Below are 62,303 nucleotides of genomic sequence, written 5' to 3'. Positions count from 1 at the left end.
GATAAAAAACTGAAGGTTTACAAACAACATCTCTTAGCAACCATCAGTAAAAAACGCATCGCACCCGCACTTGCTTCCGGATACAATGCGTTTTTCATGCAGCCCCATTCACTTCTATGGGGCCAGGGCTGTGTGAAAAACGCAGAATATAGAACATGCTGTGATTCTAACGCAACGCAGAAATGATGCGTGAAAAACAATGCTCATGTACACAGACCCATTGAAATGAATGGATCAGGATTCAGTGCGGGTGCTATGCGTTCACGTCACGCATTGCACCCGCGCGGAAAACTCGCTCGTGTGAAAGGGGCCTAAGGGTCCATTCACGCGTCCGTGGTGTGTTGCGGACCCGCAACACACCCGGCCGGCACCCCCTATAGAAATGCCTATTTTTGTCCGCAAGAATAGGATATGTTCTATCTTTTGCAGAGCTGCAAACCGGAAGATCGGGGCCGCGCTCCGCAAATGCGGATGCTGACAGCACACTGTGTGCTGTCCGCATTCATACCGTCCCCATAGAGAATGAATGGGTCCGCACCAATTCCACAAAAAATTGCGGAACGGATGCGGACCCATTTGCGGACGTGTGAATGGAGCCCAACTGTCACAGGTTCTAACAGAACATAGGAAAATTTAAACTGAGCAAGTGCGAATAAAAATAAGGAAAAAAAAAAACAAACAGCAGGTGGCGCTCTACAGATACATTTTACTGAATAACTCACTGGCTATACTACATTTTTAATTACCGCATTTTTCAACCTATAAGACAGATCCGCCCCCCCCCCCCCCCCCCCGGTCCTCTTAGGCCCCTTTCACACAAGCAAGTATTCCGTGCGGGTGCCATGCGTGATGCGAACGCTTTGCGCCGGCACGGAATCCGGACCCATTCATTTCAATGAGTCAGTGTACATGTGCGTTGGTTTTCACGCATCACTTCTGCGTTACGTGAAAATCGCTGCATGTTCTATATTCTGCGTTCTTCACGCAACGCTGGCCCCATAGAAGTGGATGGAGCTGCGTGAAAATCGCATCGCATCCGCAAGCAAGTGCGTATGCGATGCGTTTTTCACGGATGGTTGCTAAGAGGTGTTGTTTGCATACATTCCGTTTTTTATCACACGCGTGAAAAACGCATTGCACCCGCGCGATAAAAAATGAACAACTGAACGCGATCGCAGGCAAAACTGAATGACTTTGCCTGCGAAATCGCGCATTTTTTACTGAAGGCATTCGCAACGCATCCGAAGCTAATGCTCGTCTGCAAGGGGCCTTATAGGAGGAATACTAAGAAGTGCTCCTTAGTACAGTAGGACCGAGGAGCGGTGAATACAGAGCTCCTTGTGCCGCCCCCTGGTCTTCTTCTGCTGGCGCCTGCGCACAGTGTGAGGACGTCGGTGTGGAGTCCCAGCACGGCAGGAAGATCAGGACGAGGGCTGGATCTCAGGAGCGGCGACTGGAACAGGAGGGGTGAGGTGATTTTTGTTTGTCTGATCTGAGGTCTGATTAAAGGGGTTTTCCGAGACTTTGATACTGATGATCTATCCTCTGACTGGTGGGGGTCCGACCCCGGGAGTTGAGAAGACACCGCCGCTCCTGTGAGCGCCGCGGCCTTCTCTCAGCTCACCAAGCACAGCGCCGTATGTGGTATAGTGGCCGTGATTAGTATTGCGGCTCAGCCCCAGTCACTTCTATGGGGCTGAGCTGCTCCTAGGCCACGTGAGCGATGCGTGATGCCAGCTTTCCACTGGCCTAGGGAAAGCTGAGAGAAGGCCGCGGTACTACTGTGAGCGCCGGCGCCTTCTCGGACAGCTGAAAGACGGGGTCCCGGGTGTCAGATATTGATGAGATGACCTATCCTGAGAATAGGCCATCAGTATTAAAGTCTCGGAAAAACAGGTTTTCTGCTCAGATTTTACAGCTATTCCATGCCGAATCCGCACAAAAATCCACCTTCCATTGTTTTCAATGGGAATCCACGATGTCGTCTATTCGTCCGCACACGGATTAGGCCCGTTGCATGTGGGTCAGCCCCGCCGCGTGTGCGGTCGTATGAACTGCAGCGTGGATTTTATGCGGATTCAGCGTGGAATATGCACTAAAATCCACGCAAAAAAACTAGCGTCTGTCATGTCACTTATTTGTAGATTACGGTTTTTTGTTTTTTATTATTTTTTTGTTTTCCTGTTCCTAAACCAGAACAGAGAAATGGGGACAGCACTTCTTAAAGACTGAGGCTGGGTTCACACCTGAGCGTTTTTACAGAGCGTTCCTACGTGCTGTAAAACGCTCAACAGGGAAAAACCAATGTTTCCCTATGGGCATGGTTCTCACCTGAGCGTTTTACCGCGGGTACGAACGCGCTGTAAAACGCCCTACGCCCCAAGAAGTACAGGAGCTTCTTTGGGGCGTATTGTCGCAGTTTTTCATTGGATGCCTCTGTGGTTAATCACACAAAAGCGCGTACTACGCGCGTTTCCAAAATACAAAAACGCCTCAAAAAAGCGCTTATCGAATACGCTCAGGTGTGAACCCAGCCTGAAGCTGCTCAGATTATGGAAGGGGCTGGCTATGGGGCGCTCTTTTGTGGTCTGCATATTATGTGTAAGTTCCTGACAACTGAAATGTCCCTGAAGGCGGCTCTCAGTGGTTGTCGCCTTTGCTTCTCTCAGGCGGCCGCACAGCGCCGCGCTGCTCCTCCTCCCCGCCGCCAGGTGGCGCTGCTGCAGCCGAGACTCCGAGTAACTGGACAGACGCGCGGGCGGGAAAGTTTCTTCAGTCAAACCGCGGACGGTGCCGGTCGTGTCGTGAGGTAAGTCCCGCTTCCGGAGGATCCCCGGCGGCTCTCAGCCCTATTCTACCACCGGACCGCAGTCGTGTAGCGCTGTATGCACCTTGCAGGGTTTAGTGCAGACTGGGACGGTATCGCCTGGGTTGGATGGGGCTCATTTATAATGCAGCAGGAGCATGGCTGTGTCTGTAATAATCTATAATGGCGTGTGTCTGAGATCAGGCAAGACGGTAACGGTCCGTTTTCATCGCTGACTGCAGCATCATCATCATCCCTATTTTATCACATGGACTACAACTCCCAGCCTCCTCAACTGCGCGTGTGGGGGATGGGAGAGTGTCTGCTTGGGCTGTGTATAATGTATGATAGGGTTTATAACAATGCTAATATGTATTTATATAGTGTGTGTGCAGCAGAGCCGAGTTTGTCATGTGACACAACAATGCTCCAGATTTACATAGGACTGCAGGTAAACTCTTATTTCTGGGCCCCCACAGCTGTAGAAACTGGGGGGCCCCAACTGCATCACCAGCAGCGATCTGAAGCCTCCTATGTAAGTGTGAACAGAGCCCGAGGGGCATCTATCAAACTGGTGTAAAGTAGAAATGGCTTAGCTGCCCATAGCAACCAATCAGATTCCACCTTTCATTTTCCAAAGGAGCTGTGCAAAATGAAAGGTGGAATCTGATTGGTTGTTATGGGCAGCTAAGCCATTTCTACTTTACACCAGTTTGATAAATCTCCCCCAGTGTCTGGACTGGTGTCCACTTCTAGGAGATCAGGACCAGCTATGGACATGTTTACCGCCTCTGACTGTGATCAAGGGTGCTGCTGTTCACTGACAGCAAGCAGGTACACAGCTGGTCCTGCCATAAGTGTGAGCTATAGTCCAGATACAGATGTATCCAAGAGGATTCTCATTCAATGACAGCAAGCGTAGATCCTCCCAATTTGTCATCAGTATTTGATCCCCTCTGATGAGCTGTTTGAGAAGGCACTGGTGCTTGCAGCTCACCAAGCACAGCGCCATACATTGTATAGTGGCCGTGCTCGGTATCGCGCATTGACTTCTATGGGGCTGAGCTGCTCCTGGGTCATGTGACCGATGACTGTGTCGTCACTCGTTCTAGGAAAAGCTCACAGAAGTCCCACCGCCTTCTCAAACAGCTGATCAGGCGGGGGTGTCGGAGCCCCACAGATTAGTGTAAAAGTCTCAGAAAACCCCTTTATAGGTGTATTTCCCAAATCCTAACTCGAGGAGTATCCCGGAGTGAGAGTTTTGGGGAGGTGGGGGCTGTTTGCGCCCGCTCAAATTATTACCACTGTGGTCTCTAATCATGCCGGGAGCTGTAGTTTTGGCAGCCTCAGCCGCCTTTCTTGCATGTACAGGGGTCCTCCAGCTCTCGTCTGACATTATCAGTAGGTATGTTGGATTTCAGCATGCCCAGTCCTTTGTTATCCACAGGGGTCCCCCTCCCCCCCCATTGATAACACATGCACTCAGCTTAGGGATGACTGTTGGCTGACAGCAATGGTTGTCTCATCATGGACAATGGGGCATATTGCTAGGATATGCCCCCATTGTCTTATAGGTGAGGGTCCCACTGCTGAGACCCACACCTATATTGAGAACGGAGCCCCACAAGGTGGTGGCTGGAGGACTCCGGTCCGGCCACCACTTGGGGGCATATCCTAGTGATATGCCCCTATTGTCCATGAGGAGACAACCCCTTTAAAGGGTCACTGAGCTTTCACAAAACTTCTGATATGTTATAGCTGTTTTCAGTGGGGGTCCGAGTGCTGAGACCCCCGCTGATAGAACGAGGAGACGGAAGCATTCTCTCCTCGCTGCAGTGGATGGAAGTAAGATTGCTCCATAGACTTCCTATTGAGTCTCTCCCTTCTTCTCCTGCAGTGACGGGAGAGGGCGCTATACAAGCTCAGAACTCGGACCCCGCTTAAAGGGGTAATGCTGCAGCATACACCCCAGCCCCTCACACACAATACACTCACCTCCCTTCCCGCACGGCCGCCGCTGCTGGTCCCTGATGAAAACATCTGCCTGGGGGGGGGGGGGGGGTACGGTGCAGCCAATGGCAGATGCTGATGGTGTCTTGCCTCCCCTGCATCGCGGGTGACGCTAGGGAGGCTCTTCACCCCCTGCCATTGACTATCTAGCTGCCACAGTCCAGTTTCTCTTCTCATCGTCCACTTTGCAGTCGCTCTGATAGATGATTACTAAGTGCACCCCACCAGGACCTGTTGGGATTTGATTATGTTCCGTAATCTGTCTCTTTCTTTCTCTTCAGAATGAAGGTCATCACCTGTGAGATTTCCTGGCACAACCGCGAGCCGGTGTACAGCGTCGATTTTCAGCATGGCAACCACAAATATAACAGACTGGCCTCTGCCGGGGTTGATACTGCAGTGCGGGTGAGTTTATTATGTAGAAGCCCATACAGGGCGGGGGGGGGGGGGGGCACCGACAAGTCGATTTTATAAATGGTGGACAAAAGAAATATTTTGATGGTTCTCCAGCAACTGGAATCCATAGATGAGTTGAATTGGCAAATATTAGGTTTGTAGATTGCAAATACAACAACTTTCAGAGTGACATTTGTCGCTGAAAAGTCGAGCAATGCATCCAAAAATTGGATTTTGTGTTGTCACGTTGCGACACCATTGACAGTCATTAGAAAATATGTGGCCAGACTTTTTAACGATAAATGTTGTTGTGTAGGTGGATTCTTACTCCAAGATCTGCATCTAAAATCACTTCTGCCTCGGTGCTACGGCTCCAGTAAGGTTTAGCGGCAATGGACTTATCAAAAAGCTTTTTGGTGCAGAAATCGTGGGAACCTGCAGCGTGCTACTTATTTTTTATATTTTTTTCTGCTCAAAAAAAAAAAAAAAAAGGTTGATGTTCAAATGCATTGGCAGCGGTCAGACTACATTTTTGTAGAGCACAAAATTTGCAATAATTCAAATAAATAGGCATGCATAACGTTAGAAAGTACCTATTTACAGTATGCAGGGAAACCAGTAATAATAAAAAGTGTTTGGATTGTCTTATTTAGGCATCCAGAACATTTTAATATTTTTTTTCCTGATCGCCACACATGATTGATCCATGATCATGGATTCATTTTTCCATCACATTATACACTGCTTGTTTCCATGGTTACGACCACCCTGCAATCCATCAATGGTGGTCGTGCTTGCACACTATAGGAGAAAAAAAACACCGGTCTGTGTGCGTTCCCATGGTCCCGGCCACCAGAGAGGCCGACACTTTTTCCTATAGTTTCCAAGCACGGCCTCCACTGGTGGATTGCAGGGTGGTCGTAACCATGGAAAAAAGCAGTGTTTAATGTGATGGAAAAATGAATCCAGCCGGCAAAGGAGGCAATATGGACAATCGCAATACATTAGTAAGTGCCTTGTATTAACTTTCTCTACATGATAAATGCCATTTGCTGAAGTGAGAGACAACCCCTTTTTAGAAAATTAAACAAAAGATGCTTTTCTTTTTTTGTCCCCATAGGGGACTTAATCATATGGTTGTTTGTTTATACCATAGACTGCAATAGTCCGAGATTTTTACTAGTTTCCTATTCAGCCCTGCTGCTTAAAGGGGTCATCCCCTATAATGCCCCTCACACAAATTGTACTTGCCTCGCTCCCCGGCACCTGCGCAGCCGCTGCTGCATCTCCCTGTCGCACGTATCAAAACATCCGGGGACAGGATGCTGCTGTTGCTTATTGGCCCCAGCATCTGATGGGTTAAATCTAAATTATTTGTTTCCAGTCATTGAGGCCACGTGCCAACTGTATTAAATGACTCGTTGCTTGTACTGGTGTCTGACGCCTGTGTAAGAGTTACTGTGACCTCTCTGCCTGGGATACAGAATACTATCTGATACTGACGCGTAATCCGCACCAAAATCCATGTCAAATCCGACTTGTGTATGTAGCCGAATAGGCCGGGTATTCTCTGGGTGAGGCAAAGCCTTTCAGTCATCTCTGCTCCCCAACATGGAGATGCCGTTCACAGCAGCTTCTATAAGTAGGTGCTAATTCTGCCCTCTGATCCAGTCTAGAACTTGATGATCTCCATTGTATCATTTTTCTTGAGGACTGAAGATGCAGTGTAAAGTACAACTGGCTTAGTTGCCTATAGCAACCAATCAGATTTCACCTTTTCATTTTTCACAGCTTCTTTGGAAAATGAAACGTGGAATCTGATTGGTTGCTATGGGCAACTAAGCCAGCTGTACAGTTGTGGCCAAAAGTTTTGAGAATGACACAAATATTAGTTTTCACAAAGTTTGCTGCTAAACTGCTTTTAGATCTTTGTTTCAGTTGTTTCTGTGATGTAGTGAAATATAATTACACGCACTTCATATGTTTCAAAGGCTTTTATCGACAATTACATGACATTTAGGCCTCGTGCACACGACCGTTTTTTTTAAGGTCCGCAAAAACAGGGTCCGTAGGTCCGTGATCTGTTTTTTTTCACGGATCCATTGACTTTAATGGGTCCGTGAACCGTTGTCCGTCAAAAAAATAGGACAGGTCATATTTTTTTGACGGACAGGAACCGCGGATCACGGCCGCAGATGAACAACGGTGCATTTTCCGAGTTTTCAACGGACCCATTGAAAGTCAATGGGTCCGCAGAAAATCACGGAAAACGGAACAACGGCCACGGATGCACACAACGGTCATGAGGCCTTATGCAAAGAGTCAGTATTTGCAGTGTTGGCCCTTCTTTTTCAGGACCTCTGCAATTCGACTGGGCATGCTCTCAATCAACTTCTGGGCCAATTCCTGACTGATAGCAACCCATTCTTTCATAATCACTTCTTGGAGTTTGTCAGAATTAGTGGGTTTTTGTTTGTCCACCCGCCTCTTGAGGATTGACCACAAGTTCTCAATGGGAAGAAGATCTGGGGAGTTTCCAGGCCATGGACCCAAAATGTCAACATTTTGGTCCCCGAGCCACTTAGTTATCACTTTTGCCTTATGGCACGGTGCTCCATCGTGCTGGAAAATGCATTGTTCTTCACCAAACTGTTGTTGAATTGTTGGAAGAAGTTGCTGTTGGAGGGTGTTTTGGTACCATTCTTTATTCATGGCTGTATTTTTGGGCAAAATTGTGAATGAGCCCACTCCCTTGGATGAGAAGCAACCCCACACATGAATGGTCTCAGGATGCTTTACTGTTGGCATGACACAGGACTGATGGTAGCGCTCACCTTTTCTTCTCCGGACAAGCCTTTTTCCAGATGCCCCAAACAATCGGAAAGAGGCTTCATCGGAGAATATGACTTTGCCCCAGTCCTCAGCAGTCCATTCACCAAACGTTCTGCAGAAGATCAATCTGTCCCTGATGTTTTTTTTGGAGAGAAGTGGCTTCTTTGCTGCCCTTCTTGACACCAGGCCATCTTCCAAAAGTCTTGGCCTCACTGTGCGTGCAGATGCGCTCACACCTGCCTGCTGCCATTCCTGAGCAAGCTCTGCACTGGTGGCACTCCGATCCCGCAGCTGAATCCTCTTTAGGAGACGATCCTGGCGCTTGCTGGACTTTCTTGGACGCCCTGAAGTCTTCTTAACAAGAATTGAACCTCTTTCCTTGAAGTTCTTGATGATCCTATAAATTGTTGATTGAGGTGCAATCTTAGTAGCCACAATATCCTTGCCTGTGAAGCCATTTTTATGCAACGCAATGATGGCTGCACGCGTTTCTTTGCAGGTCACCATGGTTAACAATGTAAGAACAATGATTTCAAGCATCACCCTCCTTTTAACATGTCAAGTCTGCCATTTTAACCCAATCAGCCTGACATAATGATCTCCAGCCTTGTGCTCATCAACATTCTCACCTGAGTTAACAAGACGATTACTGAAATGATCTCAGCAGGTCCTTTAATGACAGCAATGAAATGCAGTGGAAAGGTTTTTTTGGATTAAGTTAATTTTCATGGCAAAGAAGGACTATGCAATTCATCTGATCACTCTTCATAACATTCTGGAGTATATGCAAATTGCTATTATAAAAACTTAAGCAGCAACTTTTCCAATTTCCAATATTTATGTAATTCTCAAAACTTTTGGCCACAACTGTACTTTACACCCCTTTGTCTTGCAGCTTGAGGAAGGGGTATTTGGGGGGTACAGCTAACACCCTTTTCATCAGCTGAAGCCGAGGACTGTAGTTTGTGGTGGACGTGTCGGGTTGGATCTAAAGGCGTTAAGAGAGATTGCACGCAGAACTGGAATTTCAGTATGGGGGGGTGGGGGGATTGTGAAGGTATGTTCACATATGTTGGATTTAAAAGGATTGTCCCTCACCTCAGATGGGGATAAGGATCTGTTTGGTTGGGGGTGCAACCGCTTGACCCCTCCACCAAGCACAAGATTAAAGTCTCGGTGAATAAATGGTAGCATATTTGTACTACCACTCCGGTAATCTCTGTTACTGCTGGTGATAGCCGAGTGCTGTAGTCGACTTCTCGTTGGCATAGGGATGAATAGAGCAGAACTGCAGATGTTTGACCCTGTTGTTGTGACAAGTGGGGGCCCCAGCAGTTGGGCGCCCCCCCCCCCCCCCCACAGATCAGATACATACAAACCTGTAGAAAGGCGATTAGTCCTCTAAAATCTGAGTCAGTTGGTAGCCACATACAAAGTGAAAAGACCCGTGGTTTTGTTGACAGTGACCTTAATGAGATCTATGGCCCAGACAATAACAGACGTTTTCATTTTTTAGAGACTTGATTGTTCCTTTTCTTTCTTTTGTCAGCTATGGAAGGTGGAGAAAAATGAAGAAGGGAAAGCAGTGGTAGAGTTTCTAGCCAGTCTCTCTCGTCACACCAAGGCCGTCAACGTTGTGCGATTCTCCACCAATGGGGAGATCTTGGCATCAGGTGGAGATGGTAAGGTTCATTTTACATTTTCCGCTTTCAAGTTTCTGTGGTTTCTATCATTGGTTTCTTCTAATGTGGAATGTAAAATTGTTGCTTGACCTAAAAGTTTACCGTTGCTTTGCTGTTGGGTACAGGCTATTGCTCCCTGTTATCAGCTGTCTCTGACTGGGTCAAAGCCCCACTGTAATGTTATTCAGTAGGCTTAATAATGCGTAGCGTAGGAAGACTCGCCTTGATCGCTGCTTTAACCCATTGCCACGTCACACCATACTATTACATTGCTCAGGGACTGTGCCTGCATCATCAGCAGTAATATTCAGTGCGCAACCTGTTGTAGCCGCTGGGATTGGAGTTCACAGCATAATGTAAGTACAGTACTGTAGACCTGCGATCAGAAATGGTCAGAGGAGCGATGTTCGCTATGGGAAATAGAGCAAACTTGTCTGTGTGGAATTAGCCTTAGGACGCTTTCAGACGAGCGAGTGTCACCTTCCAGACTCGAAGCGCAGCACCCGTCTTAAACTTCCAGAACGGCCGGTGTCACATAGCATTATAGTGAATTATGATGTTTAGGCCTCTTTCACACGAACGATATGGATTGGCTTCGGATGCGTTCAGTGAAACTCGCACTATTTTGCAAGCAAGTTCAGTCAGTTTTGTCTGCGATTGCGTTCAGTTTTTTCAGCGCGGGTGCAATGTGTTTTTCACGCGTGTGATAAACTGAAGGTTTACAAACAACATCTCTTAGCAACCATCAGTGAAAAACGCATTGCACCCTCACGTTTTTCACTGAAGCTCCATTCTCTTCTATGGGGCCAGGGCTGCGTGAAAAACACAGAATATAGAACAGGGAACGCAGAACTGATGTACACAGACCCACTGAAATGAATGGGTCAGGATTCAGTGCAGGTGCTATGCGTTCACTTAACCAATCGTACCTGCATGGAAAGCTCACTCGTGTAAAAGGGGACTTAGAGGTCTGAAATGTATTGGATAACAGTGAAATATTGCTGTCAGTGTTATCCAATACATTCCAGAGCTGTAAGGCCCCTTTCACACGGGCGAGTATTCCGCGCGGGAGGTGAACGCATTGCACCCGCACTGAATCCTGACCCATTCATTTCTATGGGGCTGTGCACACGACCGGTGATTTTCACGCATCACTTGTGCGTTTAGTATAAATCGCAGCATGCTCCTCTTTGTGGGTTTTTCACGTAACGCAGGCCCCATAGAAATGAATGGGGTTGCGTGAAAATCGCAAGTGCGGATGCAGTGCGATTTTCACACACAGTTGCTAGGAGACGATTGGGATGGGGACCCGATCATTATTATTTCCCCTCATAACATGGTTATAAGGGAAAATAATAGCATTCTGAATACAGAATGCATAGTACAATAGCGCTGAAGGGGTTAAAAAAATAATAATTAAACTCTCCTTAATCCACTTGCTCGCGCAGCCCGGCTTCTCTTCTGTCTTCTTTTTTGCTTTGTGCAGGAAAAGGACCTGTGGTGACGTCACTCCGATCATCACATGGTCCGTCACATGATCTTTTACCATGGACCATGTGATGACCGGAGTGACATCACCACAGGTTCTTTTCCTGCACATAGCAAAAAAGACAAAAGAGATGCCGGGCTGCGTGATCAAATGGATTAAGGTGAGTTTAATTATTTTTTATTATTTTTTTAACCCCTCCAGCGCTATTGTACTATGCATTCTGTATTAAGAATGCTATTATTTTCCCTTATAACATGGTTATAAGGGAAAATAATAGCAATCTACAGAACACCGATCCCAAGCCCGAACTTCTGTGATGAAGTTCGGGTTTGGGTACCAAACATGCTGATTTTCTCGCCCAATTCCTTGGGGGACACAGGAAACCTTGGGTATAGCTCATCTCCATAGGAGGCGTGACACTAAGTGAAAGACTGTTAAGCCCCTCCTCCAGCAGCTATACCCTCAGCCTGGAGCGAGCGACTACCAGTTTTTTGCTTAGTGTCAAGGAGGCAAGACACTCTCTGCACTGCAGAGCTGTCTTTGCTAAAGATTTTATTTTTTCTCTTTTATTATTTTCAACTTTTTTTCCTTTTTTCAACAGGGACAACAGAGTCGCATTAGACCTCTCTGTTTTCCCGGGGTTGAGCTGCGCCAGTGCCGGTTATCCGCACTGCTGCCTCCCCCACAGAAGAAAAGGAGGACCAGGGCAGCCCAGCTCCCCTGCATCCCGCCAGCACAAGGGTCGCCCACCTGCAAGCCCCTCTCCAGCTCCCTGCCACTTCGGTGCCAGTGGCTGAAGGGGCGTCCCTGCTGGATGGACAGAGGGTGAAAACGTCGATGGTGAGGTGGCTGTGCAGCCGTTCTACCCCCTCCCCCCCCCCCCCCCCCCCCGTTAGGGCCTGATGCTGCTGTCCCCTCTGCCTGACCTTCATGTCAGTTACAAGTTACAGCTCTCTTAGCTGTGAGTCCTGCGGCTCCTTTGTGTGTGGGGCAAAAGCGGAGCGATGCTCGTGGGGGAGGGTTACAGCGCAGTTTTACCTCAGGTGCGGCGGCCGTGGGCCGCCTTTCGTTATCAGCTGCTGGATAGCAGGCACACGTGTACTGCGGCTGTGTTCAACTGTCGGCTGATATTCTGACAAGCGCACGCTCTTGTCCGGCCACTGGTGTGCGTTCGCCTCCACTTATATGGAAGTGAACGGGGGACATTATTCTGTGGGGTTTCGGCGGCATGTAATATTTTGAATCACGCGCGCGCGCGAGAAGTTTTATCGGTGGGCGGAGCTTCGTTCCGTTCCACTGTACATGTTAGGCTTCAGTCAAGGGGCGGACGTCTTTCTTCCCGCTCCTCACTAGCCCCGCCTCCTCTTCGTGCCTGCCTGCTCTCAGGACAGATTACCTCAGGGCTCTGAGGACCGCTGCTGTTGCCGCTGCTGTTGCCGCTGCTGTGCCGTCTGCTCCCACTGTGACCTGGTAGGACTGTTGACCCCTTCCAGCACTGCAGCCCTCTGGCCTGGACGTTTTTGTATATTACTTCCAGCCAACATGTCTGACCCCTCAGTGCCTGCTGGTCCTTGGTATCATACCTGCACCGCATGTAAGGCACCCCTTCCTCAAGGGCAGCCTGACCCGCATTGCTCGGCTTGCAAAGCCCCATTACAGGGTCCGCCATCTGCTGTGTCACCCCCTGGCCTCTTGGATCCCCCTGACTGGGCTAGATCCCTTTCCCAGACTGTGGTCAGTCTCACTAATGTTGTGGGCCGCCTTGCAGATACATTGCCCTTACCGCAGCTGGATAATTCCCCTGCTGGGCCCTCCGGGTCCGCTACCTTAGCTGACCCGTCTGAGTCTCTCTCTCCAGGCGACACCTCCAGAGTCCGTCAACTCCAGAAGCGGTCCAGGGCGGAGCACCTATCATCCTCGGATGCTTCGGTATCACCCCCAAGGGTGCGCCCTCAGTCGGGTCCTTCCTCATTACAGGATATGCCCTCTGAAGGGGAACTAGCCGATTCTGATTGGGATATGGACTCGGCCTTGCCTTCAAAGCTGGCTTCTGCTGTGGGCCATCTTATTAACAATATCCGTGATACCTTTAAGATTCACGATGACCCTCCTAATTCTGAAAAGGCCAGTGTTTCCTTTTTTCGCCAAAAACAGGCGTCTGCGGTTTTTCCCCTCCACGCTGACTTCTCGTCGGTGGTTTCTAAGGCCTGGGCCCGTCCTGATGCCCGTTTTACCCCGCCTAAGAAGTTGGATATCTGTTATCCATTCCCGGCGGATTGCATTACAAACTGGGCGTCACCACCTAAAGTCGACCCCCCTGTGGCCCGTTTGTCCAAAAGCACGGCTATTCCCGTTGCAGATGGTTCTTCCTTACAATCCACGGAAGATCGCCGGATAGAGGCCATTACAAAGGGTATCTTTGCAGCCTCCGGTTCCGCCCTCAGGCCGGTCTTTGCCTCCGCTTGGGCTGGAAAAGCGGTTTCAGAATGGGCGTCTCAGCTGGATCAGGAGCTTGAATCCGACGTTCCCATTCAGGACCTCCGCGCTCTGGCCCAACTTATCGTTCAAGCCGGAAAATTTGTCTGTGAGGCATCCCTGGATGCGGGGGCTCTTATAGCCCGTTCATCTGCCCTGGCCGTTTCGGCTAGAAGGGAGCTTTGGTTAAAGGTTTGGACGGCGGACGCCACGTCAAAGCGGTCTCTTACTGGCCTTCCCTTCACTGGTTCTCGATTGTTCGGGGCCCGCTTGGATGAAATCATCTCTGAAGCCACGGGAGGGAAGAGTACACATCTTCCCCAATCAAGGACTAGGAGCACCACTCGAGGCCGTCCCACCTTTTCTCGCTTCAGGTCTTCCCGCAGAGCTCCCACACCTCGCACCACTTCAGGTCCATCCTCTAACCCTGTCCAAGACAGACGTAAGAAGCCTTTTTTTCGGACCCAGCCCTCCTGGCGCAAGTCACAGCCTGCTCGTCCTCCCGCGACCAAGCAGAACCCTACCTGAAGGTGCGCCCCCACCCACCCGGGTGGGGGGACGTCTCCTCCTGTTCAGGGACTTCTGGCAGACGCACGTCTCCGACGCCTGGGCTCTCGAGGTGGTGTCTTCCGGGTACAAACTCGAGTTTGCGTCCCTCCCCCCAGTTCGGTTCTTTCGCTCCCGGGTTCCTCGAGATCCCCAAAGGGCGGCCGATTTCTTTACTGCCACTCGTACCCTTCTGGACAAGGGGGTCATCGCTCCGGTTCCTATGGAGGAAAGATTCAAAGGGTTCTATTCGAACCTTTTTGTGGTCCCCAAAAAGGAAGGCTCGGTTCGTCCCATTCTGGATTTAAAACGGTTAAACCGTTTCCTTCGTCTTCAGCGGTTCCGGATGGAGTCTCTCAGGTCGGTGGTGGCCTCTCTGGAAAAAGGGGAGTTCCTGGCCTCTATCGACATCCAGGACGCCTACCTTCATATTCCAATCGCTCGGTGTCATCAGTGCTTTCTGCGCTTTGCAGTGGGGTCCGACCACTACCAGTTCGTTGCCCTCCCCTTCGGGCTGGCGACAGCCCCTCGCGTTTTCACAAAGGTCCTAGCCCCTGTCCTCGCCTTACTTCGTTCCAGGGGAGTTTTTCTTCTTCCATATTTGGACGATCTCCTTATCAAGGCACCCTCTCTGTCACTGACATCTGCCAGTGTGGACCTCTCGCTACAAACCTTACGCCGGTTCGGTTGGATTATCAATCTTCCCAAATCCGCTCTTGTTCCATCCAGGCAACTGATCTTTCTAGGGATGCTGCTGGATACAGATGCAGCGGAGGTTCGGCTTCCGTCAGAGAAGCGCCAGCTCCTTCATCGGTCGGTTCAGAGCCTTCTGAACCACCGCCGTCCTTCCTTCCGGTTCAGCATGCGGGTCTTGGGACAGATGGTATCCTGTTTCGAAGCAATCCCCTACGCGCAGTATCACTCCCGCACCTTTCAGACTGCCATTCTGTCCGCATGGGACAAGTCCCAGGAAAGTCTGGATCAGCACTTTCCCCTTCCCCCCCAGGTTCGCTCCTCTCTACTCTGGTGGTTACGGACCCCTCTCCAAGGGAAGTCCTTCCTACCGATAACTTGGTTGGTGATTACCACCGATGCCAGTCTGCGGGGTTGGGGGGGGGTGTTTCCTCCTCGGTCCGTACAAGGCACTTGGTCTCCATCGGAGTCCAAACTGCCGATCAACGTTCTGGAGCTGAGGGCGATTCTCCTCTCACTCCGGCATTGGACTTCGCTGCTTCAGGGTCACCCTGTTCGTGTCCAATCGGACAATGCCACGGCTGTGGCATACATAAATCATCAAGGGGGCACTCGCAGCGCGGCAGCAATGAGGGAGGTGTCTCTAATCCTTTGCTGGGCGGAAGTTCATGTTCCAGCCATTTCGGCCATTTACATCCCGGGGGTGGACAATTGGGCGGCGGATTTCCTCAGCCGGACGACGATCGACCCGGGCGAGTGGTCTCTGCACCCCGACGTCTTCGAGTCTCTTTGCCTCCGTTGGGGTCGTCCGGACGTGGATCTCATGGCCTCCAGATTCAACCACAAGCTCCCCACCTTCATGGCCAGAACCAAGGATCCGGATGCTTACGGCGCGGACGCGCTCGTCCTTCCCTGGACGGAGTTCTCTCTCCTCTACGTTTTTCCGCCCCTGCCTCTTCTTCCACGAGTCCTTCGGAAGATCGCGGCGGAGGGCACGCCTGCGATCCTAATAGCCCCGGATTGGCCTCGTCGTCCTTGGTACGCCGACCTTATGTTGCTCCTGGCAGACGCCCCCTTGCCTCTGCCTCTAAGAGAAGACCTCCTCTCTCAAGGGCCGATCTTCCACCAGCATTTAGGGTCGCTACGTTTAGCGGCGTGGCTATTGAGACCGCGGTCCTAACGCGGCGGGGGTTTTCTGCTGACGTGGTCCGTACCATGATTCGTGCGCGTAAACCGGCATCGTCCAGGATTTATTACCGAACCTGGCGGGCCTATTTGAACTTCTGCGAGACCTTAGATGTTCATCCCCTTCGGTTTTCTCTCCCCACGATTTTATCCTTCTTGCAGTCTGGTCTGGACTTGGGTTTGGGTCTCAGTACCCTAAAGGGTCAGATCTCAGCGCTTTCGATCCTTTTTCAGCGACCTCTGGCTCCGCTCGGTCCAGTTAAGACTTTTCTGCAGGGGGTTGCTCACTATGCTCCCCCGTATCGCGCTCCCGTTCCATCTTGGGATCTTAATGTTGTGCTGACGGCTCTCCAATCTTCTCCTTTCGAGCCTTTGCGCAGGGTTTCCCTTCGCTTGTTGTCTTGCAAAGTTTTTTTCCTCGTAGCCATCACGTCTCTTCGGCGTGTGTCTGAATTGGCGGCACTTTCTTGCGTAGAACCCCTCTTGGTTTTTCACCAGGACAAGGTGGTTCTCCGCCCGGTTCCGGATTTCCTTCCGAAGGTGGTGTCCGCTTTTCACCTGAATGAAGATATTATCCTTCCTTCTCTGTGCCCGTCCCCGTCTCATCCTCGGGAACGGGATCTTCACCGTCTGGATGTTGTTAGGGCTCTGAGGATCTACTTGGATGTAACTAGACCCTTTCGGCGCTCGGATTCTCTATTTGTGGTTCCGGAGGGTCCGCGCAGGGGGCTGGCGGCATCTAAAGTGGTTATTGCCCGCTTCATCAAGATGGCTATTGCTGAGGCTTACAGTGCTAAGGGCAGGGAACCGCCCTTTGGTGTTACCGCTCATTCTACCAGAGCGGTCGGGGCTTCCTGGGCTCAGCGAAATCGAGCTTCGGCTGAACAATTGTGTAAGGCGGCCACCTGGTCTTCTTTGCACACTTTCACAAAGTTCTACAAGGTGAACACTTATGCATCGGCGGATGCTGCTTTGGGCCGCCTGGTCTTGCAGGCGGCGGTGCCTTAATGCCTATGGTGCTTTAATTCACTTTGGGTTGTGGTCCCTCCCTATTTGTGGACTGCTTTTGAACGTCCCAAGGTTTCCTGTGTCCCCCAAGGAATTGGGCGAGAAAACGAGATTTTTGTATAACTTACCAGTAAAATCTCTTTCTCGCTCTTCCTTGGGGGACACAGCACCCACCCATTGTTTTGGTTGCCCTGACGGGAGTTTTGACTTGTTGGTGTTAATTTGGTTGATCCTTGCCTTTGTTTTAACTACTTGGGCACATAACTGGTAGTCGCTCGCTCCAGGCTGAGGGTATAGCTGCTGGAGGAGGGGCTTAACAGTCTTTCACTTAGTGTCACGCCTCCTATGGAGATGAGCTATACCCAAGGTTTCCTGTGTCCCCCAAGGAAGAGCGAGAAAGAGATTTTACTGGTAAGTTATACAAAAATCTCGTTTTTCTCACGCGCGTGCAAAACGCATTACAATGTTTTGCACTCGCGCTGAAAAATCGTGCATGTTCCCGCAACGCACCCGCACCTTTTCCCGCAACGCCCGTCTGAAAGAGGCCTAAGGGTTACATAACATCATAAATCAATATAATGCTATGCGACCCCAAGTTCAGGACGGGAGCTGCGCTGCTGCTGGAGTTTCTGCATCTACTCTGAAAAGGGCTGGCTTCGCCGGAAATGTCGTCTAAGAGGCAACTTTTTGCTCCAAAAACTGCACCACAATTCTGGTGTAAAATTCTCCAAGCAAGCCAACTAATAGTTGGTATAGAGTCAGTCAGTGTCTACACCTGCACCAGATTTCTCATCCTGCCTGTGATCAATGCAGGTCTAGACAGCACAGGTTTTTGGTCATCTAGGACTAGTAATTCTGCCCTAATATGTGGAAGTTCTTTGAACAGTTGCAAAAAATAAAATAAAAAAATATTGCCCAAAAATAAAATGCAGCCAGCAGTTGAGAAATGTTAACGCTGCTTATTTAGAGGGGGTTGGTAAATGGATCCCGTCTCCAGGTTTTACACTCCCAAACAGTTCACACCATGCTGCAAGCCTTGCCAATACCACTCTAAAATTAGCCCTGGATAACTTACAAAAAGTAGTAAAAATTTTGCATGATGGATGCAAATTACTTCTCAGTGTTCACTAGGTGTATCCAGACCGTGCAAGTATCCTGGTCTGTTTCTAATCCAGTCACTTGTACTGTGACATGGATGACACCTCCTACATCAACCACAAGCCATTCTGTACAGCAGCTGACACAATCACACTGGGGGAGATTTATCAAACTAGAGAAAAGTAGAACTGGCCGAGTTGCCCATACCTTCCACAGCTATCTGCTTCCACCTTTCGTTTTCCAAAGGAGCTGTGAAAAATGAACGGTGGAATCTGATTAGTTGCTATGGGCAACAATGCCATTTCTTCTTTACACCAGTTTGATGAAATCTCCCCCAGTGCGTCGTGTTTGCCCTGTTTTGGATGGGGTAACATGTCCATACACCAGACCTGATGTAACTTCCAGGTTATTGGGTTCAGCTGTCAGTTGGCTGACAGCCTCAACGAATCCAAACTGAGGGCATTAGCAGGCATGAAGTTACTGTGTTCAATGGATGTAATACACACTTCAAAATGGTATTAATAAAAACTACAGATCGTCCCGCGAAAAATGAGCCCCCACACATCAGTAGATGTAACTATAAGAAAAAATTATGGGGATCAGAATATGGTGATGTGAAAAAAATATATTTTCAAAGTTTTAATTTTATCTATATATTAAAACCTATACGTATGTGGTATTGTAATTGTACTGACCCAGAGAATAAGGGCACAGAGCGCTGTAGGGACAAAACCTGTAAAACAGTGGAGGAATATTTTAAAAATTTTATTTCACCCTATTTAAAAAACATTTTTCCCGCTTTCTACTACATTGTATGCTATATGAAATGGTGCCAATAAAAAGTTCAACTTGTCCCCCAAAAAATTAAGCCCTCATATGGATGCGTAGATGGAGAAATGAAAGTTACGGCTCATGAAAGATAGGGAAGAAAATTAAAAACGCAAGAACGGAAAAACATCCGATATCCTAAGGGTTAATATTCCTTTTAAGTTTCAGCCAATTATTAAAATAAAAGCATAGCCGTGTTTAAGAAATTTCCAGCATTACTGGCACTTGCCATTTACCTATGGGGGCTAATCACTAGCTGACAGATCCAGGAGGCAGCATTTTTTCCAGGCAGTTGAATAGTGACAGTCTAAAAAGAGATTACCGCTTTACCTGCAGTCACTTTTGCAGGCAAAAGCAGTAAGTAGATTTATTATAACTGTACCGGACCTCTGCAACAAATTACCTTGAATTAAAAGGTGATTTATAGATAGATGTGTGTCTGTCAGATGTTCTGCGTTGCTGTAGATATCTGGAGAATTTTTATATACATACAGATTTTTTTTTCAGATGCAGTAATATTATTATGGAAACTAAGTGAAAGCAAAGAGGTGGAATCTACTCCTTTTAACGAAGAGGAGGAGACTGAGTTGAGCAAGGAGAACTGGACTGTATTTAAATCTCTGAGGTATCTGTTTTTCTATAAACCCTCGGGGGGGAGACATTCTTTTCTGTTCTAGACCCACTATTGGTTTCCTTACAAATGCATATGCAGGATAATGATCTAAATACTGCCTGTGGGATTGGGGGGTACTACGTGGAGAATATTTAAAGTGGCGCCGTACAAAGGTTTTGATCGGTGGGGATCTGAGGACTGAGACCCACACACACACACACCGCTCGCTAGAGAGAGCTCACATAGCGCACGCCCTCCCTAGCATCGCAGAATGTTTTCATCCGCGCGATGGAAAGATGCAGTGGCAGCCATCCGAGCTTCAGAAGCGACCCGGGGAGCGAGGTAAGTACATTGTTTGTGTGAGGGGCGCGGAGGTCGGATAACCGCTTTACCAGCTATTACAGCAGTATATGGCTCAAGGGCAATGATTGGCTGCAGTGGTCACATGTGGTATACAGGCACGTCTCTGCTGCAGTCATGTGAAAAAAACCCGCCCAGGAGGATCTTAGTGGCAGAGGTCGTTTGAACGGTTGCGTAAGACTTATTATGGTGCATTCAGACGACTATGTACTTTGTGGTCCACAAAAAATATGGCTGATGTCTGTGTTGCATACATAGATATATATATATTTTTTTGCGTCTTTTTGTAACAATGCCTATTAGTGTCCGCAATGCGGTCAAGAATAGGATATTATATCTACAGGGTGGGCCATTTATATGGGTACACCTTAATAAAATGGGAATGGTTGGTGATATTAACTTCCTGTTTGTGGCACATTAGTATATGTGAGGGGGGAAACTTTTCAAGATGGGTGTTGACCATGGTGGCCATTTTGAATCCAACTTTTGTTTTTTTCAATAGGAAGAGGGTCATGTGACACATCAAACTTATTGGGAATTTCACAAGAAAAACAATGGTGTTTTATGCTTGGTTTTAACGTAACTTTATTCTTTCATGAGTTATTTACAAGTTTCTGACCACTTATAAAATGTGTTCAATGTGCTGCCCATTGTGTTGGATTGTCAATGCAACCCTCATCTCCCACTCTTCACACACTGATAGCAACACCGCAGGAGAAATGCTAGCACAGGCTTCCAGTATCCGTAGTTTCAGGTGCTGCACATCTCGTATCTTCACAGCATAGACGATTGCCTTCAGATGACCCCCAAGATAAAAATGTCCTGGAGAAAAAGAACCTCTGCCTTCATCAGAAATCACATCTTGGGTCTCCTCTGTCTTCTTGTGAAGTTCCATCGCCTTCTCGCTAAGCCACACCCATTTTCAAGCTTGCTGTGTGGGGGGGGGGGGGGGGGTAGAAAGCCTAATTTTGTCAATTTGGAGCACTTTTTAGACATATCATAGGCGTAAGCACATTATGAATCGGAGCCATTGTGTGAACAGAATATATAAAATCTGTGATTGAATTTTTTTTTTTAATACAGCCATATCTTTTATCCTGGCAAAAGGGAAGGGCTAATCTAAGTGTAAACCTAAAATTATCGACTAAACTTTGCAGGGGTCACTTGGAAGATGTGTACGACATTAGCTGGACACAGGACAGCAACTTCATGGTTTCAGCGTCTGTGGACAATTCGGCTATTATGTGGGATGCTGTTAAAGGTGGGATTTTATTAGCTTTTTTAAAAAAAAAAATGTATTATTATTATTCAATGCGCAATGTTTACCATGCGATGGCACTTTGATGTGACACGAAGCTGAAGACAAAACCTCGAAAAAACTTTGAAGCCAGTCTGACAATTTGATGTATTTAGCAATTAGATCTTCACCGATTCACTTCAAAGATTCATTCAGCAATAGGTAGTATACCTATTTATATGTAGTTAGGGGAAATAACTTCTGATCTATCAGTGAATATACTCCAGTAAGTGTAATAGGATACTGGGGGTACCTCAACATTTGTCCATAATGTGCACTTGTCCCTTCTGTTGTAGGTCAGAAGATGTGTATATTTAATGAGCATAAGAGTTATGTGCAGGGTGTCACCTGGGATCCTCTAGGACAGTACATTGCAACGCTAAGCTGTGACCGGTAAGTCATTCTGTGCACGTTGCTATTGGGTAGTAGGGATGAGCGAACCTCAGGTTCAGGTTCTAGTCGCATTCCATTATCACAGAATGCCAAACAGAAGCCTTTAAGAGGAATTCCATCATAATAGAAGTCTATGGGCAGCTTAACAGACAGGACTCCTGCATAATGGAAACCAAGCGGATCCGTTATGCTGCCCATAGACTTGTATTATGACGGAATGCCTCTTAAAGGCTTCAGTTTGGCATTCTGTCATAGATTTCAGTTATATTACGTGATAAAGGACTCCATAACGGAATTCCACCTGAACACCTCAGGTTCGCTCATCCTTATTGCGTAGCACTAGATGTGTACATGTGTGTTATTTTTGGCTAAGATGATTCTTGTTTTCATGCAAAGCAGGAACATTGATTGGAAATTGGCAGTTTTGCGCTATTGGCGCCCTTTCACACGACCGTATTATTGGTCCGCATATCGTGCGGATCAGGAGTGGGTAGACCCATTTGTTTCCATTCAGCACACTGTGTGTTGTCCCCATCCGTATGTCTGATCCGCGGCTCCGCAAAAAAACATAAAACATGTCCTATTCTTGTCTGTTTTGCAGACAAGAATAGGGCATTTCTAACATAGGGAGGAGTGTGCAGGACCGCAAAATGAATGTGTGAATGGGCCCTTATGCACAACTGCCAAGGACTGTCATTTGTCTCGCTTGCTTTGTTTAAAATATGAGAGATTTACTTACGGTATCATCTTGAAGTCACAACTCTTTCAAATGATACCAGTTGCAATATTCTTGAAGCATCATCACCTGTGTGAAGATGGGGAACAGGATGAAAGGGCGAAGGAGGGCTGCCAAGAGTAAGAAAGACCACAGTCTTTTGGGCTAGTTTCAAACAAGCAATCTCAATGGGGGAAACGCGCTGCATGTGGGAGTGTGATTTCCTGCTCTGAATCCTGCTCCTCTGACAGTATAATGATGTATAATGCTGTGTGTCCCTGCCAGATCTCTAATCTACTGAAATGCCATCAGTTTAATCCAGTAGATGCAGGTCTGGCAGGGACGCACAGCATTCTAAATCATTGTAATGCCCTGCAATCCTGTCAGAGGAGCGGAGATCAGAATGGGAAATCGCACTCCCACATGCAGCATGTTTCTCGCATCAAACTCACTTGTCTGAAACTAGCCTTCCTGTTCCTCCCCCTGTACAGTCTCAGTGACCACACATAATATATGGCAAAAGGTGAGTAGTTGCACATCTTTTCACCTTTTTGCACCTAATTTGGCCCGTTACTTAACTCTGTGACTGTGATCTGGATGGAACATTTTTTGTTTCTTTAGTTTTGGTTATTTTATGAAGGTATGTATATTTTATAAATGTTTGTAGCCTCTGTCACATTTGAGGACAAGAATTGCTAATCTTTATGGACGGGACGTTCTCATTTTAGTAGTGTAGTATTGTATAGTATTACAGAAGTAGGGGGCTGTGTAGGGCATAGTGCAGGCATGTAAGATCACTGTGTGCATGAGCCATTAAAGAGGACCTTTCATGGGTCCAGACATTATGAAATAAGTAGGGGCTTTTGTTAGGGCATAGTGCAGGCATGTAAGATCACTTACTAGCTTATCTGTCCAGTGCTCTGGTAATAGCATCGGTACAGGGAGGAGGAGACGGTCCCGTTTCTCAATGGGCGTCTCCTTCTCCCTGGCTGTAGCGTTGTCCAATCACAGCAGAGAGCGTCACAACCAGGGAGAAAAAAAAGCTCACCTTCTCCCTGGTTGTGACACTCTCCGCTGTGATTGGACCGCGCTACAGCCAGGGAGAAGGAGACGCCCATTGAGAAAGGGGCCGTCTCCTCCTCCCTGTACCGATGCTATTTATTACCATACCAGGTAGGAAAAGTAAAAGGGGAGCACAGCGGGGGAACGGAGCGCCGGACAGATAAGCTAGTAAGTGATCTTACATGCCTGCACTATGCCCTACAAAACCCCCTACTTATTTCATAATGTCTGGACCCATGAAAGGTCCTCTTTAAGGGCTCATGCACACAGGCGTTGTTCGGCCCGCAAACAGCAGGTTCGTAATATGTGGACTTCGGCTGTGTGCACTCTGCGTCACAGATGCAGACACAGTCACTTGAATGGGTCCCAAATCCAGAAGGTCAGTGCGGAATGGAAGCACTAGGGAGTGCTTCTGTGGGTTCCTCTCCGTACCTCTGCACTGCCAAAAAAAAAAATAGAACCTGTTCAATTTTTTTGTGGTGTGGATGGATCACGGACCCATTCAAATTGTGGCCCCCCAATGCACGGAACGGCCTTGTGCATGAGGCCTAAGATGGAACATTTTAGAATGTAGTTTACAATTTTTATTAAATTATTTTTAAAAAATACATTTTTCCCTGTACAGAGTAATGAGAGTGTACAGAACTGAAACCAAAAGAGTCGCCTTCAATGTCAGCAAGATGTTGTCTGCTAACCCCACACCTGAAGGAGAGGTACAGTGTTTTTTTATTTTATTTTTGTCTTTCGGTTGCCTTATGATTATAGTGAATTTTGGTGACCAGCAATGTGTTTCATTTCACATGGAAACTTAAAGGCGTTTTCTGGAACTAACATATTGCTGACCTACTAATAGGATAGGTTATCAATATTCGATCGGTAGGAGCATCAGCTGCAGTACCCGGCAACGACCACTACACGGTGTACGGCGCTGTGGTCTACATTATTTACTGCAGCTCCTAATAGTTGATTGTTAGGGGTGTTGAGCCCCCACCAATATCATATTGATGACCTATCCTATAGATAGGACATCAGTATTTTAGTCCCAGAAAGCCCTTTTAATGATGACTGTCCTTAGATAAATTGTGCTATTAATGGGACAAAAAAAAAAGTTTAACTTTGAATGTACATTTTAGGCCTGGACATTTACAGACTTCTCTGTCTGTCTCTCACTTACAGACTAAAACTTACCGGATGTATCATGATGACAGTATGAAGTCTTTCTTTAGGAGGCTTACATTTACACCTGACGGCTCGCTCCTCCTCACACCAGGTCTGTTCCTATTTATGTGAGCATTTTCTAGGCTCTACCATTACACCTCTTTGAGACAGCCATCCCAAATTGCATTGTACAGTGGCCTTTTAGGGGGGTGATCTTCTCAAGCAGGGTGGGCAGCATGCCTAATGTATGGTGGAACTGAAAACTTGTCACAGGAAGTCTGGTTAAGGGGGTGATCTTCTCAAAGATAGGGGTCTCTTGGAGAGGTATGTATAAAAGGACAAATTTCCTAATCCTTATGTTTTTTCCCCCCAATTTTCAGCTGGATTTGTGGAAGTAGGAGAGTCCTTTGTTAACACAACATACGTGTTCTCTAGGAAGAGTCTTAAGAGGTAAATGCCTGTATCTGCTGTGTTATAACGGCTATGGCTGATATGTATAAAGACATCCTAGTTGGTTAAATATGGGACAAATACCAAAGGATGACTAGGACTTCAATGTTACTAATCATCAGTAGTGTGCCTTCCCCGATTAGGTCTCCCCCTGTCATTTAGATTGGAGAGCTACTGCAAACACCGGCTGTCTGGACTTCATGGAGCCATTTATTTAAATAGACGCTGCATAGTACGGACAGCAGAGGAAAATTGCAGTCTTGGCAGCTCCTTGCACCTGACCTTATCGGTTTAGAGAAATGTTGTTCTATGTAGACGGTTTCTGCAGAAGCTCTTCAGTGTTTTCACTGTGCAGTGGTATTTTTGTAAGGAAGGCTACTTTCACAATAGCGTTTTTGCTGGATCCGGCAGGGTTCAGCAAAAACGCTTCCGTTACTGCAGACTGACAACAGTCTGCATCCGTTATGAACGGATCTTTAACATTGCCAAGACCGATTGAAAGTCAATGGAGGACGGATCCGTTTTCTATTGTGTCAGGAAAAAACTGATCCGTCCCCATTGACTTGCATTGGGGGTCATGACAGATCCATCTTGCTCCGCATCCCAGGATGGAAAGCAAACGACAACATGTTGTGGTCTGCTCTACGGTATGAGAACACAACTAACCGGAATGCATTTTGGAGCAGTTCTGTTTTGTCTCTATTGACAGTGAATAGGGACAAAACGTAAGTGGGTTTTTTTTTCCGGTATTGAACCCTGATGACGGATCTCAATACCGCAAAATATTGCGGTATTGGGGACGCTTCAAGTTAGAATATACTAAGAACTGTGTACATAACTGCTGCTTGGCAGCACCCGCTCTCTTACAGGGGGCTGTGATCCGCACAATTAACCCCCTCAGGTGTGGATCACAGGAGCTCCAGTGCGGCCCCCCCCCCCCCCCTCCCTTTTCCCCCAGTATTAAAAGCATTGGTGGCAGTGGCCACAGGCTAACAATCCCCCCCCCCCATCATTGGTGGCAGTGGAGCAGCATTTCCGATCGGAGTCCCAGTTTAATCGCTGGGGCTCCGATCGGTTACCATGGCAGCCAGGACTTACAGTCCTGGCTGCCATGGTTACTTAGCTTATACTCACATGCGCTGTCTGTGGCCGGCCGGCGCTCCTCCTACTGGTAAGTGACAGGTCTGCGTGATGCGCCGCACTGGCCACCAATGCTTTTAATACTGGGGAGGGGGGGGGGGGGGGGCGCACTGACCACCAATGCTTTTAATACTGGGGAGGGAGGGGGGTCTTGCCCCTGCTGCCTGGCAGCACCCGATCTCTTACAGGGGGCTGTGATCCACACAATTAACCCCTCAGGTGCGGCACCTGAGGGGTTAATTGTATGGATCACAGGGGATCCCTGTATGAGATCGGGTGCTAGCAGGGGGCAGTTATGTCCACAGTTCTTAGAATATTCTAACTTGAAGCATCCCCATAACTATGGGAATGCCTCTGTGTTAGAATATACTGTCGGATCTGAGTTTTCACAATCTAACTTAAATCCGATAGAGGCGTTCCCATGGTGATGGGGACGCTTCAAGTTAAAATATACCATCGGATTGGAGAAAACTCCGATCTGATAGTATATTAATAGGGGACTCCTGACTTTACATTGAAAGTCAATGGGGGACGGATCCGTTTATAATTGCAGCAATATTGTAAGTCAGGATGGATCCGTTCGGCTCCGCACCGCCAGGCGGACACCAAAACGCTGCAAGACGTGTTTTGGTGTCCGCCTCCAGAGCGGAATGGAGGCGGAACGGAGCCAAACTGATGCATTCTGAGCGGATCCTTATCTATTCAGAATGCATTGGGGATGAACGGATCCGTTTTGGGCCGCTTGTGAGAGCCTTGAAACGGATCTCACAGGCGGACCCAGAAACGCCAGTGTGAAAGTAGCCTTAAACTTTAGATGTGTCCAAATGAACCAACAAAAAGAAATGCTACTTAAATATAGTGAAGATTTGCCAGTTTTCAGTCTGTCAGATAAATTACAGATGAATGAGACATTTTTGTTGTGTGACTAATTATCAGAAATGTAAGTCGTCATCTCTGCCTCCGAACTCCGTTTTCCTGGTTATCAGGGGCATGTTCTGCACACTATTGAGAGCAGTGTGCCCAAGTATCTACCTACAACTTTGGGGTCAATTTTTTAATTATTGCATTGTACTAATTTTGAGCTAAAAAGAATTTTTTTTAAATAGGTCTTTATTAAAAAATGTAATCTTTTTTGTGGAAAGCGCTGAGATGTTGTAGCAGCTTCTGGATTTTCGGACTATAATAATAAATAAGGTGCCACCTCTCACTGAAATAGTTCACGGAAAAAAGAAGGGAAAGTGAGGTGTATAAAGTGTATAAAACTATAATTTTATTGATATACACTAAAAACTGGGGAAACAGGAGTGAGAACCTAATAGAACATTCCCCATATGGAACAGTGCGACTAATTGGCGCTCAGAAGACTTGAACACATAGGTCATGAGCAACAAGGGTTGGCTAGAGATAGATCACGAGCTAGTGCCGGAGGCTGTCACCGCGCCGGTGGGACAGCTGATGTACAGCTATACTTGCATGTTTCACAGCCAATCAGTCTTGCTCCTGATGAATCTAATATAGATGAAACGCGTAGAGCTTACTTACTGATAATACATTTAGAGCTGTAATGTGTTGGAAAGCGCTGCTACAGATGAAGCTTAGCTTGTGAGTCCCTTAGTTTCGGGGTGTTATCCCTCCATCTGCGTTTAATATCTGCTACCAGGCAGGTGGTTAGGGAGTATCCCCAGTGTGTGTCTGCATGTATAGTTCCCCAATACTGACAATATATGTGGGACATGTATGTGGATTTGACTAGGGGACTTGCTATTTCACTGTGTCAATCAGGTTCATTTCCCTCCCCTCTCACAGGGGAGTGGAGTTGGCTGCAGTGTTATATACACGTGCATCACTGGTGTTGTCACCCCCTGAGCTCAGTGAACGTCAGTGGTGTGTTTACAGTATTACACCCACCTGAGCGAGGTGGGGGTTATCTCTCACTAGTTGAGCACAGATATATTCCCCTGTGGGCAGTGGCGTAGGTTTTGGCTAACACCTATGTGTTCAAGTCTTCTGAGCGCCAATTTGTCGCACTGTTCCATATGGGGAATGTTCTGTTAGTTCTCACTCCTGTTTCCCCTGTTTTTAGTGTATATGAATAAAATGATAGTTTTATGCACTTTACACACCTCACTTTCCCCTCCTTTTTTCCGTGAACTAGCTCCTGGATTTTCTGTCTTTTCTGGACTATGCGTTCGAACACCCAGCACACCCACAATGGGCTGTTTTCATTCAGCAAGGAAACAGAACAGTGGGCAGAGCTGAAAGCAGGAGGCCCCATCCACTGTGTAGCGGTCTTGACTCTTGATGGCTTACTGCAGCTCAGCTCCCATTCACTTGAATGTAGCAAGGCATGGCCACTACCCAGTGCAAGGAGCCTTACGCTTCAGACTCCGTCTGCTGTTTTGTTTCTGGTGGCTGGTAACAGCCGATCGGTTGGGGTGCAGTGTGTCTGACCCTGCCATTCTCATTAAATACCTATTCCGAGGATCGGTCATTGGTATGTACAAACTGGAAAACCCCTTTAACCAGTGGTCATGTGAAGTCTAAGAACTGAACGAAGATAACAATTCTGTCTAAATATGAGAAATTACGATTCAAAATATTTCTCTAAGTGTTGGGGCGCAGATTTCTGAAACCGAGAATGTTTTCTCTCTAGGCCCATAGCACATCTTCCGTGCCCAAGAAAGGCCACTCTTGCAATTCGATGTTGTCCCGTCTTTTTTGAGTTGAGACCCGGAGTCAAAGGTGACGTATCCTAATCTTGTGTGTTCAGCTGAACATGTACATACAAAATCTGTCACGTTACACTGTTCAGGGTGTTTCCATGATTTTAAAAAAATGTTTCTACACAGCAAGTGCGTTCCACAGGTACCTTACAGTTTAGTCCCATTACGGACGCTGTCATACATTAGTCTTTATCGTATTGTTTATGGGTCTAAAAATACACCTATAAAGAACACCCGACTTGTGCAGCATTTTTTTGAGGCGTTTTTATGCTATTTTTGTCCAAATGGTGTAGCAGAGCACCTGTTTTTGGGGGGAGTCTTGCATTATTTTTTTTTTCATAGGAAAGTGTACCCCCTGTAACCTCACTTTTACCTCTGAGTAGTATGGGAAATATGCATTGGAAAAAATGCAACACACACTAGCACTAAAATATTTTCAAGCAAGGCGAAAAACTTAATGGAGGGAGAAATTCCACACCCAGAGCTACTGCGATTTTCTCTATAAAAGAAAAGAAACATCTAATACCAGATTTGAAGTCAGGGAGAAGCAGCATGGTGGCTCAGTGGTTAGCACTGGTGCCTTGCTGCGCTGGGGTCCTGGGTTCAACATCTGCCTGGAGTTTGTGTGGGTTTCCTCCGGATACTCGGTTTGCTTCCCGCACTACACAGACATACTGACAGGGAGCGTAGATTGTAAGGCCCTGGAGACAGTGGGATGATGGCTGTGAAGCGCTGCGGAATATGTAAGTGCTCATATAAGTGAGGAAAATAATAAGATAAAGAAAATTGGTCTCTACCTCGAGGGTTTTTTTGCCCCCCGAAATAACGTTACAGGATGATGGGCTGAACTGGATTGATGTGTTTTTTGTTTTTTTTTGTTTTTTTTTAAACCTGTTGCAGTCATACACTGTATTTGGTGGTTTTGATGCAGTTATTTCTGCAGTTGCAGCCAAAGCGAGAATTAAATCCAGCAGGACGTAGAAGTCCTTCCATTATGTATCCACTTCTGCCTTTTGGCTGAAAAACCTACAGGAAAATCTGCCTCAAAATCTCTTCCAAAAAATTGTGTAAACCTACCCTAATAAGCTTCTGAAAGGACCTAATAGGCTTCCATACATGGTAGACCTGGGAGCTGTTGTGAGTGGCCTGTGTCTCGCCAGCATTGGCTGCAGCATCTAAAGAGTTAAAAGTCCGGGATGGCCGTCATTTCCACAATAGTTGGTAACATTGATTTTAAGAGATTACAAATTATTTTAAAGCTTTGTAAAATGTCATAAGGGGCCACATTCAGTTGTCTAATTTCTTACGTCACTTGGTAAGATTTACAAGTCTGTGGTCCAACGCTCCTGTCATTTGTATGTTTCCAGATGTGAACGGAGACGTGCCCCAGCAAAGTCTTGTCTCTCTGCCGTATCGCATGGTTTTCGCTGTTGCCTCAGAGGATGCTGTGATTTTCTATGACACGCAACAGCTTTTACCTTTTGGTTATGTTTCCAATGTGCATTACCACACCCTGAGCGACCTATCATGGTAAAATCACATGAAAGATGTGGATGGAAGCTTCCGGGGATAGTCCCGTTTGTGCACTAGGGTTAATACCACCTTGGAGGCGACCACTACTTATCGTATGTTTCTTGTTTTTGGTCAGGTCCAGTGATGGGTCGTTTCTGTCAATCGCTTCCACTGACGGATACTGCTCGTTTGTGACTTTTGATGAAGGTGAACTTGGAGTTCCTCTTAAAGAGAAACCTGTTTTAAGTACTCCTGCCGCAGAAAAGAAGGTCAGGAGATCTCAAGGGAGAAGGGTTTCGTCCCCAATTTTACGAGCGGGTGAACTTACGCCTGCTGCTCGACTGCAAGATCCGTCTAGTCCAGCCACACCACTGCAAAGCAGACAGCCTGCCACGGGCAACCCTCCAACAACACCAGTGGGAATAACCATTATCCCTGCGACCCCCACCTCGGAGGAACGGAAGAACGCTCAAAACAAAAATGCACAGCCCAGAAGAATTACTCTGAACACCTTGGAAGCTTGGAGCAAACCCACTAACCCCAGCCCCAGGTAAGGGCTCCCCATTAAAAAAAAAACAGGGCCGCGAAGGAAAATCCTCTGGCGCCAAAGCAAATATTATAGCAAGATATTTATTAATTGTACACCTGTGTATTGGAAAGGTCTCACCAACACTGCGCCATGTTAAAAATGAACAGGTTGAGTTTGAACACTCATTTCCTCTTCAGTGACATGCAGGACAAATATTTCAGGGGCTGCTTCTTGAAGACAACCCCTGTCCATATGGCCTGTAAGTGTATATGGACGTTAGAGGTTGGTTCCCTTTAGGCCCCTTTCACACAAGCGAGTTTTCCCGCACAGGTGCAATGCGTGACCTGAACGCACAGCACCCGCACTGAATCCTGATCCATTAATTTCAATAGGTCTGTGTACTTGAGTGTTTTTTTTTTTTTTTTACGCATCAGTTCTTCGTTGCGTGAAAAATGCAGCATGTTCTATATTCTGTTTTTTCACGCAGCCCTGGCCCCATAGAAATGAATGGGGCTTCTGTGAAAACGCATTACATCCGCAAGCAAGTACGGATGCAATGTGTTTTCACTGATGGTTGCTAAGAGATGTTTGTAAACATTCAGGTTTTTTTTATCTTGCGCGTGAAAAAAACGCTTCAAAACACATTGCACCCGCGCGGGAAAAACTGACCGAACTTGCTTGCAAAATAGTGTGAGTTTCACTGAGCGCATCCGTATCTTTCGTGTGAAAGAGGCCTTACAAGAGCAACTTGAGCCTTCCTTGTATTACTGGGTCTGCCATTCCTCTATAAGGCCTCATGCACACGGCCGTTGTTTTTGTGTTTTCTGTGTGCTGTCTGCATCTGTTGCTCCGTTCTGTGGTTAGCAAAAAAAATATAACCTGTCCTATTCTTGTCCGTTTTTTCAGACAAGAATAGGCAGTTATATTAATAGCTGTCCATGCCGTTCCACAAATTGCGGAACGCACACGGACGCCATCTGTGTTTTGCGGGTCTGCAGTTTGCGTAACGTAAAACAGACAATGATCGTGTGCATGTAGCCTTAGACTGCATTTCCCCTGCAGTGTCGAGTGGGTGTCCATGTTAAACCATGGACGTAGCCTGGTGTGCAAAACGTATTTAGCTCTCTGTTCTGCCTCATTATGAGGATGACCCATTTTTAGTTTTGCATTTTTGTTTATTTTTTTTCCTCCCCACATTCCAATAGCCGTAACTTTTTAAAAATGTGTGTGTGTGTATATAGCTTGAGGAAGGCTCTTGTGAGCCGAAACGTCGCAAGACTTGCCATATTATGGGTGAATAAATCACTGCTGTTTTTACCACATATTTGGAGTGCAGTCCTACTTCTTCGTTTATATATATATATATATATATATATATATATATATATATATATATATATATATTTATTTATTTCGGTCTACAGACCTGTATTAGGGCTTGTTTTTTGCGGGATGAACTGTAGTTTTTACTGATGGAACTGTAGTAGTTGCTATTTTCGTGGTACATATGACTTCTTTGATCACTGTTCAATTTTTTGGGAGGGGGAGGTGACAAAAAAATTTCGAATAGTGTTTTACCATTTTTATATTTTTTTCCCATTACGGCATCACTGAACAGGATTTTTTAAATTATTTTAATAGCCTAAACCAGGCATCCTCAAACTGCGGCCCTCCAGCTGTTGTAAAACTACAACTCCCACAATGCCCTGCTGTAGGCTGTCCGGGCATGCTGGGAGTTGTAGTTTTGCAGCAGTAGAGATCTGTTAGGGTAAATAGGATTTTTACACTGTCCCCACTGAGCTGTGCCTTGTGCACAGAGCAGCAGGGAGCTTACAATGGCAGGCCTGAAAGGCTTCAGCAGTGTCCAGGCTGCCATGGTAACCGATCGGAGCCCTGCAATTTTACTGCGGGGGCTTACATTGGAGCTGCATGCCTTGCCTCACAGGTGCTGCAGTCGGTGTTGATCATGGCACCTGAGGCCAATGACTGCGTTCGGCGGGATTGCCGTTCCCCATCATTGCGGCCAGCTGTATGATACAGCCAGACCCCAGTGTGTATGGAGTGGGCTCACTTACCGGTACGTCACGGTTGAAAGGGTAATGAAACTGATTGGGTGACCTGACAATTCACTGGAGCTGCCATTGTCACATTCATCAGAAGATTAAATTTGTGAGGTCTTCCAAAACTACTACTATCATGAGAAGACAGTCTGCGTATTCTTGCTGTGTTCATTTATCTGAACATTGTTTTTTTTTTTCCCCCCTTAGGAGAATTAATCTGATTCCTGTAAAGACGACAAAGTCACCAAGCACAGAGCCGACAGTACCAGTATCCCCTCAACCCAGCCGAGTGCCGCCCAGCAGCACTGGTAGGTGACTCTGCTAAGGGATACACCTCCCTTACAGAAAAACACTCAACAACCTTTTTATTGTCAAAAAGTTTGTTATAGTATGAATCTCATGGACACAAGTAGAAAAGCATGTACAGAAAAAAATGGTTATGCCTATAAAAGCAGATTTCAGTTTTCTACCTGATGAGTGCCTTCCGTTCTTGCTAACTTCGTGCCAAAAACTGGTGTAAATACCTTGATTAACGTTTTATTGTGTTTTAGATTTAGGTGTGGGGGTGCTTCAGGGAGGGACCAAAAGTGCCAAATTTTGGTGTAAAGTAAGCCAACCCATAATTGTTGTAAAGTTAGACAAAAGTGTCTATCAAGATGGACAATATTTATCAGTCAGCCTGAGGCCCTTGTGATAAATCTGACACATCTTTAGACTGGCCGGTCTAAGTTTTATGGTTTAAATATTAGACAGGATAAGCGAACCTGCCCTGTTATGTGAATAAAGGGGCCTTTGCGATGCTCGTTTGTAGGAATGCTTGTTAGCAATAATCTGCTGGAATAACACAAACGATATGGACTTTGTCACCATGCGTTCAGTGAAACTCGCACCATTTGGCAAGCAAGTTCAGTCAGTTTTAGTCTCCATTTGCGTTCAGTTTTTTACCGCGCAGCTGCAATCAGTTTTGATGCGTAATTTACGCGCGTGAAAAAAACCCTGAAGGTTTACAAACAACATCTAGCAACCATCAGTGAAAAACACATTGCACCTGGGCTGCATCCAGATGCGTTTTTCACTGAAGCCCCATTCACTTCTATGGGGTCAGGGTTGTGTGAAAAATGCAGAATATAGAACATGCTGCGATTTTCACGCAATGCAGAAATGATGCGTGAAAAAAAGTGTGGCTGCTATGCGTTCACATCACGCATCACACCCACGCGGAAAACTAGCTTGTGTGAAAGGGGCCTAAAGGTGCCGCCGATTACCTGATGGAGTGAAACACTCGGGATCGTTCATACTGTCACCTAAATCATTGTTTGCCGGCAGCAGAGGCTGTTTAGACGTCACAATCTGCTGCCGACAAACGATGTATGTGACTCACTGCTCCCCATACTGTGGAGGAGATCTCTGCATGTAAATACAGCAGTCTCCTTCACTGATGAGCAGGTGATTTCTGGGAAGAAATGCCTCCAAAAAATTGTCTGCTCATTTGAGCTGTGTAAAGTAGGGTTGTTGCGGGTATCGAAATTTCGATACCCAATCGATACTTTTGTCCCGGTATCGATACGAAACCAGGATTTCCATTTTTTCGATACTGGGCTGCGCTGCTGCGCAGTCTAGTATCTCTGAACATGAGCGCGCTGCTGTCAGCACGCTCATGTTCTCTCAGCAGCACAGGTGAGAAGGAAGCGGTCTCTCCCTCCCCTTGTGCTGCCACCAATGATAGGACTTTTTCTACACAGAGCGGCACCCAGAGATGTCCCAGCACTTATTATTCCTGGGCGCCGCTCCGTTCGCCCGCAGTGCCCCATTACTGTCTCCTCTCCTGCTCCATATGCTAATTGCTATTGGAGCAATGGGGAGGAGTCATCAGCTTCTCCAGTGGGCGTTCCTTCTCCCTGCGCTGCGATTGGACAGCGCTACAGCCAGGGGAGAAGGAACGCCCACTAGAGAAGCTGATGTCTCCTCCCCATTGCTCCGATAGTAATTAGCATATGGAGCAGGAGAGGAGACAGTAATGGGGCACTGCGGGTGAACGGGGCGGCGCCCAGGAATAATAGTAATTGCTGGGAGATCCCTGGGCGCTGCCTCTGTGTAGCCTAATACTTAGTCTGGACTCATATAGTATTTTTTAACATATAATACAGGAGGCGGTGCCGGCAGCAGAATCACATAGCCGGCACCCTGCCCCTGACAAGGAGCTACGATCAGCGGTTAACTGCCGCTGATCTGCTGCCAGTACCCGCCTCCTGTATTAAGGGGTAATTATCATTGGTGGCGCAGTGCGCCCTCAACCCCCCACCCCATTAAAATCATTGGTGGCAGTGGCCGCAGGGTCCTCTATCAGGGTGAAAAGGACAAGGGATGAAAAAAATCCCAGGTTCTAGCCCCATAAGGGGGGGAAATAGTTATTAAATAAAAAGTGTAAAAAAAAAATATTAAGTATGAATCACCCCTTTCCCAATTTCACATATAAAATGTATAAACAATAAATGAACATATTACATATCGCCACGTCAGAAAAGTCCAAACGATTTTTTCTGTGAGCGCCGGAACAGAAAAAATAAAAACTCAACAACTCTAGTGTAAAGGGGCCTTTAGTCATAAGTGGGTTGAATTGTGGCAGATTTGTGTATAGGTGGGTGGACACACTGCATATTTGTTGTCTATTGCCCATTTTGCACTGAAATTCTGCAAAGTACGGTAATTTACTAATCCCATTCAATGACAGCTGAAAAAAACAAACTGACAGCACGTGGATGTCATTTGTGTGCTGTCCACATCCCTGTGTCCATTCCACCAATTATAGAACGTGACCTATTGTCCGTATTGCAGACAGCAAGAGTTATTTCTAGTAATGGGAGTGAGAAAAATGCCAATTGCACATGGAAGGAGCCTGTGGTTTGTGGACTGCAATATGGACACGGTCGTGTGCGTGAGGCCTTACACTGATGTAGGAGATGTTGTGTTTGTTTGTTTTTTGTTCTGTACAGATTTGCAGGCCTTTGGCTGGTTTTACAGCTTGATTTTTATGCAGTGTGTCAAAACCAGGCTTGTTAGTGATGTAGATCGGGTCTAAGCACTACAGAGTCACTCACAAAGGTATTCAGAGAATACATTTCTCAGTATAGAGAATGGATATTGTGGCCAGCACATTAGGCCCGTTATCTTGGAGGAACCTCATATTTAGGCACAATGTCGTCTCTGATGACGACCACTAACTAACTTAAATACATGTTCTTTCTTGAAATAGCTTATCCAGATCTTTTTTTTTTTTTTTTTTTTTTTTCTGCCTTTCAGAAAACTCACCGATTCAAGACCCCAACTGTAAACCCCCAGATTCAAAGCGTCTAAAAACAGAAAAACCTGCAGTCATCGTTATAGAAGATAAAAGCGCTGGTCCCAGTATGGATACAGCAGAGTAAGAACTGGTTGGACTGCATGCCCTTCAGAGTGCAGGACAGATAACCCTGCATGCTACACGGCAAGCTCACCCCCCCCCCCCCCCCCCCCCCCCTTCCCACCAAGAAGACTTCACTTCTGTTCTCTTAAAACATGTTGCTATGACTGGGCTTTTCTACCCTTCTTGTCATTGTGTTCTGCCCTTTTACTAGTCTTTTACGGTAAGTTCCTCTGCCAAGAAATTCTGAGGGCAATAGCTCCACGGATGACGGCGGATCCGATTTCATCCGGATAATAACATACCACGAAGAAACTACTCCTCCCACTCTCCTGCTGGTAAATACAGATATATATGTAGCTCCGCTGTCAGGCTCAATTACCAAGTAAAGCCACTTAAAGGGCAAATATGTTCTTGAATTTAAAAATACAGAATGTAAGTACGGTGGGTTATGAGGCCCCTTTGACACTGGGTAAGTGGTCATCCTGCACTTGTATTAATACAGCAGCAGGCAGCTCCATTCATTCTCTATGGGATTGATGAAGATAACTGAGCACAAAGCATGAATGGGGCGACAGCCCACTCGCTCAATCTGTCGCTCTATTCTTACAGGCGCATGGGACTGCCATATTTGTGATCAGTGGTGCCCCCACCCCACCGATCAGATGCTTGGCTCCAACCTCGTACATAGGTAGTAAGTTGATTTTATAGTACAGCCCCTTTAACTCTGTCTACGCAGTGATTTGGAGATCAGAACCAGAAAAATCTAAGCTCTGATATAAAGATGTATTAAGAGATTAATCAGCACAGCGTTTTTGTCTAAAATATAACCTTAAAATGTGGACGTGTACTTTACCGCTGGGTTTTTCAATGTTTTATTCAGGTTTCATGGAATGTATAATTTGGTTACTACTTCCTGCACCCCCTTAGACGTACCCAGACTGTAGTCTGATTGGAACGTCCAGGGGCGATAGATACTTTAGTCTTGGGATCCACTTGTCCCATTAAATGTACAGAATCTGCACTGAAGGGAAATGTATATTCTGCTATAGATGGAGGGTTCAACACTTGGTAAATGTGGTTATGTCGGCTGCATAAGGGAAATGAACCCCTGAAGATCAGCAAGACATTTTATTAAAGGGGTTGTCTCACTTTAGCAAGTGGCATTTATCATGTAGATAAAGTTAATACAAGCCCCTTACTAATGTGTTGTGACTCTCAATATTGCCTCCTTTGCTGGCTGGATTCATTTTTCCATCACATTATACACTGCTCGTTTCCATGGTTGCAGACCACCCTGCAATACATCAGTAATATGGAGAATCACAATACATTAGTAAGTGCCTTGTATTAAGTTTCTCTACGTGATAAATGCCATTTACTGAAGTGACACAACCCCTTTAAGTTACTGTTTTCATAAGGTTGCTTCATATCTTTAGTGATGTATATCTGGCCGTAGACCTGAGCTGTCAGCCAAAAATGCTGAGGGGGCGGTCAGCAGCTCTCTTCCCCTACAAAGAATCTGATGGGTAAAAATCCAACATGTTCCATCCTAGTGCCCGCACCCCCAGACTGTAAAGTTCAGAGACTATTTGCCCCTGGAAGATTTTTATGTCTGGAGGGTTTTGCTGGAGTAGAATCCAATGTATAAGGCCAGAGACGTTCTTATTCCGTTTTTTTGTGCTTGCTTTCTATGGGGGAAAAACTTTTCTCTTTGTAACATGTAGAAATATTTTGCCAGTTCCTTGGTGGTTCTCTCTATATTGTATCCTGCACTTTGTACAAGCAGTCACTGGGCCTCCTGCCTCAGACCTGTCTAAAACGAATAAAGCTTGAACAGGGAACAAGGCAATTTTGTCCCAAAGTTTTTGACTTGAGGCCCACTTGGTGTGTAAACTTTGAGGCCCTGGTTTGGGGGTCATTCAATGAATTTTGAAGCAGTTGTTGCTTTTTAGTTTTTTGCTTTCGGGTCATCAGTTGAGCAGTAAGGACAGCTGTTACTTCTCTTTTTGGACCCACACCCGTTTTTTTGCTCAAAAGGACGTATGCAGCAAAAGTATCAAAGCTGCACTGTATGTTTGTAGTCTGTTAGTATTTTATATATATGTATTATATTTGTACATCGTCACATTCACCTGATGTGTAAATGTTTCCAGACGTAATGTATTTTTTCAGGCATATTTTGTTAAGTTGGTAAAAGAAAAAATGTATAATTAAACATTTTGATTTGATCGCTGTGCGGGTGTGTCATTTTCTTTACATATTCTGGAGGGCAAAGTTGAGCATGCTGCAGAGCCTACCCACTTATAGGTTTCCTGTCAGGGAACCATTTGCAGCATGAAGTCCAGGGGCAGATTGGCCATAGACCTTGCAGGGAAATTTCCCAGGGGGCCGATGCCAGTGGAAGTTTTTGAGATGTATTTTGTGCTGCTGGCTGAAGTATTTTGTGATGGACGCCGGTATTTGGTCCTGTTGGGGTGGTATAATGTGCCACAATACAGTATTGCTGGCTATGCCTTTCATTAATTTGGACCAGACTACAAAATGGGGCCTCTTTTTAGTATTTTTTCCAGGGCCACTTTAAGTTCCCAGTCCACCCCTGTTGAAATCCCAGCAGGCTCCCTGGTTACAAACCATTTTAGGCCGCATGCACATGTTGTGTAATATGTAGGGGTGCACCGAAATGAAAATTCTGGTCCGAAACCGAAAATTCAGGATGCCCTTGACCGAAACCGAAACTGCCTTTTTGCCCAAATACTTTTAAAATACTTTTTTTTAAATGATTTTATTAATAATTCTTTTTCATGAATTTAATAAATCATATTATATATGGAGAGGGGGATCTGTGGGTGGCGCTGTTATGGAGAGGGGGATCTGTGGGTGGCGCTGTTATGGAGAGGGGGATCTGTGGGTGGCGCTGTTATGGAGAGGGGGATCTGTGGGTGGCTCTGTTATGGAGAGGGGGATCTGTGGGTGGCTCTGTTATGGAGAGGGGGATCTGTGGGTGGCTCTGTTATGGAGAGGGGGATCTGTGGGTGGCGCTGTTATGGAGAGGGGGATCTGTGGGTGGCGCTGTTATGGAGAGGGGGATCTGTGGGTGGCTCTGTTATGGAGAGGGGGATCTGTGGGTGGCGCTGTTATGGAGAGGGGGATCTGTGGGTGGCGCTGTTATGGAGGGGGGGGATATGTGCACTGTTATGGGCATAACAGTGCACAGATCCCTTTCCCCATAACAGTGCACAGATCCCTTTCCCCATAACAGTGCACAGATCCCTTTCCCCATAACAGTGCACAGATCCCTTTCCCCATAACAGTGCACAGATCCCTTTCCCCATAACAGTGCACAGATCCCTTTCCCCATAACAGTGCACAGATCCTCCCTCCCCATAGCAGTGCCATAGACCGATCCCCCTACCCATAACAGCCCCGGCCCTGCTGCTCACAGCAGACTAATCACTCACTGCATCTTTATTTTACCTTACAATCGTGACGCTCCAGTAACAACTCTGCAGGAAGAGCGAAGGGCGGCATAACGTCACTTACTCACGTGACGCACCTGCTCCGCCCACTTTATGAATGAAGGAGGCGGAGCAGGTGCGTCACGTGAGTAAGTGACGTTACGCCGCCCTCCGCTCTGCCTGCAGAGTTGTTACTGGAGCGTCACGATTGTAAGGTAAAATAAAGATGCAGTGACTTAAAGTAAACCGCCCGCAGATGGTGAGCTACTTGGTGGGTGACAAATCCCACACCCCATATTTTCGGCCAATATGTAACAATATCGGCCGAAATGGATTAGGTACATTTTCGGCCGATATTTTCGGGTGCCGGAATTTCGGTGCACCCCTAGTAATATGCATGTTTTTTTCCCGTACAGGTAAAAAAAAAAGCAGCATGGTACAATACCAGCAGAGTGTGTGAGATTACACAAATGTCCTATACACTTTTTGCAGATTGTTTCCATGTGGAAATTGACCTGCATTGCAGATTTCCAAATCCACAACATATCGATTATGTTTGCAGTTTTAAAAAGCGGGAAAACAAATCTAATCCACAATTAGAAATTGCAGATTTTGGAGCAAATATGCTGCAGAAACGCACAGAAATTTGGGCGAATCTTGTGTGGTCACCGACATTCGTGTGCAGGTGGCCTTATATGCTAAAACATTGCCATGTTTTAGAGAAGCCATAATTGGCTCCAGTGTACCCTGCTCGGTACTGAAAAGGTGCTTAACCACTTCCTGACCGCCTAACGCAGGGGGTTTATGCCAGGGGGGCTGAAGTGGTTAAAGAGGTTGTCTGGTCCCAAAATCAAAATTATTTTTATGTGCTCCGCACAACCCTCAACATGCATAAACACCCACAATACCTGTTTTTCATGTCTGCTTTCCTTCCCCCTGTCTGGGCATCAGACTATCCTGGCAGATCTGTTTATATTCACAGCTTCCTGTTTACATGGCTTCTCTCCAGAGTGATGAGTCACAGGCTGGCTCTGCCCCCACACTGGAGCTCCACCCACTACACCTCCTGTGCCCATCTTATTACACCCATACATAAATCCTGATAACCAATGTCCTGCTCAGTTTCTAAATTGCATCACTGACAGTCCACAGGCAGTTCCCTCACCAGCTAGGAGTGCAATAATCAGCAAACACATCTGTATTAGTGTTGAGCGAGCATGCTCGGCCGAATTGCTGTTCGGCTCGAGCAACGCTATGCTCGGTACATGGTGGTTCTCAGCCGTGTACCTCATGTGCTCGAGCGCCATGCTTGAGTCTCCTCCCCGCACATTTCTTGGCTGCTAAGTACTGCCATCACTGTAATGCCGTAGCCTTGTTGGTAACTGGCATTACAGTGATTGACTGGCTGGAACATGTGATCGGGTGCTATATAGCACCCGATGGCACTTATTCGGCTCATTATTAGACAGGGAGAGCTGTGCTTAGGTAGGGACAGATAGTGTAGGGATATATTTATTTGAAAAATGTTTTAAAGACCCAAAAGTCCTTTTAACCACCTCCCGTCTCGAAAGGCGTGATTGCTGCGGCTCTGCCAGGTCACACTAACGCCGATCGGCGTCATCTCGCGTGAGCTGAGATTTCCTGTGAACGCGTGCTCACAGGATCACGTAGTTCACAAGTTAATCTGCAGCTTGCCGGCCGCGATCATTGGCTGGCAGGCTGTGAATTTTTGAAATGACCAATGAAATGGTTATGTCAGACGCTATTTTGAAAATAGCGTCTGATATACCTGCTACCTGCTCCTCTTTTGCTTGGATCGACCACCAGAGGACACAGGCAGCTCTGTAAGTAGCACCAAATCACCACACTACACATTAACCTGTCATTTATTAACCCCTTATTTAGCGCCTGATCACCCCCTTGTAAGGGTCCCTCATCACCGCCAGGTAGTTAGCTACTTGCTAGGTAGTTTAGCGCCCAGCCCACCGCAGTCGCTGATTAGCGTCATCGCTGTCGCTAATCAGCACTAGTACTATATAGTATCTGTAAGTGATCAAGACTGATCGCAATCAGATCTATATAAGTACATTAGGGTCACCTTAGGCTCTACAAAACGCAGTGTTTGCCCGATCAGGCCTGATCTTGTGCGCACACTTGCGTTCAGTCCGCCCCACTGCAGTGACAGAATTTTTTTTTCTGATCACTGCAAAAACAGTAAAATCGCTGCGCCGCTATAAAGATCACTTTTGAGCTTTTTGGATCTTTATTAGCGATCGCAGCTTTACTTCGCAAGCACTCCTTTTTGCTAGGTAGGTTTGTTCTTTTTCCTGGGTAGTCTCAGAGGAATACCCCCTAAATTTAGTGAACCCAAAATGTCAAACAAGGGGTATTACGCTGAAGAGGCCTACAGGATTCTGGCCGTGATGGATGAAAGCGATGGGGACGCCTCACCCGCTGAATCCAGTGGTTCAGAATATGAACCTGTAGACAGCAGTGGCACTCTAACCACTAGTGAGGATGACGAGGTTGAGGTCCCTGCTACGGTCAGGCGTACTCGATCCCATGTCAGGGTTCTGCCTACCCCGCATGATGAGCCTCATTTACAGCAGAGTGGTGCTATCGCTGATCTTGTTTATGGTGCGGCATACACCAGCAGCGCAGCACACCCTGGACCTTCTACCAGCACTGCCGTATTCCCTGGTGAAGTGGTGAGCACCAGAAGGGCAGTTCCAGCTGGTACGGTGGCACGTGCAATAACTCCCCCACCGCGTTCACAGGCCCGTAGAACCCTTAGTCTCCCAGAGGTGCTGGCAAATCCTAATTGGCAGAGGTGCTGGCAAATCCTAATTGGCAGAGGTGCTGGCAAATCCTAATTGGCACTCCGCTGCACCCGTATTGCCCCCTTTCACCGCCCAGTCTGGAGTTTGCGTGGAGACGGCTCATTTAGGATCAGCCCTTCAGTTTTTTGAGCTGTTCTTCACTGCGGATCTCTATGACCTAGTTGTGGCAGAAACCAACCGCTACGCCACACAGTTTATTACCGCCAATCCGGAAAGCTTCAATGCCCAGCCTTAGCGGTGGAAACCAGTCACAGTTTCCGAGTTAAAAAAATTTTTGGGCCTTATCCTCAGCATGGGTCTAACTAAAAAAAAAAAATGTATTGCGGTCATATTGGTCTAAAGATCCAATACATTACATGCCCATGTTCTCTGCTGCAATGTCCAGGGCACGTTTTGAGGTCATAATGCGCTTTATGCATTTTACGGACAATAGCACCTGTCATCCAAGAGGCCACCCTGCTTACGACCGGCTCCACAAAATTCGGCCCCTCATAGACCATTTGTCATCCAGATTTGCAGATGCGTATACCCCTAATTAAAACATCTGCATAGACGAGTCCCTAGTACATTTTAATGGGCGCCTTGGCATAAAACAGTACATCCCCAGCAAGCGCGCCCGGTATGGGGGTCAAACTGTATAAGCTCCGTGAAAGGGCCACAGGCTAAACATATCGTTTTAGGGTCTATGAGGGAAAAGACTCACAACTGGAGCCGGTCGGATGTCCTGACTACCTGGGGAGCAGTGGCAAGATTGTCTGTGACTTGGTGTCACCCTCACTCCACAAGGGGTACCACTTATACGTGGACAATTTTTACACAAGCGTGGCCCTCTTTCGGCATTTACATCTAGTCGGAATTCAATGCTGTGGCACCGCGCGACCTAGTCGCCGGGGCTTCCCCCAACGGCTCGTTAGTACCCGACTTGCACGGGGGGAGAGGGCTGCCTTGTGTGACCAAGAACTGCTCGCGGTGAAGTGGAGGGACAAGAGGGACGTTTACCTTCTGTCCACCATTCACACAGACACGACTGTCCAAATTGAAAGGGCAACTGGAGTCATTGTGAAACCCCTCTCTGTCCATGACTATAACCTTCACATGGGAGGGGTGGACTTCAATGACCAGATGTTGGCTCCCTATTTAGTTTCCCGACGCACCAGACGCTGGTATAAGAAGGTGTCTGTATATTTGATTCAATTGGCTGTCTATAATTGTTTTGTTCTCTACAGTAAGGCTGGGAGAACAGGATCCTAAAATTCCAGGAAGAGATCATTTCGGAAATCCTGTATCCAGGAGGGTCCGTGCCCCAAGTCCCTGATGTAGTGAGCCGGCTACATGGCAGACACTTCCCGAGTGTCTATCCTGGTACCCCAACTCAGCGTTTCCCAAGAAAAAGATGTCGTGTCTGTAATAGGGGTGGAATAAGGCGTGACACCACCTTTATTTTGTCCTGACCAGCCTGCCCTATGCATAGGGGAGTGTTTCCGCAAGTTCCACACACAGGTACACTATTAGTATAGGGATTGCGTGACGCAGGACAGGCACACAGGGGTCTTAGGGCCCTTTCACACAGAGCTGCCACAAACCTCTCCTTTCACCTGGGACAAAGTGCATAATGTACTTCGCCACATTTCTGGGCGATTTGCGCTTTGCACATTGTCCCATGGCGAAGGAGAGGTTTGTCCTCTAAAGGTAAAAAAAAAAAAAAAAAGTTATTCTGTTTCAAAAGTTTAAAAGTTAATGTTCAGTTCAAATGTTATATAAAGTTAATGTTAATAAATTTATTGCGTTGCGGCCTGTTTTTTTTTTTTTTTTTTAACCTTCTAGGTGGACCAAGCGATCAAGCAGCTGCAGCACTGATGTGCATTCTGACAGAAGCATTGCGCTGCTGTCAGATTACACAAAAGTCGGTGTATGCGGCGCTGCAAGACGAGATTTCTCCTTTGCAGTAAAAAAGATGCGTTTGCCGAGGCTTATGAGCTGAGGGGCGGTGTTCATATGCTTTGGCAAACATTTTTTATAAAAAATAAAAAAAATCCCGGCAATGATTTATTCATCCACATCGATTGATGTGAATGGAGAAATCGGGTTTGCCAGGGCATACGGGTTAAGTGGGTTTGGATGTTGGGCGGAGCTCCTATGTCCTGGCAGACGCCTTTTTCATCCACATTGATCGATGCGAATGAAGAAATCTGTGCCGTTCATTTTTTTCTTTTAGCCCAGTATCATTACCTGTATGCTCCATATAAGGAGAATAGCAGAAACTCCTAATGCTGGCCATACATGTAATGATTGCGGAGACCCTCAAATGCCAGGGCAGTACAAACACCCCACAAATGACCCCATTTTGGAAAGAAGACACCCCAAGGTATTCGCTGAGGGGCATATTGAGTCCATGAAAGATTTAAATTTTTGTCCCAAGTTAGCGGAAAGGGACTTTGTGAGAAAAAAAAAAAATCAATTTCCGCTAACTTGTGCCAAAAAGAAAAATTTTCTATGAACTCGCCATGCCCCTCATGGAATACCTTGGGGCGTCTTCTTTCCAAAATGGGGTCACATGTGGGGTATTTATACTGCCCTGGCATTTTAGGGGTCCTAAAGCGTGAGAAGAAGTCTGGAATCCAAATGTCTAAAAATGCCCTCCTAAAAGGAATTTGGGCCCCTTTGCGCACCTAGGCTGCAAAAAAGTGTCATACATGTGGTTTTGCCGTACTCAGGAGAAGTTGGGCAATGTGTTTTGGGGTGTCTTTTTACATATGCCCATGCTGGGTGAGATAAATATCTGTGTCAAATGACAACTATGTATAAAAAAATGGGAAAAGTTGTCTTTTAGAGAGATATTTCTCTCACCCAGCATGGGCATATGTAAAAAGACACCCCAAAACACATTGCCCAACTTCTCCTGAGTATGGTGATACCACATGTGTGACACTTTTTTGCAGCCTAGGTGGGCGAAGGGGCCTAAATTCCAAAGAGCACCTTTCGGATTTCACAGGGCATTTTTTACACATTTTGATTTCAAACTACTTCTCACACATTAGGGCCCCTAAAATGCCAGGGCAGTATAACTACCCCACAAGTGACCCCATTTTGGAAAGAAGACACCCCAAGGTATTTCGTGATGGGCATAGTGAATTCATGGAAGTTTTTATTTTTTGTCACAAGTTAGTGGAATATGAGACTTTGTAATAAAAAATTAAAAAAAATTCTACCATAGTTTGTAAACGCTATAACTTTTGCGCAAACCAATAAATATACACTTATTGCATTTTTTTTTATCAAGGACATGTAGAACAATAAATTTAGAGAAAAAATTATATAGAAATGTAGTTTTATTTGAAAAATTTTACAACGGAAAGTGAAAAATGTCTTTTCTTTGCAAAAATTTCAGTCAATTTCGATTAATATCAAAAAAAGTTAAAATGTCAGCAGCAATGAAATACCACCAAATGAAAGCTCTATTAGTGAGAAGAAAAGGAGGTAAAATTCATTTGGGTGGTAAGTTGCATGACCGAGCAATAAACCGTTAAAGTTGTGGAGTGCCGATTTGTAAAAAAAAGGGCCTGGTCACTAGGGGGGGGGGGGGGGGGGGGGGGTTATAAACCTGTGGTCCTTAAGTGGTTAAGGACTATTGTGTGTGGTGGCAGCAATATGATATAGCCATAAAAAAAAAATTTATACTTTTTCTATAGAGGGTGTCTGCAGTGACTTGTGACATCTGTCTAATACCGTGTGTGTGTCATGGCCAGAGATAGAAAAGATCTAAGTGAAAATCTATTTTACTTTTTTCATACTTTTACCATATACTGTGACATTCGTGCCACATCTTGTGTGTCAAGCGTGCATATAACAATATGAAGGAGGTGAGCATTAAGGGACGGGGTAGTGGGCGTGATGGTTCACGCAGAGGTTGTGTTAAAACTGCCTGCTTCCAGAGAAGAAAAACAATCATCCACAATACGTAGCTTCATGTCCCAGTTTGCAGGGCGTCGCAGGACAAAACTCTTGAAGTCAGACCAGTGCGACCAGGTGGTCGGTTGGATTGCAGCAGATAATGCTTCCAGTCGGTTAAGCACCAAACCCTGTCTTCCACCAAGTCCAGTCTCAGTAGCCAAGAGTCTGTTCAACAGAATCCTCACCCTGAGCCTCCCACCATGGAGAGTCTGGCCAAACAAGTGATCCCACACTCTGATATTCCGAGGAGCTCTTTTCATCGCCATTACTTGATTTGGCCCTCTTGCCAAGCACGCTTGAAGAGGGACATGAGAAGTTGTGCCCTGATTCCCAACCTCTTGAGCATCCAGTCACAAGAATATGACTGGGGAATGGCAATTAGTGTTTAATGAGGTGGATGATGATGAGACACAGTTGCCAATGAGTCATCCACAATTACTGTCTCAAGAGGTTGATGAAGAGGATGATACACAGTTGTCAATCACAGGTTGCGGTTAGGTCAACAAATCAAGAGGATGATCAGAGTGAGGAAGTGGAAGAGGAGTTGGTGGACGATGAGGTCACTGACCCAACCTGGGAAGGTTGAAAGCAGAGCGAGGACAGCAGTACAGAGGGGGAGGGATCTGCAGCACCGCAACAGGCTGGAAGAGGGAGTGAGGTGGCAAAAGGAAGAAGGCAGGCCACACCACCCAGGCCCGCAACTGTTCCCCGGAGCACCCCCTTGCGGAAATCTCCCTTGCCAAGGGGTAGGTGTTCCGCAGTGTGGTGCTTTTTTGGGGGGAAAGTGCGGATACCAAAATGAGCTGGGGCGTGAACACTAGCAACCTCACCGCCACATGGCATCCAAGCACCGTAATAAGTGGGACGAACGCCTGTTCTGCGGGTCACACCACTGCCTCCTCTTCCCCTATGGTACGTGCTGGCCAATCGCCTGCCTCCCGCCCTGCACCTGGACCTTCGCAAGCACCATCAGCGACCACATCCACTTCACTGTTCCAGACAAGCATCCCAATGTCCTTAACCCCAGGCATTTGAACACAAGCGCAAATACCCAGCCACCCACCCACAGGCCAAAGCACTAAATGCGCACCTTTCAAAATTACTGGCCCTGGAAATGTTGCAATTTAGGCTTGTGGACACTGAGGTCTTCCATAGCCTGATGTCGGCGGCCGTCCCGTGGTACTCTGTCTCCAGCCGCCACTATTTTTGAAGGTGTGTTGTTCCCGCCTTACACGAACATGTGTCTCGAAAGGCACGGGGATCGGATGGATGTTCTCAGCTGGACACCGGCAGACACTGCGCATGCACTGGGAGCCTCACCAGCGGTTAGTGTAGGGAAAAAGCACTGGCCCGTATGTAATTTTTCCCTTCCCTAACCGCTGGTGAGGCCCATCATTTTTCCCTACCCTAACCGCTGGCGAGACTCTGCTGTGAAATTTCCCTACCCCGTTGTGCGTCGGCGCGGCACACCTCCTCACGTCATGTCCGGTGCGACCGGAAGTGACGAGGGTAGGGAAATATAACGTTACAGCGGCTTTGGAGCTCGGCAACCTGACACACATCCCATACCTAGCCCACGTCTTAAACTTAGTGTCTCAGTGGTTTCTCAATTTGATTGAGCTACTGGTGAAGGTGCGCCGCGTGTGTGCACATTTACGCAAGTCATCGGCAGCTTCAGCTGGTCTGTCAACGCTGCAGCAGCGCTTGAAATTGCCAGCTCACCGGCTGTTGTGCGATGTGAGCACATGCTGGAACTCCACATTCCACATGTTGGCCAGGCTTTGTGAGCAGCAGAGGGTAGTAGTGGAATACCAGCTGCTACATGGTCGTCACCTTTCCAGTCAGCTTCCACTAATCAGAGGAGTGGGCATGGATGTCTGACCTCTGTGAGGTTTCAAGAAACTGAGGAATCAACACAGATGGTGAATGGCGATCAGTGGCGTAGGGATCGCCATAGCAGTGGCTATGGGGCCCTACGCCACTAGGGGCCCATCCAACCGCATTCAGTTTTTTTTTTTTATTAACACACACAGACAGCCGGGAGGTGGCGTAACTACCGGGGAAGCTGCTGCTTCGGGGCCCGACAGTTTATTTTCAAGTTAGTTAAATATCGATGTCTTACTGTTCAGGGCCCCTTCACAGCAGCAGTCTTAATGTTCAGGCCCCCTCGCTAATGTGATCTAATCTTACTGTATTCTAAAGTCTCCTGATGTGTCTGGGATTCAAACCCACAACCTCCAATGTATCAGTGGCAAAGCATTTACCAACACTTCTACTGTTATAGCTGGCTAAGTGTACATCTATACATATGACAGCTGCCCCAACACACCCAGCACTGCTATATCTCTATATGACAGCTATCCTAGCACACTCAGCTCTGCTATATCTCTATATATGAGCAGCTGTCATGTGTATAGATGTACACTTAGCCAGCTATAACAGTAGAAGTCTCATAATTTTTCAGTCAGCAGCAAGGCACCTCTTATGGTCTTGTGGTTAGATGCTTTGCCTCTGATACAGAAGGTCGTGGGTTTGAATCCCAGCAGAAACCTTTTCTGAAATACAAGCACTAACTCCATATATGGACATACAGGGAGGGACACAGGAAGAGGCTGCATCGCATCGCTGACATGGAGGTAAGTAGAAGTGTTTATTTTTTTTTTTTTAATACCCGACTGTTACTACCATGGGGGGGGGGGGGCACTTGATACTGGCACATGGGGGAGGGGGGTTGGTACCTGACCTGATACTGGCACCTGGGGGGGGGGGGGGGGGCACCTGATACTGTGGATGGCACTGTTTAGGGGAGGGGGATCTGTGGATGGCACTATTTAGGGGAGGGGGATCTGTGGATGGCACTATTTAGGGGAGGGGGATCTGTGGATGGCACTATTTAGGGGAGGGGGATCTGTGGATGGCACTATTTTGGGGAGGGGGATCTGTGGATGGCACTATTTAGGGGAGGGGGATCTATGGATGGCACTATTTAGGGGAGGGGGATCTGTGGATGGCACTATTTAGGGGACGGGGATCTGTGGATGGCACTATTTAGGGGAGGGGGATCTGTGGATGGCACTATTTAGGGGAGGGGGATCTGTGGATGGCACTGTTTAGGGGAGGGGGATCTGTGGATGGCACTGTTTAGGGGAGGAGGATCTGTGGATGGCACTATTTAGGGGACGGGGATCTGTGGATGGCACTATTTAGGGGAGGGGGATCTGTGGATGGCACGGGGGGGCCCATAAATTTTTTTTGCTATGGGGCCCATGCATTTCTAGCTACGCCCCTGGCGGCGATAACGCTATTATCAGCGTCACCATCCCACTTTTGTGTCTACTCAAAGGCTCACTGCTCACAATTTAGGCCGACGCTTTGCATGTGGAAGAGGTGGAAATGGGGGAAGAAGACATTACACAGGGTGATAGCCAGACCACCCTCTGTCCATCTTCTGAGCGCGAATTGGACGATGAAGAGGAGCAGGAGACGGTTGCCTCTGCTACAGAGGGTAGTACCCATGGAAGTTTAATTTCATCTGTTCAGCGTGGGTGGGCAGAAGAGGAGGATGAGGATATGGACAGTCATCCTCCTGATGATGACAGCAAAGTCTTGCCTGTTGGTACTCTGCCACACATGGCTGACTTCATGTTAGGCTGCCTTTCCCGCGATCTGCGCGTTTTCAGACAACACTGATTACTGGGTGTTAACCCTTCTCGACCCCCGCTACAAAGAGGTTATCTAGAGTCACCAATGCGGCAGCAGGCCCCCGCCCCTAATATTTTAGATGGTCAGATCAGCAGGCCCTCGCTCCAAATGTTTTTGAGGGTCACCAGCAGTCCATCAATCATAATTTTTCAAGGGTGTGTATGATGCCCTCATTTATGTGTAACAAAGGGTGTATCGGAGCGCCGGTTCCTTGTAATTTTTGGCAGCCCTTTCACTTAGTGCATAGGCTGTATGAGTGTAGGAGTCCCACTACCTGAACAACTGTACCACAATGTGAATGAGGCCCTCCTTTATGTGATATACAGGTTGTATCGGAGGGCCTCTTCCTTGCAATTTTTGGCAGCACAAGTAAATATACAGGAAAGAATGTTTTGTTTTGTTTTTGTTTTTTTCTCCCGGTTTTGTGCGTATTATTGTCAGTCTGTAAAAGTGGCGTACTACTCGGACAACATCGTTCCCAGCAGCGACCTGGGAGTCCAAGATGCATCCAGACATCCTCCCCATGCTGTTCTCGAACCATTTCAGTTGTGTTTCCATCTATTTCTGACCTTTTACTGTGAACCAGACACCCTCCCCTCTTCAGAGCAGGGGGTGCCTGGTTTAATGCTCGGGTTCCCCCATGGACTTCCATTATACTCGGGTGCTCGGTAGAGCACCCGAGCATCCCGATGTGTTTGGCCAAAGCACCCGAGCACTATGGTGCTCGATCAACACTAATCTGTATCTAATCCTCTAATGTACAATACAGCCTGCTGTGTATCTAATTCTATCTTGTATGATATAGTGTGGTGTGTGTCTAAGCTGATCATGTCAGATACTGTCTGCTGTGGCTCTGTATCTAAACCTATCATCTGCGATACAGTATACTGTTCCTGTATCAAAGATTCTTGTGTGATCCTGTCTGCTGATCTGTGTATCTAATCCTATTTTGTGTGATACTGCCTGTTGAAGTGTGTACCTAAGGCATCATGCACACGGCCTTATTCATTTTGCAGTCTGCAAATTGCGGATCCGATAAATAAGTATACTGTCCGTGTGTGGTCATCCGTGTGCTTTCCACATCCATATGTCAATGGGTCTGCAAAAAAATGCGGATCTGCGACTTACAGACCGCAAAGCGGATATGGTCGTTTGCATGAGGCCTAATCGTATCTTTTTGGTCCTTCCGGCTGAAGTGTTTTTATCTTGGCCTATCATGTGTGATACACCGTTTGACAGGACCATGATCAGCCCGTGGAACGTGGTCCGTATGCATCTCTCAGGCCGACTGCCGCTCTCATGACTGTATCACAGTAATTAGATACAGCTGGTATCTGATTGGTGGGTATGTATCTACACTGCCCCCATAACGGTGACATCCACAGCTGCCCCAAGTAACATCCAGGCCCCAACATAGCTATGCTGTGACTCATACTCAATGCTTACATCGTACTGTGCGAGAGGCGGTGAAGTAAAGGCTTCACACAGGAGCCTGTACCTTGACAAGACTTCCGGTGGTCCCGGCGCTAGTGTGCAGGTGTCGGGACCCAGTAAAGCCGGTAGGAGGCACGGACGTCAGTGATGACGCGCCATCTCCTGCTTCAGAGAAGAAAACAACGAAGTGAGCAGGAGCAGTCATTTGACTGTGGAGAGGATCCTGGAAACGCCTGCTGTGCGGAGCGTAAGTATTAGGCCTCTTTCACACAACCGTTTTTGTTTTTTTCGTTTACGGGCCGTTTTTTTGGTCCGTATACAGTCCGTATACGGAACCATTCATTTCAATGGTTCCGCAAAAAAAAATGAATATTCTCCGTATGCATTCCGTTTCCGTATTTCATTTTTTCCATTCCGTTGAAAGATAGAACATGTCCTATTATTGCCCGCAAATCACGGGTCCGGAAAAAAAACTGAACACATACGGAAATGCATTCGTATGTCTTCCGTATCCGTTCCGTTTTTACGGAACCATCTATTGAAAATGTTATGCCCAGCCCAATTTTTTCTATGTAATTACTGTATACTGTATATGCCATACGGAAAAACAGAACGGAAACAAAAAACTGAACAACGGATCAGTGAAAAACGGACCGCAAAACACTGAAAAAGCCATATGGTCGTGTAAAAGAGGCCTTAATGTAATAATCTTCCCTCCACAGGTAAAGTTCTAGAAATAATGTTGAACCTGGGGCCGAGAACCCCTTTAATACTGGAACTGGCTGGCACGAATCATCAACTTCGGATCAGAAGGAAGAGGCCATTCCTGGTTGATTTTCTCTCTGGATCCTGGTGAAGTTCAACAATTCTTGTTCTAATTTACTGACTTGAGACATTTTAAAAGTTTTTGTTTTCTGGTAATCTACAGTTTTCCTACAGTAAACTACTTGCGTCATCATTGTCCGATGTAAATTTTGCTATTACCAGTCCACTTTTGGGCAAGTGTGTCCTGGCTAGCAGTATGAGAACGATTTGAAAAGGAATGGTTTCTGAGGGTATTTATTTTTTTAAAAAATTTTTTGGGGGGGGGGGGGGGGTATAGTTTTCTTTGTGCGTGTGTTTTTTTGTTTGTTTGTTTTTTATACTCTGTCCCCAAATGGTCATGAAAAAAAAACATTGTGGGACTTTCACTATAACTGCAGTGGTCCAGGAAGTGGCCTCCAAGAACCTGAATCTTGGTGATCATGTGAGGAGAGGGACATGATCACTGTGACTCTCCCAGTGTGGAGCTGACATTAGGCTGCCTGATCATTTGGGTGGCTCCCTTAAACCTAGGGTATATATATAGATATTAATATTTTTTTATTTATTTTTTTTGCATTTACTTATTATGGGAAAAAATTTTTTTTTTCAGTTGGTCGTTATTAAAAAAAATGTTCAGCCGTTTTTTACATACAAGGCTTAAAAATCTGTCTGTTTGCAGAATATCAGTTCTTGGTCCCATCAGCTGACTGCTCATGTGAAGCCTTTTCTTTGTCCTCAAACAATTATTTAAGCCATATTCTTATCAGTTTGATAACAGTTTAGCTATAATGAGTGTTTGAGGTCAGGAGATCAGAAACAAGCCTTCATATCAGCTGATGGGACTGAGAAGTGATACTCTGCAAACAGACAGATTTTTTTTTTAACCCTTGTTTATCAAAAAACGCTAAACATAAAAAAAATTAAAACAGAAAAATTGATTTGCAGCCCAAAATGAGTAAAATGCAACCCTAACCCTCTATACTACACCACATGGGAGAGCCGACAGATCCTGTATACTACACCGAACAGGAGAGCTGACAGATCCTGTATTTTACACCGAACAGGAGAGCTGACAGATCCTGTATACTACACCGAACAGGAGAGCTGACAGAACCTGTATATTACACCGAACAGGAGAGCTGACAGATCCTGTATACTACACCGAACAGGAGAGCTGACAGATCCTGTATTTTACACCGAACAGGAGAGCTGACAGATCCTGTATACTACACCGAACAGGAGAGCTGACAGAACCTGTATATTACACCGAACAGGAGAGCTGACAGATCCTGTATACTACACCGAACAGGAGAGCTGACAGATCCTGTATACTACACCACACAGCAGAGCCGACAGATCTGCTATCCTACACCACACAGGAGAGCTGACATCTTTCCTAAACTATAAACCAAAATAAAGGAAATTCAGCACGTTTGTAACGGAAGATGAGAAAAATATCTCACACTAATTAACTACCATAACCTTCATCTGGGGGTTTGCCAAAATGCGCGTTGGGGTTGGCGCCATCCCTGAGGAGACACACTATGGGTAACTGATTCTGCCTATAGATTTTGGCTATATTTTCTGCACTTTAGGATTTTACTTTTTGGACTAGTATGACTTTCTTGCCATTGTGTCCTCTTCTTGTTGATGCCGCCATTTCCCTGCACTTGTTTTTAAATACAAGTATTTTATCTATATGAATTTTGCAAATAAAGATTATTATTAATTTCATGTGGTCTGGCTGTTTTTCATAGGTCTTTCCTAAACTAACAGTCTCTCTGAATTCTGTGATAAATCCAAAGTTCAAACAGGCTGCCAGCTCACTGAAGTATAGGCTATATCATCTGATAGAAGTTTACAGAGAAGGAAGCAGGAGGAGCAGTGAGCAGCAGAATGAGACAGATACATAATTCAGCAGAGCTAGCAGCAAATTATACGTGTTGAATCTCACCCCAAGTGCTTTATTCACATCTAAACTGCTCAGTACGTCTCTGTAATGTGTCTTGTATGGTGCTTCTGAGGAAGTGAGAGCAAGCAGAATCTCATGTTTTCATGTGAAGTCTATGGGGGACATCAAGTCTCATCCACCAACTCAGAGATGACTGAGAATTAGAGATGGGGCCTGCAGGAGGGAAGACTGAATGGCCAGATATGTCATATATAGTGCAATCACTCATGTATACACACACAGCTTATTCAGAAAAGTCACCTGAAATGACAGGTATGCTTTACAATTTATGATTACATTCACCTTTTTTCCTGACTGGTACTTTGGGACAATATCCTCTCCTCTGAGACCTCACCTCTTTACTGCAGTTAGTGGTCATGCAATATCCATAGACAAAAAGTAGAGATAAATGGGTTATACATCCCAGTGACTGACTGGTCCTATCACATGATGATTCGGCTTTCCGAGTCAGATTAATGCATTAATGCTGTCCTGGTCACCTGTGCACTGGGGCCCGGATTGAATGATACCGTGTACCACAAGGCACCTACATGCCACTAAGGCCTCTTTCACACGGGCGTCCCGGATTTGCACCAGATGCGTCGCGTGCGCATTGCGGGAAACCCGCTCGAGTGTGCACGCAATTTCAGTCAGTTTTGACTGCGATTGCGTTGCATTGTTCAGTTTTTATCGCGTGGGTGCAATGCGTTTTGCACACGCGTGATAAAAAACTGAATGTGGTACCCAGACCGCAAAAAAAAAAAACAGGACGGACACGGAAAGAAAATACGTTTGTGTGCATGAGCCCTAAGGCTGATGCAGAAACTTTAAACGGGTATTCCCATCTCACACACTAATGGCATATCATTAGGATATGCCATCAATGTCAGGTAGGTGCGGGTCCCACCTCTGGGTCCTCCAGAATGGGCCCGCCTTAAGTAAAGGAGAGCGTATTCGCAACCGTGGCCACTCTCCATTCACCGCTATGTGAGTTCTGAAAACAGGTGAGAACGCTGGCTCAGCTATTTCCTGCAGTGCCATAGTGGTGAATGGAGCAGCAGCAGCCGTTTCGGAACTTCCATAGCAATGAATGCGGGTGCACTCTCCTTCACTTTGGGGGCCTCGTTCTGGAGATAGGAGTGGAGTCCAGAGGTGTTTCAGCACCTATCTGACACTGATAGCATATCCTACCACAGGGACCAGCAACCTTTGTCACTCCAGCTGCTGTAAAACTACAACTCTCAACATTCACACCTGCTCAGCTGTTCTTGTAGTTACCATAGAAGTGAAAGGAGGATTCTGGGAGTTGTAGTTTTAGAGCAGCTGGAGTGACAAAGGTTGCTGATCCCTGTTCTAGTGAAGTGCCACCAATGTCTGAGATGGGCCAATCCCTTTAATGTAAAAATGTCATCATGTCTTCAGTTAAAGGGAACCTGTCACCAGTTTTATGGTGTCCTAACTAAGGGCAACATAAATAAGTGACTGATTCTCTTAGCACAATGCTGGGTCACTTTCTTTAATTGACCCAGTCAATCTGCCAACATCTCAAGGTATTCAAAACTGATTTTACATACGTCGTTAACCCTTTAGGTGTTGCACAAGAGTTATTGGCAAATGGGGATGAAATTTGAGAATTTCACTTTTTTGTCTAATTTTACATTTTAACCCATTTTTTCCACTAACAAAGCAAGGGTTAACAGCCAAACAAGACTGTATCTTTATTGCCCTGACTCTGCCGTTTACAGAAACACCCAATATGTGGCCGTAAACTACTGTACGGCCACACAGCGGGGCGTAGAGGGAAAGGTGCGCCGTTTGGTTTTTGGAGGGCTGATTTTTATGGACTGGTTTATTTACACCATGTCCCATTTGAAGCCCCCTGATGCACCCCTAGAGTAGAAACTCCCTAAAAGTGACCCCATCTAAGAAACTACACCCCTCAAGGTATTCAAAACTGATTTTACATACGTCGTTAACCCTTTAGGTGTTGCACAAGAGTTATTGGCAAATGGGGATGAAATTTGAGAATTTAATTTTTTTGTCTAATTTTTCATTTTAACCCATTTTTTCCACTAACAAAGCAATGGTTAACAGCCAAACAAGACTGTATCTTTATTGCCCTGACTCTGCCGTTTACAGAAACACCCAATATGTGGCCGTAAACTACTGTACGGCCACACAGCGGGGCGTAGAGGGAAAGGTGCGCCGTTTGGTTTTTGGAGGGCTGATTTTTATGGACTGGTTTATTTACACCATGTCCCATTTGAAGCCCCCTGATGCACCCCTAGAGTAGAAACTCCCTAAAAGTGACCCCATCTAAGAAACTACACCCCTCAAGGTATTCAAAACTGATTTTACATACGTCGTTAACCCTTTAGGTGTTGCACAAGAGTTATTGGCAAATGGGGATGAAATTTGAAAATTTCATTTTTTTGCCTTATTTTCCATTTTAACCCATTTTTTCCACTAACAAAGCAAGGGTTAACAGCCAAACAAGACTGTATCTTTATTGCCCTGACTCTGGCGTTTACAGAAACACCCAATATGTGGCCGTAAACTACTGTACGGCCACACAGCGGGGCGTAGAGTGAAAGGTGCGCCGTTTGGTTTTTGGAGGGCTGATTTTTATGGACCGGTTTATTTACACCGTGTCCTGTTTCAACCCCTCTGATGCACCCCTGGAGTAGAAACTCCCTAAAAGTGACCCCATTTTGGAAACTACGGGATAAGGTGGCATTTTTTTGGGGACTATTTTTAGGGTAAATATGATTTTTGGTTGCTCTATATTACATTTTTGTGAGGCAAGGTTACCAAAAATTGAAATTCTGAAATTTCATCTCCATTTGCCATTAACTGTTGAGGAACACCTAAAGGGTTAATAAAGTTTGTATAATCAGTTTTGAATACCTTGAGGGGTGTAGTTTCTTAGATGGGGTCAGTTTTGGGGAGTTTTTACTCTAGAGTGCATCAGGGGGGCTTCAAAAGGGACATGGTGTCAATAAAAAAGGCCATCAAAATCGGCCTTCCAGAAACCATGTCTGTCCTTTCCTTTTGCGGCCTCCCTTTTACTGATACAGCAGTTTACGACCACAAATGTGGTGTTTCTGTAAACTGCAGTATCAGGGTAATAAATATTAAGTTTTGTTTGGTTGTTAACCCTCCCTTGTTTTGTTACTGGAAAAAACGGATTGAAATGGAAAAGTGGCAAAAATAGCGGTTTTGGCACCGTTTTTTTTTTTTTTTAACCGTGTTAATCTGGGGGGTTAGGTAATGGGATATTTTTATAGAGGAGATTCTTACGGACGCGGCAATACCTAATAAGTCTACTTTTTTTTTACAATTATTTAGGTTTTTGACTATATTATCTTTTTTGATACAAATCTTTTTTTTGGGTATCTCTAAAGTCTAAGGGTCATTTTTTTAATTTTTTTTTTATCCAATTATCTCATGTGGGGGCTCATTTTTTGCGGGATGAGCGTACGGTTTTATTGGCACTATTTTGGGGGCTATATGACTTTTTTTTCGCTTGCTATTAAAGTTTTTATTATGTAAGGTGACAAAAAAATTCTTTTTTTGCACCTATTTATTTTTTATTTTTTGACCATGTTAATCTGGGGGGTTGGGTAATGGGGTATTTTTATAGAGGAGATTCTTACGGACACGGCAATACCTAATAAGTCTACTTTTTTTACAATTATTTAGGTTTTAGACTATATTATCTTTTTTGATACAAATTATTTTTTGGGTATCTCTAAAGTCTAAGGGTCATTTTTTTAAAAAAAAATTTATCCAATTATCTCATGTGGGGGCTCATTTTTTGCGGGATGAGCGGACGGTTTTATTGGCACTATTTTGGGGGCTATATGACTTTTTGATCGCTTGCTATTAAACTTTTTATTATGTAAGGTGACAAAAAAAAACTTTTTTTGCACCTTTTTTTTTTTTTTTTTTTCTTGACCGTGTTAATCTGGGGGGGTTGGTCATGGGGTAGTTTTATAGAGGAGATTATTACCGACGCGGCGATACCTAATATGTCTACTTTTAATAAATTATTTTAGTTTTTTTGGGTGTGTCAGGTCTGAGAACCATTTTTTTTTATCCGATGTCAGTGCTAAATTGGGATATAAATTTAGTACTCCATGGAAGTGTGATACTCCCTGAAGCAACCGTCAATGCAGAGGCCCGGATGATCGGGGCACGTGTCGCACTGAGTAGTCGTGTCCTTCCGTATCCCCCTCCTGCGACACACTCTGCACTTTTTTTGGGTTCGTCCCTTCTTTCCAGTATGGGGGACCACACCTGGAAAGTGTTGGCCAGGGACGATCCGGGCACCTACAGTTCCCGAGGTACTCCGGCCTGCTCTTTCCCGGTCCGAAAAGATCAGGGCCTTGAGGACTGCCTCATAGAACTGGAGGAATGTCCATGTGCTGCCAGCGCTTCGGGATAGTACAAAAGAGTTGTACATGGCAACCTGCACCAAGTAGACCGCAACTTTTTTGTACCATGCCCGGGTTTTGCGCATGGCATTATATGGCTTGAGGACTTGATCAGAGAGATCAACTCCTCCCATATACCGATTGTAGGCGACGATACAATCGGGCTTGAGGACCGTTGCCGCGGTACCTCGCACAGGGACAGGGGTGATGCCGTTACCATGAATTGTGGACAGTACAAGGACATCCCTCTTGTCCTTATACCTGACCAGCAACAGGTTTCCAGTGGTAAGGGCACGGGTCTCACCCCTGGGGATAGGTACCTGGAGGGGGTGGGCAGGGAGGCCGCATTGATTTTTCCGCACGGTCCCACAAGCGGACGTGGATCTGGCAGCGAGGGACCTGAACAAGGGGATACTGGTATAAAAGTTATCCACGTAAAGGTGGTAACCCTTATCCAGCAGTGGGTACATAAGGTCCCACACAAGTTTCCCGGTAACACCCAGAGTGGGGGGACATTCTGGGGGTTGAATCCGGGAATCTCGCCCCTCGTACACACAAAATTTGTAAGTGTACCCTGAGGTACTCTCACAAATTTTGTATAGCTTCACGCCATACCTCGCCCGCTTGGAGGGCACATACTGGCGGAAAATGAGTCTCCCCTTGAACGCAATGAGAGACTCATCAACCGCGACCTCCCTTCCAGGTACATAGGCCTCCATGAATTTGGCCCCAAAGTGATCGATGACCGGCCGTATCTTATACAGACGGTCATGGGCAGGATCACCTCGGGGGGGACATGCTGCATTATCGGAATAATGCAGACATTTCCGGATGGCCTCAAACCGGGAGCGTGTCATGGCTGTACTGTAAAGTGGGGCCTGGTATAGGACGTCCCCACTCCAGTACAGCCTGACACTGGGTTTTTTGACCAGGCCCATATGCAGCACGAGGCCCCAAAATATCCTCATTTCGGCTGCACTGACCGGCGTCCAGCCACCGGGCCTGGCCAAAAAGGAGCCCGGGTGTTGAGCGACGAACTGTTGGGCGTACAGATTCGTCTGCTCCACCATCAGATTTACCAGTGGGTCACTGAAAAAATGACAAAAAAAGTCATATTCAGTGTAGCCCACTGTGGAAATCTGGATTCCTGATTGGCCTACAAAATCAGGAATCACGGGCTCGTATCGCTCTGGGCTACACCAGACAAGTTCACCGGCAGTGGGCTCCGGTGGATTTAACTGGTGGGCCGGGAAACCAGTACGAGCCCCAGAGCTGCTCGTACTAGTGTGGGCCACAGGGTCCCTAACATGGCGGTCCCCTTGCTCCGCCTGGCGGCGTCTCCGCCGCCTTGGGGGCTCATCATCATTGCTAGATGATGAGGAGGATGCGGATGACAACAGGAATGTGGGGTCATCCTCATCCTCACTGGGACTCTCGGAGTCGGAGGCAAGCTGGGCGTATGCCTCCTCGGCCGAGAACGTCCGGCGGGCCATAGGGGAGTGTGTGTCTGCGTGTATATGTGCGTGTGTGTAACTCTTTATTTTGTGTGCGTGTGTGTGGGGGCACGGGTGTTCACGAACTCACCCTAAAACTAACAGAAAAAAAATAAAATAAACTAACTAAAAAAAGGGCAAAAAATGTGGGGGAAAAAAATCACAACCGCTGATCAACCGTCCGAAGTTGATCAGCGGTGGGGTGTGCGATGCGCTAACAGTGGCCGGACACTAAGTGCCGGCCACAATCAGCGTACACAAAAAAAAATTAAAATATGCACCCCAAAAAAGGTGGTGGGGGGGGGGCAGGGGGTGGGGGGGGGCAAGTGGCAGCACCCCTGGGGGGTCTAGGGTCACACAGCTGTGCTGTGGACCCCAGACACCCTAACTTAGGGTGATGCAATCAAAGTAAGAAAAGTTCAGAAACTAACTTTCCCTTTTTTTTCCCTGCCTAAACCAAACTTTCCCTATGCTGTCCCTATGTACCTGATGGGGGGTGCTGGGGCACAGATCGGGTCCTGGGGGCACAGATCGGGTCCTGGGGGTGCTGGCAGCGATGGTGGACACACGTGCAGGCAGCTCCTCTCTCCTCCGGCTCCGGAACACAAAAGGAGGAGGAGAGGAGCGCCTGCCTCTTTTGAATTTGGCGCCGGACCGCCCACAGACCAATCAGAAAGCGATCCTGAGTGGTGATGTCACCATCACCACTCAGGATCGCTGGATGGTGATTGGTGGGGTGAAATCACACCACCATCACCATCCTGTTCCGGGTTATCGGGTCTTCAGAGACCCGAACAACCCGGAAACGCAGAAAACCGCAGGTCTGAATTCACCTGCGGTTTTCTGCGATCGCATACATGGGGGGGTCACCGGACCCCCCGGCGCATTTGCCCCAAGTGCCTGCTCAATGATTTGAGCAGGCACGGGGTTCCGATCACCGCCCGCCGCGCGGCGGTGATCGAAAATACACAGGGCGTACATGTACGCCCTGTGTCCTTAAGTACCAGGGCACAAGGGCGTACCTGTACGCCCTATGTGCTTAAGAGGTTAAGCAATACTTGTACTGGTAGACTGGTCCTCCATAGACCAAAAGGGATTGATGACAAACCCTGCCACCCCCCGACATTTCTGAAACATATACGCTGATTTATAATATTAGCACTCTTTGTAATGCACATTTTTATAGATGTCCACAAGATGGCACTAGATCCTAAAAGTTTTCAGAAGTTACAATGAACTCCAAAACCGCAATCTACAGGGTGGGCCATTTATATGGATACACCTTAATAAAATGGGAATGGTTGGTGATATTAACTTCCTGTTTGTGGCACATTAGTATATGTGAGGGGGGAAACTTTTCAAGATAGGTGGTGACCATGGTGGCCATTTTGAAGTCGGCCATTTTGAATCCAACTTTTGTTTTTTCAATAGGAAGAGGGTCATGTGACACATCAAACTTATTGGGAATTTCACAAGAAAAACAATATTATTTGGGCACAGTATGGTGATATTATTTGGGCACAGTATGGTGATATTTAGGCACAGTACAGAGTTGTTACTTGAGCACAGAATAGTGGTATTATCTGGGCACAGTACAACCCTGTTACTTGAGAACAGTATGGTGGTATTATCTGGGCACAGTACAGCCCTGTTACTTGAGCACAGTATGGTGGTATTATCTGGGCACAGTACAGCCCTGTTACTTGAGCACAGTATGGTGGTATTATCTGGGCACAGTACAGTCCTGTTACTTGAGCACAGTATGGTGGTATTT

At 46.6% G+C, this 62,303-nt stretch overlaps 1 protein-coding gene across 1 annotated transcript; it reads left to right on the top strand.

Annotated features, from left to right (window-relative positions):
• The first annotated feature begins 2,760 nt into the window (after positions 1-2,760).
• On the top strand, positions 2,761-37,693 carry CHAF1B (chromatin assembly factor 1 subunit B). Its single transcript, XM_040423112.1, has 14 exons — positions 2,761-2,809; positions 5,098-5,221; positions 9,594-9,726; positions 19,556-19,673; positions 21,179-21,282; positions 21,615-21,711; positions 24,114-24,201; positions 24,665-24,758; positions 25,027-25,096; positions 28,890-28,978; positions 30,327-30,489; positions 30,608-31,021; positions 33,268-33,368; positions 36,361-37,693. The coding sequence occupies exons 2-14, from the start codon at positions 5,099-5,101 to the stop codon at positions 36,483-36,485; spliced, it is 1,719 nt and encodes a 572-aa protein (XP_040279046.1). The 5' UTR covers positions 2,761-2,809; position 5,098; the 3' UTR covers positions 36,486-37,693.
• The last annotated feature ends 24,610 nt before the right edge of the window (positions 37,694-62,303 follow it).

The sequence above is a fragment of the Bufo bufo genome, chromosome 3 (genome assembly GCF_905171765.1).
Source record: "Bufo bufo chromosome 3, aBufBuf1.1, whole genome shotgun sequence".
Classification (NCBI taxonomy): Eukaryota; Metazoa; Chordata; class Amphibia; order Anura; family Bufonidae; genus Bufo; species Bufo bufo.
This window is presented reverse-complemented; position numbering and strand designations above follow the sequence as displayed.

What these genes read in the sequence shown, in the direction of transcription:
- CHAF1B (XM_040423112.1), top strand. Translation starts at nt 5,099, where the DNA reads ATGAAGGTCATCACCTGTGAGATTTCCTGGCACAACCGCGAGCCGGTG. An exon ending in TCTAGGAAGAGTCTTAAGAG is followed by an intron (nt 25,097 to 28,889) that starts GTAAATGCCTGT and finishes TTTTCTCTCTAG; the next exon opens with GCCCATAGCACATCTTCCGT. An exon ending in CCCACTAACCCCAGCCCCAG is followed by an intron (nt 31,022 to 33,267) that starts GTAAGGGCTCCC and finishes TTCCCCCCTTAG; the next exon opens with GAGAATTAATCTGATTCCTG.